The following is a 63,360-nucleotide window of genomic DNA, read 5'->3' as shown; positions in this document are numbered from 1 at the left end:
CTGTCTTTTCCACAAATTTTAAACGAGGGTGGTAAAGGGTTATTAGTGCAATGTGATCACTGTCTTTTTATTTCATGTTCAACATGTTTTTAATTTGATGTTCAGTTGTGGAAGACCAGTGCCTCGATCGTTTATCGTGTTCTGCTTATTTAATTTTACATGCATCATGATTTTCAAACGCCTAGTTTGCGTGCTCTGTATTTTTCAAAAAAACAAACTTGGCAGGGATTGTCAAGAAATACTTTTTTAAAAGCCATAAACCATTGATATCAAAAATGTGTATACTAAATCGGGAATAACAAGTAAAACAGAGTTTTTACATACAAGAAGACAGTGAGTGACTCAATCACAAAAAGTTCACATCAAAGTCTTTATTTTTCATGCGACATTCATGACAGATATTTTTATGTTCAACGTGAAATTATGTCTTATTTCACATTTTTTTTCGTGCAAGCTGCCCCCCTTTATCACCCTCTTTAACCATCCATATATGTTTGTCTTTATATTAATTTTTAATCTGTTTAGATCACCTGGCCTTAATACGCTTTGCCATCACTTGGAGACCATCTCTGTCGTCCATTGTACTTTTTAAAAACAACTGGACTAAATATATTAACAAACTTTAAATCAATGTTCCTTAGGATATCTTGTTTAATATTTTTATCCAGGGATTAAATCCACAAAGAAACATGGCCATTGTTGCTCAATTTAGTACATAAGGTAAAATGCATTTTGACCTTATATCTCAGAAATCAACAGTTTAAGAAAATCTGTAAGGGGGAAACTCGCCAGCAGGATAAGGGTTTTTTCCTCATTCAAAAATTTTAGAAAGATTGGACAACTCATCTTGGAGTTATTGCCCTTTAAATGTAAATTTTTAGTTAACCACAAAAACTTTTTTGAAATAAGAAAATAAATATCAGTCGCACATTTTTCAACAGGTGAGCAATTTAGGCTCTTTGGAGCCTCTTGTATTTACTTTTTTAAATTTATTAACCTTTCATTTAAAACTTTTTTACAATTCAATCTCATAGTCTGAAACAGCAAATTTTATCTAACAGCTTTAAGCATAGTACTACTCTGACATTAAAATGAAACATGCTGTGAAACTTTATATGTGCCAATATCAAAATTTGACTACAGTGAAATAATCCATTATGTAACAATTTAAGATAAGATGATATGTCTATGCTTTTTAATATAATGCCATGATGACATTGATCAAAGAATTCTGTTCTTAACAGATGTACTTAGTATACAAAATTACTAAATTTTTCATCACTATTTTTTTCTTTCTTCGATAAAGGTAAAAGCGGACAAAATTTTTGACTGGAAATTTTTATCTTACAATTGAAGAAAAACATTTCATTTGAACAAAAGTTAAAACAAAACAAAAACAAATTAAATTTCACCAATAGACAAACAAATTGTTTTAACAGTTATTTAACCCAATTTTACGAATGAGCAGGGTATGATTGTGGATAAACTCATCATAGATACCAGGATTGAATTTTGTATTTAGGCCAGATGCACATTTTATTTACAAAAACTCATCAGTGATGCTCGAAACCAAAACAGTTAAAAAGGCAAAACAAGGTATGAAGTTTAAGAACATTGAGGACCAAAATTCCTAAAAGTTTTGCCAAATACTGCTAAGGTAATCTATTCCTGAGATAGAAAAGCCTTAGTAGATGTATGTTGCTTTTATACTGTCCATATACTAACCACAATTGTTATAACTTGACTTGCATATATGGTCAAATATAATGAAAGGAAAATTTCAACTGTTTCTGATGTCAGTACAATGAAGGTCAAGTTCATAGTTACTAGAAATAGCCTGAAATTTGTGTAGAAACGTCTTTTCCAAATGATAATACTGTTAGAGAGATCACAACCATTCTTGGTAATTATTCATGATCACATAATAAGAATAAGATTGGAGAAAAACTTCAATTTATTTTTATGTCATTGTGTCCAAGGTCAAACATCAAAGTTACTGAATTAAGGTAGTCGACTGAAATTTGTGCAGAAAAGTGGTTTCTGAATATGAAATGCAGTTATACTTATTGGAATGTAACCATTCTAAGTTGTATGGTCACATGAAAAGAGGAAGACCCCTCTTGATTGTAAGGTTATGATGCCCAATATCAAGGTCTTAGTTTCTAAAAATAGACTGAAATTTATGTAGAAAAGGGTTTTTTAGATGATTAATAAAAAACTCAAGATACTCTACTGATTGCAATCTTACTTGGATATTTAATCACATAAAATGCGAGGAAGGTCTTTATTGAATTTTAAGTCACTAGGCCAGAAGATTGTTATATAATATGCATAAATATATATATATTTCAGAAGGCTAATGGGTGGGCTTGTATATACCATAGATGTTAGGTTGAATGAAAGATAAGTGGGGCTGAACAGAATGGTGAAAAACCTGTCCTGGAGAACATATTTTGTAATTATAAAAAAAGAAGATGTGATATGATTGCAAATGAGACAACTCTCCACAAGAGACCAAAATGTCACAAAAAATTAACAACTATAGGTCACCATATGGCCTTCAACAATGAGCAAAGCCCATACCGCATTGTCAGCTATAAAAGACCCTGAAATGACAATGTAAAACAATTCAAACGAGAAAACTAATTGCCTTATTTATGTACAAAAAATAAACGAAAAACAAATATGTAACACATAAACAAACGACAACCACTGAATTACAGGCTCCTGACTTGGGACAGGCACATACATACATTATGTGGCTGGGTAAAACTTTTATTTAGTTTCCTGATTTTGAAAGAAAGTAGCTGGTTTACCATGTATGTTTTAAAGATAATAGAGAAAATTAAGAAGGCCAATCGCTGAAAAGACTTAAAAAAGTGTATTGCTGTAATGTATCTCTTCACGTTTCTATACATGTATTACTAGTTGAGTTTTCGCACTATTTTATTTCTGAATATGCACATGACCAGTTTTGGACTCCAGGATTTTGAAAAAAAATACAACTAAGACCTGTTAAACTTCTTAACATTTTTAGTATAGATAGCTCCATAAGGTAAGTGCCCCCTCCCTCCCTATAATCACCCCTAATGACACAACAGTCCAGACTTTGTATTTTTGTTTTCGCTCTACTGAATTTATTTGTCAATCCATGGCTCCTAAACGAAGGAAGACAACTTTTTTTAATGTTATTAATTTCAGGGCCTGTTTGACTACAGAGCTTTCCTAATTTGTTTTTGCCCTGAATAAGAATGACATAATTGCCATTGGACATTTAGCAATTGACCTTTCAACATTGAAAGTTAATATATAAAAAAAGCATTGGTTTATGATTTATCCTTATTTGTTTATTTCCTGTTTTCTAATATTTTGAATTTTTCAATGTGTTGAATGAACTTTTATTTTTTCATCACACTTTTCTCAGAAACTTTATTTGACCTCAACCACAAGTTTTCAAACTGATACACCAAACTCGGATCAAGTTTGAATTTGGGTGGTATCACTCTCATGGGTCTCGAGTTGTGTTCCTTTATAAATAGAAATTTGCTAAATTTGCCATTTCTACACTCGAACTGTAGTTACCAAAATGTTATTTAACTTATAGACAATGCTTATTACTACCTTACTACCAAACACTAATCTAGTTAGAATATTTGTGGCATCACTTTCTTTTTTGTTATGTACCATTTTCAATGTATTAATCTGTGTCATCTAAGAAATAAGATTTTACCCATATTTGCATTTTTTGCAGAAATCATTATAAAAAAGAGAAATGGCAGTTAGTGAAGATTTTTAAAGCACAATAAGATTTACAAATAAGTCAACAGGGTTCAACTGTTGTTGACCCTGAATGACCATTACCCCCTCATTTTATGATTTTTTTTGGCAGAAAGATAGAATATATAGAAATATAATATGTGGCCAAAAATAAAATTCAGCAAAATAAGATCTACAAATAAGAAAAAAAAAGGAAAATTGTTCAGGTGGTATTTAACACTACAGGGAGATAACTCTGTATAAATCAGCTGAATGTAATAATCATGTTCTATTGTTTTAAAAGGAAATATGAAGCTTCTCAATGATCAGAATTCGTGTTTTTAAAACTGCTTTATATCGAATTAAAAGTTTCCGATAAGGTGTGTGGTACAAGTTTTTTTAAATATATATTTTTGTCAAATGTCAAATAAATATTTTTTCAAAGTTTTATGAAAATTAAAAGAGCCAAATTAATTTTAGTCGAGGTGTTTGGTACAACTAACTAGAGTTAGCTCCCATTCAGATCATGTATACAACCATATTCACAAAATTTAAACTCGTTTAACAAACAAAAATTTCAGCAACATTTCAGTATCTAATGAATCTTAGGTTTTGAATAAGCGACTAACAAAAAGTAATAATGATCTCCAAGTCAAACTTTAACTATGCATGTGTGATAATATTTAAATTATCCACACTTCAGAGGAAACACAGTAAATCCTTTGAATTGGATGGTAATAATATGTTCATTGCACTACACATGCTTTATGCTAACAGTACTCTCAGTGGCGGATCCAGGGGGGGGGAGGGGGGAGGGGGTTGGAACCCCCCCTTTACTCTGGGTTGGGAACCCCCCCTTTTTAAAATGGCTGGATCCGCCACTGACTCTTTGGCTAGTAATGGGCTGAAACTTTTAATCAGTTTGAAGAGGGGAATTCAAACTGAAACTAGAAAAAAAGTGTTTAGTTCAGGAGAAATTTGAAAAACAAAAGCCTCTTTGATAAGCATAGATGGACTACCATTACATGAAAAAAAAAATTTAAATGCAGACCAGAGAAAACTTAAATTTATCCATATTCAAAATTTGTACAATGATTTTTTAACCCAATATTCTTATATTTTTAGAATGGTGACTCTTGAAAAGAGAATGAAGAAAAGAGATGTGTTGCATTCTGCATGATCAATGTTAACCCTCCCTTATTTGTTTGATAATCAATTATGTGCACTCCATTTACTCTTCATGGTAAGTCAAAATCTTTTCAAAAATTCATTTGTTTAATGAATTTGTTCATTTTACAAGTTTTTAATTCTTTCTACAAAAGTTTACTCTAGAAAATAAGTAAAAAATCCCTTCAAGGACAAGGTCGCCACCCTATATTAAGCAAATAAACATGTTCAAAAAGGTTAACAAGTTTGCATTATAAAAAATAGGTTGTACTTAAAAGCCTTAAAAAGGTATTTTTATTTTTAAGTGTTTGTCACTGTAGTAGTAAATAAAAAATTTAAATGTAACATCGATAGAAAAGTCTTTATAGTCGTAAACAAATCAGTTGCTTTTGGTTAAGAAATTGACAAGACATATGGTCATTTCATGTCTGTTTCATTATTCTTCTTTGATCTCGTTCTAATTGTCGATGACAAAACATAAATCGGCTTTAAACCACTATAAATTGAAGGGGGATATTTGTCCAACAGGCCTCTAAAGATTGGTGACAATTGATTATGTATAGATTTTTATGGCAGAATAATGAAATGACATGTTTAAAAATTGATCATTTAATTAGTGCTTTACGATTTCATTACCTGTAGGACGACTTAGTGTGACACGAACCTATCAAAGCTACTTAAGGTATTTGTGTCCCACATTAAGGCCAGGCCAAAATAAATAATTGGCATTTATGTTTTATTGACAATAAGGTTTTCATGCTGATATCATTTGTTTAATATCTTCAATTATTGAAAAGACACATGATGAAATTGATGATGACTATAAGCTTTGATTTGATGCCAAAAATAAATTGTTTTAAAATGCAGAAAGGTATAAAGTGCATTGAGTAATTGAAAATGGGATGATGCATGTACTGTCATTAACAATTTACTATACAAAAAAAAAGAAATCAAAATGGAGATCATGACAGCAGCAGACGAGGTTTAAAATTAACTTTTATATAATAGATAGTTTAAAAAAAGACAAAACTTTGAATGAAATAATATTGATATTTGCTGTTCCTACTTTGTCAATTGTCGATTTGGTCTACAATTTAGAAAATAAATATTAATTCAATTAACGACGAATTTGGACACAATGACTCTTATTTTCATTCACAACTTTAATACTGTCACTTTCATTGACAAACTATCAGAGACTTAATGATTTATCTGTTGCAATTTAATGAAAATAAATTAATGAAAAATAAAATTGTATAGATAACTTTAATCATAATTCATTTGACTGTGACAAAGGCTTTGAGAATTGTCAACAGGGCCGAGAAACATTATAGATTTTCCTTCGTAAAATGTATCGGTATGTTTCAATGGTAAAATACTTCTATTGACTGTTACGTTTTTTGTCACCAATCAAATAAAAAGGGGATAATAAAATTAAGCTGGCTAAACTAATTACGAAGTTTGTCACCCAGTATTATTACCATGCTGGGGGTTTAATTAATCACAGATCATTCTTCAATGAAGGATTTAGATATTGAGTAATTGTTAGTATAAACAGAGAGAAATGTGTCCTGTTATCAATTATTGATTGTAGAATCGTTTCTGGACTGTCATTGGGATGTTCCCAGCTCTGATACAGTGACAACTTTCCAATGTGTATTCCTTAGCAACAATCTTCTGCTGGAGTTTAAAAACAACTTGTTGATGGGACAGAAGTTTAACAAAGTTGAAATGTGACCAAAAAAAAGAGCCTAATGAGTAATTATTACAGTCAAATGAAAAAGGTAGGTGTGAATATATATTTTTTTTACTATGTCCTTTTGACAAATGATGAGAAGGATATAAATCCTTACTTTTACAAATTTTCCAAAAATTGGGGTAAACTTTTTTTTCTCAAAGTTTCTATTAGCTTAGCATCACATTAAAATTGAGTGTTAAGATTAAATGTGCAGTTGGATTTTTTTTCTTCTTATATAAGTATTTTCATGATCATTTATTTAAACGACTGTTTATCAATATCTTTAAGTGAATGCAAAACTATCTACTTGTTGCCTCCCTCTATAGTTCCAAGTAGAATTAATTTAAGATACACAGTTGCACTAACTTTCTGCTCAAAAAGCTTTTTAAAAAAAAAGCATACAAATCTTTATAAGATAAAATATGTAATTATTAAGACAAAAAAAAGCAAACACATTTGAACAAAGCAAATAATCAAATAATGAATGAAATTTAACAATTAATAAAGAGAAATTTATCAATTAATCTATTTCTAGTTTATTGTCAAAGTGCAGTTTTTTTTTAAATATGCAAACGATTGTGCTGAAGTGATTTAGAAATAGAAAATTAAATTGATACTTTATTTAAATCCTTTAAATAACAGAGCCAAGGCCAATGAAAAAAGTTTAAATCAATAGGAAGAAACGTTAACTTATATTGACGGATGCATACCCTACTGAGCCATCCTACCAAAGTCATTTTTAAGAATCAATAAAACTTTGAATTTAAAAAGAAGTCCTCAGGTGTCTTTGAATTTGAAATTAAAAGTGACATTGTAGGATATGTTAAGAATGTCATTGAGCATGTATTATACTTTATTGAAACAAATATCATAATTGCTGATAGTTTAGCTTAAACATATTTTATTGTTCAAAAGGACAAATGGATCAAACACGCACATCTCCTTATTATATAATTGCTGGTATGATGAAGCATATTCAGACATAAATCACTGAATAAACTGATTCATATTGAATTCTTCTTATTGAAATTGATAACTCTTTCTAAATATAAAATACCAGTAAGCAATTTTTTTCAGAATTTTTTTTATTAACTATTGGTATATCAACTGATTTTTCAGTCAAAAGTGATTGATCACAGATATCAATCTTTATCATTCAAAGAATACCAACCAATTGTCATTTAAGTTGTCTTTTGTAAAATCTTAATGAGTTTCATCATTTTTCGAGAATTTAATTGTTATGGCTGATCTTCGATACATGTCGTTAAATTTGTTTGCAACCTTTTTAGACTTAGCACAATTATGAGCTGGACATATTGTATTGACAATGGTCTATCAGTGAATAAATACAGTATGTAGACTTCCAGATTTCTTTCTTTTTTTCCTGGTATCTGTCTCAGTGAATTATACCTCTCATTTCCTCTTAAGGTGGTACCTAACACTACAGGGAGATAACTCTGTAAAATCAGCTAAACGTTTTAATTACGTTGTGTTGTTAAGGGAATATTAAGCTTCTCAATGATCAAAATAAGTGTTTGTCAAACTGCTATATAACCAGTGTAATTTTTCTGATAAAACGGTTGGTTCAAATTTTTTGAAATTTTTATATTTTTGTAAAAGGGTCAAAGTAAATACTTTGTCAAAATTTTAAGAAAATTAAACGACCCAAATTAATTTTAGCTAAAGTGTTGGGTACCACCTTAACCATAACTACTATATCCTACACTAGTAAAATACTATAAATATCTCAAGAAAATTAGGTACAATAACTAATATTTGGTAAAATATTACTAGAAAAAAATCAAGTTTCTTTGGGTTGTTGGGTTTCTGTCTTGTTGACCCATACCTTAAATCTCCTTTTATTCATACAAAATGATACAACTACCCATATCTAATAGAATACATCATATAAGCTTTTTATACTGCTGTTTTGAATATCTCCTACATGTATGACTTCACTGAAACCTTTATCTCATTCCCTGTTTCATAAGCTCTTTTATTATTGTATTCTCTGTAGTATCAAATGCTTTCCCAACCTAGAGACATATCAGTTCTCAGGCTTCAAACCTCTTCCTGATATAGATATCTTAGGTTGAATACACATTTGTTACATAGCTCTCAATATAATAACTTCTCTATAAACAAAATTTTAAAAAAGACTATTAAGATAATCAGTGGAAGTTGTTTCCCAGTTTCTGTGAAATAGTATTGTTTTTTTGTCAATTTAAAATATGGTTGAAAAGGGAAACAAATAAATATTTCTAACTTAGACACAGACACATCTTAGGATTATAATATATTTTGCTTTCAGATATGTTTGATGCAAAACAATCTGAATTACTTCTGATCTCTATAAATTAAATTAAAAAGAAAAGAAAAAAGGAAGGATAGTCAGGTTAGTTTCTGAATTTGATCCTTTTTCCTCCATCATAAAATTTCCTTTTGCCAAATATTTATGTCACTTGATAAATATAAAAAAACTAAATTCTACTACTTCTTTTTATAAGTAAAAAAAACAAAAACAAGATGTCGAAACCCCATGTGGATTTTCTCTCTTCCCCAAAACTTGTGTCACTACAGGGATTAAGAAATTGCATGTCAGCCTTGTACTATTATCTAAACAGTTAACCAGCACATTAAAAAACTGTTACAATACCATATGGTAATAGTTATTATTAATAATTTTTATAGTTAATTAATTAGCAGTGGTATAATAAAGGGAGACAGTTCAAGTAGCCATGACTTATGTAGTTCCTATCCTGCTGTTTAATCTGACTCATGTCACTGATAGGGACATGGCCAAATAATTTCCTTCATCCCTTGGTAGGTGTCCCATAGATAACTGTGTGATAGGTTACAGCAGCTGTAACCCATTAAGAGTATGAAGTGTCCTATTTCATTTTGGTCATTTTCCAGGCTGCAGTAAGATTGTCAACAGGTCAGATCTTTGTCAATCTCCTCACAGTCACCAAGGAAACCTGCAACTTTCTCAGGATTTTAGTATACCGCAGTTTTAGTAGCATTTAGAAGTTACTTTCATTATTTAGGTAAGACATATTTTATTTGTTTATATTTATTTTCATATTTTATAATAGACAATGTTGCTTTTTTCCATCTCCATACCATAAACAGTCTTCACGCTGAACTTCTAAATCTACAGGCCCGCAGCTCAATTTTTGAAAATTTTTAGTTAGATTCTGTTGGCCTGTAGGTCTGATTTTTACAGGCCCGAGAGCAATTTTACCAGCCTGGGCTGCCTGGGCTGCCACTCGTCGTGAAGACTGCATAAATTAATTTTTAAAAGTTTGGAGAATTTATTTTTATTGAAGTTGTCATGTTTAAACTGATTTTTTTTTCAAAACTAAAAAAAAAAACTTGGTTTGTCATCTAAAACTATGTCTATGAGATTATAATGTAAAAGTCTGATAGTGCATTTTGAAGTAAAACAAAGGCTTTGTGTGTACATACAATTTTTATATATTTGTAAATTCTTGTTATTATTTCCCTTTCTTTGAAAATACAATAAGGAATGCCAAGAAACTGTCAATCTGAGAACAAACCAAATAAATTCATCTTATATTTTGGGTTGAAATTAAAAATAGATATTGAATTGACAAATTAAGAAACGGGGTAAAAAAAATGTTCAATCAAAGTTTTGGTTTAATGTTTTACCTTTCCCATGCTTGGAGACAATTAAGTGGAGTAATTTTCCATGACAGTATTAATTATTCATGCTAATTAGATTTTTTTCTTTTCCAATTACTGTTTAGATTCATTTATTATTTACTTATTTACCTAAAGATTGTTCTTTTAAAGAAGAAAGTGTCTTTCTGGTCTCTTGGTCAATGAAAGTCAACTACCTTATGAGTCCCATGGGAGCTGTATCTCTAATTTGGTCCAATAAAACAATGCCAAACACAAACTTTCTCTTTGGTATCAATAATAAAATGGAATTTTATTACATCAAAGAGACCTCTGACTATAAGCCATTTGGGACACTTTTTAGAAACAGATGACTTCATTTCTTAACCATATGACTGATATATGAAAGAAAAGATGTATTTCTTAGATAAAGGAGGTAGATAAAAAGTAGCCCTGTGTTTAAAATTGTGTACATCATCTTTGATAGATGTCAGAGGCGCAAGCTGACGATCCTCAGTGTGCTACAGTCTAAATTTGGAATCACATTGGCAATCAGGGCGACTGTGAAGACGCAGAAGTTGTGTGTGGTGACTTGTGTATATACAGGAAACAGGAAGGAATTAAAAAAACCAAGCTGACGATCAAATCTCGTTGTTGGTATGTGGATAGTAGTGTCCCATCAGAAATGAAGCCATTGGAGGTACTGGTCATTATTTTTTTATTTTGTCTTTATATGTTGTCTGTAGAAATTTAGAAGTTACCGTATTTTATGACAATTGACTACCTGTAAAATTTTCAATTTTGTTATAAATATGACAGTTTTAAGTTGAAATTTAAAGATTTGAAATTTATAAATTAGTCTTTTCTTTCACAAAACGTTTCTTTAATTAATGAGCTAATGTTATTGTTGATTATCATCACGATATTATTGTTTTGGTTTTATCACTTTTTGATGTAATATGTGGGAGTGTCTAATTGTTCAATCGTCTGTTATGAGAAATTAGTATGGCTTGATTGATTGATCGAAAAGGAATTCATTTCAAATTCATTTATGCATAAAAAAACTCCCTGTTTTTTTTTATAAAGTATATTAGCAAATTATTGAAAATTATTTGAATTTTTTTAATGTTTTAGCTGCTTCAAAAGGGAGACATGTTTGACCAAGCTTTTAATTATTTTTTTGTATTTTTCTATTTTTTTAAGCCGATATTTTAATTGCTATTTCTTTTTTATGCATGTTATTATATCAATTTTATTTTAATTTTTGTAATGATTATAAAATCTATTGCAATTAATTTCATGATGAAAAAGTTTTATAGATATTTTTTATTCAAAAGCATAAAGATAGATATAAGTGTTAAATTAGTTGATAAAACCTAAAAGATAAGCCTGTCCCTGGGAGAGATCAAAGGAAGAAATCTGATATTTTCCCATCTCTTTATGTCACTAAACAGCTTCTGAATTTTCATTAATGGAATTTCTATTTATAGAGGTCATGTGATATTCATTCACAAGAAACAGATAACACTGCACATCCTCATTGAGGCACCATAGGGTTAATATTAAAGATAATGGGAATATCATGTAGAATGTTAATTAGCCTAAACAGTCACAGGGTGTGTTTCTTGTCAATGCTGTCTTTAGATCTAGAAAATTTGTTTACTAGCTTGTGGCTTAATTATTCACTTTCACAAACACCAAAGACAAAGGCTGTCAAATCTGGGAGCAGTATATCTTTATGTTCCTTGTCAAATTCAGAAGATGTGATAATTTTTTACAGATGTCAAAACTTAAATTAAGGTTAAATATTAATTTTTAAGTTTTTTTCTGTATTAAATATACAAACCATCACTAACAGATTCATTTTCCTAATACAGAGCAGCTATTGAGATATATTATATAAACAAAGAAGCTACCAATAAATTCATTTTCCACAACTTTTTTTAAAACAATCCACAATTTCAATGACATTAACAGTAGTTGGTTAGGCTTAAATTGAGGCTTTACACAATTTGAATGAAATCTTGGAATTTCATGAGAACCTTTTGATCAAAAGACAGGCACCTAATGTAAAACAAAGCATTAATAAGTTTACATTTCCTGTCTTGTTTGCTTGTAAATAGGATTGCAAAGGTGTAGGGTAAACAAAACTGACAACAAACAAACATCACAAGTTAACCAGCATAAGACATTTAGAGGTTACAAAACACTTATAACCTTGAGCAATGTTGATTTATTACATATTTTTTTATTTTACCAATAAATAAGGGTAAACTAATATTCAAATGAGAAGGCTCTAGCACACACTAATAGTATGGTTACTTTTTAATTTAAAAATTTTCACAATTCGAAAAAAAATAGTTCTCTGTAGTGAGTGGTTTGAATTGTGTTTTCTATGAATATTAATGGTATAAGTTACTTATCATATTCCCCTTTTTTCTCTCTACATATGCATAGAAATAAATAAGTATTTTCTTTCGAGTATACCCCCCTAAATTTAAGTGAATTAAACCCACAGTATTATGTCACTTAGCTATCTTTTACATTTACCCCCTGGGTTGCCTCCCTTGTATATTTTTTTACATCTCCCGATGGTTACCCCTTCTGCACAGTAGTATCCCATCCTTGTATCTTTGACATATAATAATCTAGCAGGACATTAAACTTGAGATATGTTATGGTGTATGATATAGGGTATTATCTTACACTACTGGGAGATCAGTCTGCCAAAAAACTTTCTCCTCAAAGTCAAAAAAGTTGTAATCAATTTCATAAAAAAAAATGGAAGTTGTCTATCAGCCTCTATTGTATTATTCTAAAGTTATCTGACTTTGTATATCTAGAGTCATTAGGAGGTGTTGTAAGGCCCTCTTTGCTTGTTTGCAAATGAAAATTTGTCCCTTAAAGTTTTTCAGTGTATGGTTTGATTTGAATGAATGTGGCCGTCTGATTTTGAAATACGTACTCTCTTAACTTTTGAAGCCCAAAAGACTGGAACAAATGTTTCTGTAAGTTTCTAGCATGGTCCTTTGTATAAAAAAAAAAGAAATAAAATTTTCTTATTAGAAAGTATTTGAACTGAACAGTTTTTCCCAAACTAGAACTTTTTTTTTTTTGGCAATCTAAGAAAGAATGTCTGAATGCTACAGTTTCCACCCAATAAATTGCTAAAACACAGGTATTCATTTGCTGAAATGATCTTCAGTGTCTATAAAAATCGTGTCATTTTGGAAATCTAGTGATTTCTTTCTATGTCAGCAGATTTTTATCTATATTTGAACACATATTATAAATCATTAATGCAGTCAGAATTTCACATGAGGGTGTACTGTCATGATTTTCAGTAGACATCAGACAAGCTTGCATGTTAATCCGTACTAAACTTTTTTTTAATAAGCAAGAAGAAGTCGTACTTGCCCGTAAATGTGCATTAAATCACTAGAGCTAGGTGGCCATGGTAGAAGTTAATTAAAAAGTCTGTTGGTTTTTCTAACAGGCCTAAATAGCATTCAGTAAACTATTTAATTCAGTGATACTGTCTCTTATGTGGATTGCCGTAATGGAACGATTATTACCCTTGGCGCTTATGTAGCTATTCAATTGTATTAATCACTTATCGAAAAACAGTGCCATCCAAGAGATTGTCACTTAATGTCGAGATATATTTGTCGTATACACACATAATGTGTCCCCACATGACAACGAATTTAAGCTATTGAACGAATTATTGATTTCACCCCTTAACTCGTTGTGACGTTTGCGACCAAAAGTGACATTTAGAATCTCTATCATTTCTATATAAGCTCTATTATTATTTAAAATTGTCCTCTGAGTAAAGTGTCCCTTGAGTATACTGGGTTTCTCACTCATTTAGCGAGGGCAATTCAATCCTTCTGTAGTCAACTACGATTCTTTTATCGCATTGATTATTCTCTGCGACATCATAGTTTTTAACTGTTATTTAAAGTTTCATATTCAAGATTTAATATCCCACGGGATGGTATATACTTCTTTGCATTGTCAAAATAGAGAATGAATTTTATCCTGGGAATTTACACAAATTAATAGTTCCATTACATCTCCATCATCTGTCAACGGCATGACAAGATCCTTGTAGAATTCGTGAAATCTCTTTCCAGTTTCCAAAACCACTGGTTTGTCATTCATTTGGGTTTGTTAAGTGAATTGTTGACAAAAATGAAGCAATTTCCAATGTCATTTTTTAAAACTGACAGTCATTCCTACACGGCTTTGAATATCTGGATAATTTCCTTTCAAAAAAAGATGAATCAATGATATTTTGATGAAGAGAACAAGTGACATTTATATTGCGGAATCTTGAGACACTTATTGCATTATCCAATTAATGATAATTAATTCCTTGTGGATCATCAAGTATGGGCTATCATTAGTGGAAACATAAATTGCTGCTAAAGTACTTCCTGTTTCGAGATATTGTACATTAAACATTTTTGTAAAAATGATAAATTATGCAAAAACTGATTTCAATGTTATGTACAATCCTGATTTCCTATGATGTGTGCTTTCCCATTGTTGAAAACCCTTTCATAACTTCCAGATGTACCACATCATCATTTTAATGCTTTTCCTTAGTAAAAGTAATACTTCCGGTACATCTTTTTTAAGATTTTTTTCTTTTGGTCATACTTTTTCTGTTTGAAGCAAATGCTTTGATGAAAGAAGTAAGGGAAGCACGGAAGGGATCCAGTACAATAGAGCCATATGTGCAGTACTCTTAATTTCATTAATACTAGAATTGGGAAGGAAAAAGATCCTTAAAGTGTGGTTTAAAAAATGTTAGGATAATATGATAAGAGTTGGACATCAATAAATGAAGGTTTGAAACAGCCACACAGATTTAATGTAGCTATTTCAGGATGGCATTCTGAGAATAAGAAGGACTGTTATAACAGAGGCCATTTTAGATTATTTTATTTATTGTATCCAGCATTTTGAGTGATTTGACAAACTCACCAAATTGAAAATGGTAAAGGGGTTTAATAAAATCAGAAATTCATTAAAATGTGTTTACAATTATACAAAATTCTTACATTAAATTGATAAATTAAGCTATTCAATCAATTTAGAGTTGCAAATGTTATTAGCCCATCTTGAAGTAAATGGACAGAACTTGGTGTCAGACTTGACGGGAGAAATAGAGAAACATTTGCCTGCCATCATGAAATAATAAAAAATAAGTAGCAATTAAGTGCATATCAATTTTCAATTGCAATAAAAGAGTTTATATCGAAGAATTATAATAGAGTTTTCCTTGAAGATGTACAGTTATTTAGGGTGTCTTGGCAAGTCATGTGAGTTCTCAAGCAACACACACATGGATCCCCGAAAATCACTACTTGAAATGCATCATGAAGAATATACTTCAAATGTGAAAATTGTCTATAGACAAAGTGATGTGCCACATACATTTCAAGAAGTACTTTATTTTACATTTTCTTTACTGAGTGTCTATCTGACTAAATGCCAAAAAATCAAATTTGACGAATTTCAATCAAGTTCTTTAGGCATGACACTAAGAATTATGGCCATTGGGACTTTTGGGGGGTTTTGGGGGATCTTTATACTATTGTTGTGCACAATTTGATTACAAAATATTGGCATGACAATGAAAGATTTTAGTAAACTTTTCTAAGTTACCTAATTGTTCCTTCTTAATTGTTTTTACACAACATTGAATACAGAACATCTGCAAATTTTGACAAGGCAATTTACTTAGTAAGAAGCAAGTCATGTCAAAATTATTTTATATTAATTGGCACAAGTACACATTCACCTCCAGATATAATATCAAATTCACCTGGTTTTTTTTTTGGAAATAAATCTACGTCATCAATTCTTTTTTTCAATATCACATTAATATTTTTTACCGCCAACTGTACACCCAAGTTAAATAACAAAATTTGACAGTGTGGAAGAAAGAAGCTATACAACTCTTTAACAACATATGTTAAAGCTTTCTGGCAGAAAATATCGCATAGGATGTGCATAGCTGCTAATTCACTGTCATGCGACTCCAACTTGAGAATCTACCAGATGATAGAAAAATTAGTTTCCCAAAACAATAAGTGCAAGGTTGATGAGTGATGTTGCAGTCGTTGAGTCAATTGTAAGGCGATTAAGGCGTATTGAAGATATACAACATAATGTCCTCAAGATCGGTGAAGTACCTTGTTGTGAGAACCGGAACTTAACAATTATACAGATATTGACTGTCATTAAGTTATATAGCATATAGCTTGACAGAGACTCTTATATTTGTCATTGTCTCCTCGATAGGTCCTTTGCATGATGCATCACAGTCTTTGATGAGGCAAAACATTTCGGAAATAATTAAGTATAAATCACATAAAACACACTGGTAAATTACAGCTGTTTGATGTTTTTGTGGCAGTGCTTAGAAACACACTTTAGACTTCCATTCAGACTGTCATCAATTTTGTGTTTGTCAAATGAAGCTAAGGGATTGTGGGGGAAATTATCTTATTTTCTCATGAATGAAAATACCTGAGGGAGCACAACATACAAAATGTTACACTTTTCATACAAATTTTTATACTTTATGTACAAATTTTAATACTTTTCATCCAAATTTTTATACTTTTTGTATAAATTTCTATACTTTTCATTCAAATTTTTACACTCTTTGCATTAATTGTACCATTTCTTATAGTCAATTATCAAAAAAAAATTCTTTAAGATTTATCTTTTTTGTCTTTACTATTCTTTCAATTAATCAATGATTTAAAAAATCCTGTAAACGCATTTTACATTGTGTTCGTGCTGCTTTCTCCTATTTTCCAACTCTTTCCACACTGGATTAAAGTGAAGAAGAAACGATAAACAAATAAAAAACGAGTTTCTTCATAATTACTTGTGTTTAAAATAACTCAAAAATTAAATAAATATTTTATTAATTGATTTTTTTCCAAAGGTTTTGTATTATTCAGTAACTTTTTCATCAATAGTGCAAGCATTAATTGATTAGATTTGATTTATCACATGTCTCATTTGTTACAAACCAAAGAAGTTTAGAAGGTACAGTGTAAACAATATGCTTGGCTATAATGCAACTGTTTTAAATTAATGGGACTTAAGCGATAATGTTTCAAATATAAAGATACAGCCTCAGCATGGGTTTCCATACATGTGTGAAGTAATTTGACTCACATGATTAACTTTTCATGCTTTTGTTGGACATTTTATCTCTTCTTTTCTAAGAAACTTCATCAGTGAAAAGAATATTGTCTTAGAGAAGTGTATAAACTTTAAATTTCATTGGACAAATTTTGGAAATTGACATAAAAAAAATTTATTGACTTTAAAAAATTAGAAAATCTGAAGATCTACATGGATGCTTTCATTGGATGATGGGTTTGAAATGAAAGCGTGTGACTTTATTCCGAAACTTGAAACTTGTTTTAAGATTAAATGTTTATTTGAAACTGCTTGTCACCTTTCTTGAAACAAATCTCATTCTGCACAAGACTTAATAAAACAAGCAAAGATGAAAACTTTAATGGAAGATAAAAAATTTAATCCATGGATGTCATCTTCGCTACTGGACTATACAAAAATGGACCAATATAAGAGAGTCATGAACTTTGTCAATTTATCCAATGCATTGACGCCACGCCTTTGTTTTCAGGCTATCAGATGCACTGTACCAAGCTGTGCTTGTGAATGTTTCACACCAGGCAAGGACAATCTAAGAAACTGTGAATCCTGCAAGCATGGATGGGTGTCACATGGTAAGTTGTTTATTTATTAACTTAGAATATGTTAGTTATACATTTAGATGACTTTGTCACAGCTCAGTTGCTGATATCCGAAAATTTTAGACTTCGAAGAGTATTATCTGACAAGTAGCTAATTTTTGGTAAGTTCAAGTAAACTGTTTTCTGTTAGTTTGACATTTTCACAAGAAAAATGAAATCTATTTGGAAATATTACAGAATTTTTCTGATTTCAAAATTTGTCTAAGAAGACTATAGATTTTTGTCCAGAAGAATTTACACTTATAGTAAACTGTGTTTGTGGCCAAGTTTACATTGTCCTATTTTTCATGCTGTATAAGTTTGTTCTCAACAAGTTTATCCTCTACATATTTTGAAAATTAAAAAAAATTAGGATCAGTTGTCATTGTGTTTCAGAATGCAAGTTAATCAATTTCAGTTTCAATATATTGAGAATTGAGAAATTTATAAAAAAAAAATCATAAGTCAGATCTTAAAAGTAAAAGACCTGAAACCACACTGGGGTAGTTGAGAATTTAATCAACAGTTGGACTTTCGGTAGCAACTACAGTTCAAGGTACCAGTGTAAGAAGATAGGCATAGTCCATATATCAGCAATGTATATAATCAGTATATGCCATGATTGAGAGATAATTTTTAAATGTAAGAATAAGAACTTACCATAGCTTCCATTTATTTATGTCATGTGTATCATGCATTCTGATTTATAGAAAAAATGGAAGCATCCAACGTAAATGAAAATTCCATGTTAAACCCATGAAATTTTCTAATATGGATCTTATAAAAAATCTTATTAAATATAAATTATATGAAGAACAAATCAGGGGTTTTCAATTACAGTTGATTTTAAGATATTGATAAAAGATTACATTTACTTTGAATTTGATTTTTGTCTAGTAAGCAAAATTCCTATTGATGTTCTTGATAGTTGATTTTTAAATATATTGATGGTTTTAAAAGAATTATTGCTTTCTGTGGATTCATAAGTATTGGTGATATTATATACCAATTTTTGTGCATTCAGCTCAAGCACTTATTTAAATGTTCAAAAAAGAAAATTATTTTAAAGGCTTGAATGCAGTTTTTGACCAAACCAAGAAGCCAAATATCAACAAATACACAATTTTTCCTGAATCCAGGAAAATAAATGAGTAACGCCTCCGGGTGCGAGAATTTCTCGTTGCATTGAAGACCTGTTGGTGACCTGCTGTTGTCTGCTCTATGGTCGGGTTGTTGTCTCTTTGACACATTCCCCATTTCCATTCTCAATTTTATCACAGTAAAATTATTTTGCTGAAAGTATATTAGAGTCAAAGAATATAAAAATGCAAAATGATTACATAAAGAAGTTGACATCTGCTGAACAAATGGAAACTCTAAGAGATGTAAACTATTCTTTATGTCTTTTTTTGAAATGTGAAATTAAAATCGACTGACAATATTTCTTTTGATCCAAAGATGTTGGACAAGAGATAGATAGAAAAGTTCTGCATTCTGTCTATTTAAGTCACACAGAACTCTACTAACTGTTTTAAAGCACCACAAAAATGGCTATAACCATACATTTATATTGTTTGTAACATGTGCACACAATAGTGGTCCACTTTAGAATACCATATCATGTACTTTTTGATAGAAACGATTGTCTTTATTCCTTTGATGTACACTTAAAAAGCCATGAAATAACAATACACCTTGCAATAATGGCTAAGTGTAACCCAGGTGCCTCTTTCTTGAATTTATATGGTCGTCTTGGACGTAAATGTTCACTGAATTCACTTTTTTATTGTTATTCAGTTTTACTAAGAAGCTAGTAGCTGGCTAAGTAGTCTTGGTTTGGAAGTTTTTGGACTTCTACTTTTCTGTCATTCATGAAAGTTATCAATAAAAACTTTGCTGACAGTGGTTGCCCTTCATTCATTTTAAACTCAATTTAACGATAAAAAAAAAGGGGGGGGAGGGAAAGGAGACACAGAGTATGTATTTGACTGTTTCTAGAAAATTAAAATACATTATAAGTGTATTGTTAAAAATTGCATTCCACCAATAGACAGTACCTAATACTTGCCTTTAAGTACTTAAGCAAATGTAAATATTTATTAAAACAGAATGTTGGAGATGGTTACATGAAGTCATTCAAGGAATGACAACCATTTTGTACTAATGGATTTTCATTGATATTTTAACTAGCAGTTCAGTGAGTAAGTATAATTTGTCGAACTATTATCAGTATCTAGAGTTACCCCACCATCACTAAATCAAAATAAACTGTTAAGTGTGCTGGAACATAAGTCCAGATGTCTTCAATAGTCAACTACTTCAAACTGGAGAAATATCAGAAATTTTTTTATTACTCGACAATTATGCTGAAGTCTTTGATGTCATATTTATACCATCTTCCTTCAAATTTATAAGATGTGATCATGTTTATGCACAAAAACTAAAGAGATTTCCAGGTGTTTTCCGCTGTCAGCTGTGCCGTCTGCTAAAAGATTTTAGAGAACTGTAGGACATGATAACTGACAATCACTTATTTAAGGTTGATAACCTGTAAAAATTATGAAAAAAGGAGCGTATTTTACAGTAAAACCTGTTAATAAACCAAAAACTCTTGCTTTTTTTTTTACAGTGAAACCTTTTTCTTTTTTGTCTTTCTGTTTTACTTCCTAGATTTTTGAAGCAGTGCTGCTTTGCAACAAAATTGAAGCAGTTAGACATTTAAGAAAAAGGAGGTTTATTCAAAAGAGGCAATTGATAACCATTAGTCAAATAGACGCCAATATAACAATGGCCAAAAGAATAATGACAAAATAGACGAGCAGCAGAACACAAAACTCAATATTGAGCAACACAAACCCCTTATGAGTGGGTCTCATTGGGGTCTAAGCGTGACACAGGATTGCCGATTTTTTGTAAGCATGAAACAGGAAAGTCAAATATTGTGTCGTGAAAACGAGAAATGAGGTCTAGCGGGATCCGGGAAATGACCAAAAAAAATGAGAACTGCTTACGTACATAGTGTAAGCGGGAAACGGGAATGTGACAAAACAGTAAGCGGGATCCGAGATCGGCACCCCCCAATGAAACCCCCTTATGACATTTCATTAATTTAGATTGTTTCATATTTGACAGTAACCCAACAACAAAAACCTTTTAAGATTAAACCTGTACAGTAAATAATCTTTGCTTCATCTTTGAATGTTAAATGATTAATTAATAATCTGATACTATAAGTCCTTCCTTTTAAGTCTTTAACTCTAATTTAATTCAGTACGAAAGATGTCAAATGAAACTAGACATTGGAATAAAATGAAAACTACTTTCCCTTAAATTAAATAAAGACCAAATTGACTATTTGCAGACAAGCTTTTAACTGATTTCTCTTGTTAAATAGAACAAAATAAATAAAGTCCTTTAGCAGTTGAGTTAGTTATTAAACTAATCCAGTTAATATGAGCTAATATTATTTTAATGTTTAGAGAATCAGCAAAATTGTTAGCTATTATTGTATTTGATCAATGTAGAAGATTGCTAACGTCCCTTTGGAAGCTCCACGATCATTAAATAAAGATCAATGGCCTTGTTATACTATCATAGCATCAGAGAAAATGGAGACAGTGGAGAAACCAAGTCACACAAATAGTTATAACTGTTTGTATTACATATGGAACCATTTAAAATCCAATTTAAGACCAGTAATGCAAATTTGTATTATTCCTTTGTTTTAAGTTAAGTTTGAGAATTTATTCATGAAATATTAATTTATGGTGTTCATAAATCAAAGAGAGACCATACTTTTATGATGGAAAATGTAAGGGACCATGGTCCCTTGGGGAAAGTATTTGGAAGAAATGATATTTGAAATAGGGCTGATGTAAATTTTTGTCGGCAATATTTCTTTTAAAAAATCTGATTCATATTTATTTGCATTCAATAGCATTTGTTTACCTTGTGGCCTTAAGCACTCAGCATTTCTTTTTCAAGGTGTGTTAGGGCTATATGTCAGATGAGGACTTTTGTTCATGCATAAATTTGTTTGGTAGCAGTCTGCAGTAACACATCTTTTTTTAGAAAAATTAAATACTAAGGTAAGTTTGGGGGGAAAAAATTTAGACAAAAAGTTTAACTTTTTTTTAAACACATGCCTCTTACTAATCAGATTGTTGGTGGCCAAAAACTTTAGAAACAAAATTAGATCCAGAAAAATACAAAGATGTGAATGTTGCATTATAAGTTATTTAAGTTTGCTTTTGTTTGACTTTTGAGTTTTGTGGTGGATTTTTCATTTCATTGTTTCTCTCCAAGTAATTATTGAATCAAAGTTTGGCTGTAAAAATGTCAATGAATTTAATTGTTAGTCTATGTTGACTGTTAATGTATTCATAGGCGGATCCAGGGGGGACCCTGGGGGGCAGGGCCCCCCCTTTCATGGGAAAAATTTGGTTGATTATATAGGAAATCATTGAAGCATGACTGGAGCGGGCCCCCTCTTAGGTCAGTCAGCGGGCCCCCCTTAGGAAAAGTTCTGGATCCGCCACTGGTATTTGCAGTTTATGTAACATTTAGTCACCATATTTGTTTTTAATTGTCAATTCCATCGATCTGCCTTTTATCATGATTATATATTGAGTGAAATTTGTGCAAAGTACAATTTGGAATTTAATATTTCTCTTAATTTTCATAGATTTAACTTTTTATAACAAACAATCTCTTCAAAGATTTATTAAAATATAGGCCTTAGAAAAATAACACAAGTCTTTCTATAACTTTTCATTAAAACCAATTGTTTTGTTTAAATACTTGTTGCCAAAATATAACAGTTTTCTTTGGGGGGATTCCTTTAGATTTTATCTCACTTTACTGTATAACATGTGGATAAAATTTATTGCTTTTATGAAAATTATGACACAAAATTCCTTTGGTTTGAAAATTGACAGGAAATTTGCTAAAATGATTATATTTTTTAACAGTCCCATTTCTGTCATAATGTGATAAAATAAATGACACCGATTAGTAAATTAAAGGCAATTATCAGATTAATTGACACCATCTTCAAAGACGTTTACTTTTAGAGATTATCTTTAAGTACGACATAAAACTTAAAATCTGTCACATCATAATCTCTAAAACCAAGACATAAAACTTATCTCATAGTAATATGGTGTCTTTCGATTATTTTTATATCATTTTCACACAGTTTATGAAAAAAACGGGAAGATATAAGAGCAAAAATTAATAAAAATGGTCGTAATACACAAATCCCTGATGTCCTTTTATGGTTATGGCTTATCTTTATAATGTTTGAAACCGGAACCTGATGTGTGACATTTAAATTTCTGGGAGCTCAGAACATGCAAGGCTTAATTTACTTTGATAATTTTGTGCAATTAATTTATTAAGGATATTTTTATTACCAGTGTTTTATTACATCATGATTCTGTCAAACTGACTAAAATTTCACTTGTCTTTCATCGTGTGGGTTGGCAAATTTCAATAAAAGCCATGGAAGTTTTTACTTGAAGCTGAGATGCTGATTGATTCATTGATTTGAAAAGTGAATTCCTTAAACAATTTGGGGGGGGGGGGACACTCTTTAAAAAATATTATTTTCCGGCTTTAAAATCTCATGGAAGTCAACCTATTTGCAGGACCAATTCATAAACTAAAAACCTGAATTTCAAAACTTCTTTTTTTATTCAAGAAAATTTATTATTTATATTTTTACCATAAAACAATAGTGAAGAGGGACTATTGTTCACAACATTTCTAGTTTCCATAAATGTCTCTGGGGAAAATGTTTAAACCTTACACTGTATAATTTTCCAATCACTTTCCGTTTTATGTCAACATAGAAGTTCCTGTTGCCCTGTCTCCTCCAAGACTTTGAATCTTAGTGGAAAATGAAATATATTGATGCATTTTCACAAATCTTTCAAGTGTTATGGGAACATTATTCAAGTTGTTTTCGAGAACCAATATTTCAATAAGTCTTTGAGGACACTAACTGTTAAAGTTTATGGTTCCAAAGTTCTGTTGAGAGCCATGTTTCCTGTCGCATAAGTTAAAAGAGTCATTTATCGACTATACTTGACAAAAAGCAAAAGCTATTGAAAATCTGCCGTTTCAGGGGACACAATAGTTTATGATATTTAAACATTGTGACATTTAAATATAGCCGATTTATTGATTTGGGAAATGTTTCTTAACAAAAACCGTTTTGAACATGATCAATTGTTATTTCGTGGTGTTGAATACGTTTAAATAAAGACACTATGGACAAGGGAAGGACATTATCTGAAGAGAAAAGTGACACATTTGTTGCGTAATCCTCGATTCATTTAGATTATTTTAATAAACATAATATCACCATTTAAAATGATTATGGATTTTCTTATCTTTTTTGGTATTAAAAGCTTTAAAATGCTTGTCACCTCCATTGAATTATGAGGCTGATAATTTCTATTTGTCAGGAAAATATGGGACATGTGTTTTTCATTCTGGTTTTAGTATTTTCCCACCAATTTTTGTTTTAGCAGTGACAGACAAAAAGCATTATAAAAATCCCCAGAGACTTTCTTCCATGTCACCTACTGTTTTTCAAATTGACAGAATGTGATGTTTTTGGTTTATTGACCCAGATGACCTGTGAAGAAAATAAGTTTGTCATGTGATATCCCACAAAGACAGGAAATTTACAATATCAGCCTCATGATGGTATCAGGTCTCAGTTTCGTTGGTTCTCATGTGACAAATTTTAATCAAAAACATCTAAAAGTACTTGAAAAGTATTTCCATTTTGGAAATTTGATTCTGTCTTTATTTTTTTGTTAACAACCCTTGACCCCTTTTACTTTTGTGCACTAAGCATTAAAACAATGGATTGCTGTACATGTAATGGTTAATGTGTATAAAGGCTGTTTAGGTGAGTATTAAAACAGTGATTTAAGGTGGACATCTTGGTTTTTTTTAAATAGTGTTAAGGTAGGGGATGAAAGTGTTTGCACTGTCTATATATGTTTTCTTTCTTTCTTTTTTTAAGTTAAAAATTAGAAATGGTCATTGTTGTTGGGTTTTTTTAATAGAATAAAAACTCTGTTTAAGAATATTGCCAATACATTTTTAATTTTTATTTAAAGCTCATTATTCTGGGGGTTGGTTGACATATTTTTTTATGCACAAAACAAAAAAAATTTAATGTTCAACAGTTATATTTGTTTCATTGACTTTGTGCTGTCCTGAGTATTCAAATCAACTATTAATATATTGATAATAATTGATGTCTAATTGAACTTAAAGTATGTTTTGAAGGACCATAACTCTTTCATTAGAACAAAAACCACTTAAATATCTCACATTTTCATTGTATATTCCTGGGAGTTTTAATGTGTCATTTTTGTGGTTATAATCTCAAAATCAGTTGTCAGTCAAAAACCAGAAGTCAACAATTTATGGACAATATTTAAATGGAAATTTGCCACAGTAGCAAAAATTTTCTCACACAGAACACCACATGGCCTCAATAAAAACAAAGATATGGTTAGTTTGCTTTCAACAGTTTTTGATATGTGTCACATGTTGAGATTTGTCAACCAGTCACCTTGACAACAGGGAAAGTCCCCTTTGACATCATGTTTCTAAAGTAGTTTCCCATGAAGAACTAAACACATGGCTTATGTCCAAATTAAAAGCACATTTGGTATGAATTATAATGGTGTGTCCACAGATTAACCCTTGGTACCCTGGGACATTAATCTGATTCTTTTGTCAGGATACTGCCTCTATTTTGACAAGGCTAATGTTCTGGGAAAAATGCCTCAAAGTTTAAACAAAATTATTTTGTTTTTTATAAACTAAAAAACAAATGTAGTTCTTACTGTTACCTCCTCATTAAATCAAATTGTAATGGCAATAGTCTTTTTTAACTCAATTTAAAATAACTGTATAATGGTCATTTATAAGTGCCTCAAGATTTTGAACAGTTATTACATTGTATTGTGATTTATATAATCTAAGAATCAGTGTAGTTATTATTCTAATTCCTCATTTAGAATTCAAACTATATTGACAATTTTTTTAGTTCAATTTAATATTACTGTATATAATGGACATTAATGTTTTTTTCTGACTAAGAGACATCGTGTCCTAGCCATTTTTCATGGTCATGTGTTAGGGTGTGCTCTTTTCTCTTTTACTGCTTGTTGTCAGCGATATTTTATTACAAAAGATTCATTATGTCAAATATCAAGTATTTTACCAGTCTCATGACAGGACAATAAAGAGTCTTACTCATGAAAAGTCACGAAATCAAAAACTTTTTATCAAAATAGTTGTGTGAAAAATCTTGAGTTTGTAATACAGTAACGCTATTGACAAAAGTAACAAATATAATGTAATAATTCAGTATTACTTTACAGATAACTGTCATGCCCATGTCACAAAGATTTTATTATCAGAAAATAACTGCAACCTGATTCTTAATTTCTCTTGCCAAATTTTTACGAAAACATTCATGTTTCTGAATAATATCAAATAACCAAAACATTTTTTGAAAATATTTTTTTTTCAATTGATGATACATTTTTAAAATGTTTTTTTGATAGTGTGTCAAATGTATGAAGGCGAAAGGGTTTTATGAAAATTTCATAACAAATAATAAACTGGACAGAAACAAATATTCTGCATCTGAATTTTATAAATTTCTATAATTGTTCTTAACCTGAATATTTTTGTGAAGTCAAATATTGTCAGCATACATTGATTTAAATTGATGTGAAAATATGAGTGCATGTTGTATTTAGATTCCAAGTTTTCTTCTTTTCTGTATAAAAGTTTTAAACATTTAAAACCATACAATATACAGAACTTTTAACTTGTTCTTGTCCTAAACATGCCTGAAATATTTGGCACTGGACATAATGAAAATTATCAATATTATATTGTAACATAGCATATTCCAAACTAAATAATTTCTTTTTGAGTAATTGATTAATTACAAATATTTCTCTCTATAGAAGTTTATTATAGATATAACTGCAGTGTTTTAATAATTTACGTCATTCTCAGCTCTATTGATACTAGATATGGGAATACAGCAGATTTGTCACCATATCATGTCACAAACAAAAGAAAATCAAAGATTGGAATCAATATCTTAGTGATTCCAGCTACGACAAATATATACACTTGATGTATGTAAACAAGGGACATTTAGATTGTCCTGTGTTGTCATAGTTTGTTTTTACATTGATCATTCTCGGCTCAATAAAACTAGTCTGTTATTCTCAATAGCGGAATTTGAATTAACAGCTTCGGATCTTTACAATAAGTCCACAGACACAGCTTTAATTTGTTTAGTACATATTTCGAGTAATTGCAATTTTAATCTAAAAAGTTATGTTTCGTGAGGCATTATTTAAAAAAAAATAGAATAATTTCATCAATTCAGGGTATATGGCTTAAACTTACATTTGTGTTCAAAATCAGCCATTTTTTGACACCCCAATCATTTCAGCTTGCCTTTGGTTTAATAGCTAAATTTATTATTTTGCTTATAAGACTTTCTGGCCAGGAGCAAACAGGATTTCATTTATTTTAAAAAGTGCTCCATTTCACTATAATTATGATATCAGTGATTTTTTTTTGTGTATTTGTTACAAAAGATTAGTGCAGATTACACTTATGGCATTTCATAATAAAATGCATTTTATTACAGCAAATAGTTTCATAAAACCAATAGCCGATTATCTTAAAGGAAAGAGCTGTGAAGCTTGTCTTTTGAAACTCATTGACAATGTACTCAAACATGATAGTTAATCGTGAGAATGTTGAAGAAGATGCTGTTTAATTCATGCAGTGTTTCAGTGTTTTCTATTCACGTCTTGAAGAGCATCTTTTATATAAAGAGAAAAACTTGAGTTAATGTGTCGAGGAGTTAATTCATAAATAAGGGTTAATTAAATTCATTGACAATTGACAGCTAATGTTTGTCTTTCATTATTACAATTTCTTGAGTCAACCCATTTGTAAGTGCTGCCTTTCTTGTCATATTCTATTGGATTAAAAAGCAAACAGCAAAAAGTGTAAAACATTTGTCTGCGTTGTTTGTTTGGCAGAATGAGGAAGGCAATGATTTGAGCATCAATTTACGTAAATGATCCGCAAAAGACAATGACAATCCATTTCGCTGGGCTGCTTATGGACGAAATGCTACAATCGGCACTAATGAGACGGTGTAGGAAAATATCATTTCAATCATATCGCTTGATTAATCTCGATAAAATATCTACACGGCTTAATTCAGTGCGTATTTGGTGGTTACATTTGTCTCTATAATGTCACACGGTGTTTGCCGATCACATTTGCCAAGTTTGAACCCCGAATTCTGACTGTCGATTTTCTCTAATGACAAGCTATTTATCATAATAGGGTCATCAGTTTTGACAGAACAGTTACTGCTAACTAATATAGCAAATTTTCTATCTTGCTTACATTTATGTGAGGTAATTATTTTTGTCAAATCAACATGGCACAGTTGATTTCCTTTTTTGAGATTAATTAGAAGCTTGGTCGTGATGGCTGACAAGTTGTCTTTTATCAACCAAAAATTATTTGTCTGAGGGATTCTTCTGATTAATTTAAGGCATATCTACGTGATTGATATGTTTAACACAAATATTACGATGTTTTTTCATATTTCAATAATTGCTGGAAATATTCTTATTTATCGATCAGACTTAGGTTAAAAAGTTAAAATTCTTATTAAATTGCCTGTCTTTAAAATTTATTAAAGTTGACTAGGGCTTGGTTAATTCTCTTGAAAGATGGTTTAATTGTCTCTGAGAGGTTATAAGGGTAAAAACTATCGTACTGTTCCAGCAAATGAAATGAATAAAAAAAAATAAGACCACATTCAGATATGGCTTAAGGGGAGATAACTGTCGCAAAATAATTTTATAATTTAGTCCTCAAGAGTTTTGAATTTTTATGACACAGTATTGTATCATAACACTAAAAATAATGTTTGTCAACAGAAAAAAAATTTACGAAGTTGTTTTTAAAAGGCCAAGGACATTTATGAAAGCTTTAAAAATGCATTGACGCAAATACAAACTCTCCTGGGTTGAAATTGTCACTTTATTGACAAAAGTGATGGAAAATATATTTAGCACTAATTTGACTATCTGGCTACAAGCAAATAGTCATTTACTGTGCTTGTCGTGTGTCAACGTAATAAATTAACCATGAACTTCCAGCCAAACCGCATGATACATTCATCTGATTACAAGAAAATAGCCGCTACACAATTTTTTTTATTGAATTGTCCCCATCCAGAGACAAAAGGCTAATTGCAATGTCACCGCGGAACTTAATCAATCTAATTTAATACTATTGTGATAGAATTAGTAAAAGTGTTGGGGAATTAGTCCCGGTGTCAGCTAAATGTCATTTGTGTCGTTAGCCTTCTTTTTTAGTTTCCTTTAATCATGTAATGACAATAGAATCAATAGGTATTATCTGTAATACATTATGTTTTATATCTGATATTTAATAGATGTTGACAATTATATGGAACTTTAGTGAGTTCTACGACAATTTTACCTTATCTTAACGGTTTTCTGAGATTTTAAATTGTTTGTAATTTGGTTATTGTTTAAGGAAATAAACTTTGAAATGTCTGAAAAGTGTAAAATAAGCGATTTAAGGAAAAAACGTTAGAAATTAAACTTAGATACTTTTTTTATAATTTTGGAAAAGGAATACCTGCAATAGTGGCAAGAGTTTCACATGACAACCCCACCCTAGTAAAAAACACAATAGCACCTAACAGTGTATTCCCTAGGGGTGCCATATGGAATTTTACTTAAGTTTTTACTACCATAATCACACTTTATTTGATTGGTAAAACTGTCATAAAATTCCAACAAAAAACATCATCTCTAAGAAACATTGTGTCATAATGGCATAAGAAGCCTTATGACAATTTCATTCATAGTTTATGTAATAATTCAAGCACATCTTAACGGAAATTAGTTCTTAATGTCTACTTGTGCATGAAGGGTACAAGTGGAAAAGGAACATATAGATGCCAGCTTGACAATCGTAGAACTTTTTGAGAGGTGCCATTCAACTTGTCATTCAAAATGCACACAAATATATGTCTCCTTCCGAAAAGTTTTTTTCTATGCGCCACATGTTTCTGTTTATCATATGGTATTTTGTTAATGCAGTATGACAGACATATGGCGGGATTTCTTCCGACTTACAAAGCTTCAAATCATACCTACAACCAATAGAAATACATTAAACTATTAGAGAGTGTGAAGAAATAGAAAAAAGAGAATCCTTGGAATGTCACCTACAAATTGGAGAATCATAACTCCATGCAAGAGAAATGCCTTAGGGAATTCCATCAGATATTAGCACAGTATGTCAAAAAGCCAATTACTGTCATTAAATCTGTAGAAGATATTTGTTTATTGATAGAAGAAAGGACTTGTAGATTTTTCATCTTCCATGTCAAAACAGGAAGTGATAGATTATAACAGATAAAATATTTATTACTGAGTGCTATCTTCTGCTGAATCCAAAATGGAGGGGACAGTTTGATATTAAAATGAAATTGGTATTTTTGCATTAATAATCAAATCAAATCAAATATTTCATCAAATAAATAAATGTAAACACATATACAAATATATCTTAAAGGAGTTGGAAAAAGATATTTTTGTATTTACTGAGACACTATAATTGGAAAAACTCTTACTTAATCAATTACAAAACCAGGGATGACTTTTGTACTTTTGTTATACTAAAGTTAATTCTAACTCTAACATAAAAGTACAAATCTGCATTCGGAAGTTACTTGAGACTTTTGATATATGCTGAGTACTTCAGCTGTGGGCTGATTGTGTCACTTATTGTAAGGCTTTGTATGTCCTTTTATAGCATCCCTGACAAAGACGTTTATAAAGATTATCCAATTATTTGTGACTAGGTCTATAATTTCTCAAGTGGTAAATTAAGATAAAAATACATAAATCTTATTAAAACTCAAATACATTTCCTCCTGCTAAAGCAACTATTCTTTAAGTCAGATATATTTTAATTCAACACAGATAGATGAGTTTACATGCTCGGCAAAAATGTAGCTAGCATAGATAATTTGTTTTGTCCCAATAATTGCTAAACAAGATTATTTAATTGTTGCATCATATATATTCTTTTCATCTGCATTGTGGTGGGTGTAACAATACAAAGAAAAATTTCAAATTCATATAAAACTGGCGACGATGAATCAAGTGTAGGTTACTGCTGTGAGCCTGTGACAGGAAATGGTGTCTGTTATCAAATCAAGACGTGAATGAATTTCATTTAAAACTAACAGTAACCTCATTATTCATGACCCGGGGTAACCCTTCTAAAGACAACTGTTGGCAAAACAATAAGTACATGACACAAGCCTGGCTGGCAGATACTTCATTCATTGATGCGGACACGCTCTTGTGATAAAACGTTGACTCTTCTCATGATCCATACATCCTTAGAATGGTGTCTTATCGTGGGATACCTGGGAAATGTCACATTCAAAACACAGATCACACAGAAATTTATCTGGCAGTAATCTTTCACGCAAATTTTACCAAAAAACAGTGTGTTTTTTCCTGAATGAAGCTATTAGCTCTGTCCTTCAGTGTAATTCTATACCATACTGACATCCGCACCTGGAACAAAACGCCTGTTTTACAAAAATTTTAAGAAACATCAAACTTTTTGTATGATTTCTGTTTCAAATTTTGACTTCGTAGTCTTCAATTAGAGCAAAGTCACAAACAATTCAGTAAACTTGGAATCATTTTTTTTTTCAAATGTAGACCCTATTAGTATAAAAATAATGTATATGGGTATTCAATAGATTTACTTTTTTTCATGGATTGCAGCAATTCTCCTTGTCTGAGAGAAAAGGTTTTGAGGATACAAGGTACTTGTTTTAGCTCTAAATAATTATTAAATTTTCTTCTCTTTAATATGTTGAGCTGCAAATAATTTATGCAAATTAAGAATTCATGGTACATTGTATTACCAAAAAAAGAGAGTGTGTCACAAATGTCAATTGAAAATTGTAAATAAACAGCCAAAAGAGATAGATGATGTTCAATGTTTTCTACTACAATGATTTTTGATTGGTTTAAGGCATATCAGTTTTTGTTGGGGGTTGTTGTGCATATCTTGGGCTGGGCTTAGCTTTTTTTTATTGAATGTAAAGTATTTATCTTTTTCTGTGGTTTATTTTGTTTTTTTTATATATATATACAGATGTTTTAAATTGAAATTCCAGAGAAAAAGAAACTTTAAAACAGTTAGTACCGATTTGATAAAATGTCAAATGAGTAATTTTGTCAGTTGTTAAAAAAAAAGTTCTGCTTTCTTGAAAATGATAGAGACAACACATATAGCTAACAAACACATCTAGACAAATATTCAAAAACAATTATTTAGAAGATTCTTTGGTAAAAACACTGAAGATGAGATAAGTTAATTCATATCTATGTGTTTATATAAATAAGCAAAATATGTTGAAAAGAATTCATCAGCATCAAGTAGAATAAGTATGATGTAAATAATAAGAAAAAAAAAACGTTTGTCAAAATCATGTAAAAGTAAATTAATTTTGGAAACAGGAGGGTAGAGGATGTAAGAATTATAGTTTAATGACCTTGAAGAATCAGAATTGACAGCACATATGATGGGATGTTACTTTAACGTGTTTTGTCATTTCTACATCTGTTCAGAGAACATCACTTTTGGCTCAAGTTTATTTTCGTTACTTCAGAGAGCTAATTGCTGACAAAAATATTTTAAAGACAGTTATCTTGTCTCTTTCACTTAGACTGGAAATATAAATTTTGTCTACACTGAATTAATGTCTGCTTTGTGTATAAACTTTCTGTTTCTTGACTTCAGCAATGGGTTTGACACGTGAATGGATGTTGACTTTTTTAAGAGCTTTAATTGGTTGCTTTCCAAAAAATTGAAAGACGTATTTGTGTAGTTAAGTAAACCCAAAATTTTGATTTTCTATTAAAATAAATTGTCCTTGAATTGTTTTTGAATCTTATTTTAGTGAATATAAATATGAAGTGATAATTTTATGTTTCTCTTGGGTCAGATAGAGTTTTAGGAACTAGGAATCATTGATTTAACAAGCAGATACATTCCCCTTCTTTTTCGAACATTGCAGTTCAAAAACCGAAAATGACAATAACTGTTTTAGCAATCAGGCATCATCAGGCGACCAACTGTGTGTAAAATAGAAAAACATAAAAATTCATGTAAAGTTATTAAATATAATAAAAACTGCACAGAAGCAACAGCATTGAACCATATAGATAAGTCATAATTAATCTCAAAAATATACAGCTATCTAATGCAGCACGAGTCAGGGAGGATTGAATTTCCAAACCTCTGATGTATCTGGTGTCCTGAAGCTGTTAAGTATCACCTGCTGTCAAAAACAGCTGGGACCCAGGCTGATTCTTCCTCAAGATTATCTTCTAGGTTTTAATTATTTGCATCAGTCAGGATTCCATATAACAGATAGACAGATTTATATCAGCCCTCATATCTTCAAAGGAAAGAGCAAAAAAAGACCAGCGACAACTGAAAGGGATTGAGTTTCAGGGTTTGTGACATAAATAGGTTATCTCTTAAGATATTTTATTTATTTAATATTTTTTGGTTAAAGAGGCATCCATTGACTTAACATGTGAGGAGAGTTTGAAATTTATATTGTAACTTGTCATCAAACAGATAAGTTCTTGTAGAAAGTTTAGAAGTCTTAAATTTTACTTCCCCTAGTTTTACTGATAAGTATTAGTCAAATGGATTCATTACTTGTCATCAACAGATAAGTTCTTGTAGAAAGTTGTTAAGTCTTAAATTGTACTCCCTAAGTTTTACAGATAACTATTAGTCAAATGGATTCATTGTGCAATCTATGAATGTGGTTATCAAAGAAAAAAAAGGAGGAAAAAGCCATCTTTCATACTTCACAAAGATTTTTCATTCCCTTTTGAAGATGGATATGCACCATGCTCTTCACTGTCAAGCATCAATTAATTTCTAATATCAGTTTTATGTAGGTGTAATGGCTTTGTTTTGTATGTACCAACTGTCACTTCTATACATCTGGAAGTAGTCCTTGATTGCAGACGCTTCATTAATTAGTACACAGGAAGGTAAATTTACTCCTGAATTTCAGTACATCTGGAAATAGTCCTATTGGCTGTCTCATTAAAAGAATGGACATGTGTCTTCTATAATCAGTATGCACCAAGAAAATACATCACAACTGTGGTGAGGAAGAACATATGGTCAGGAAAATGTAGGCACACGTCCAAAATCAGCTTACCTTTGTCAAAATCTTTAACAAAAATATTTTTCATTTTGTTTTAGAGATGACAGTTCCTACAAATGTTTCATGTACCATCATCAAACTTGATTGATACACTTCAAAGCTTTCTTCTGTTTTGTGAATTAATGTAGAATGTCAGAATTTGAAACTTTTTTTATTGTGACTTATATATAGAAAAAGATGTTTGTTTAAGGTTTCCGAGGGGGGAAATGTTTGTTTTCAGATTTAACTTAGTAGATTATAAAAAGGTCAGGACTTATTCTTTTTGAAAGAGCGTTAATTCTTTGTTAACTTTCTGATAAAATTCATTTATTGCTTTCTTTTTTCAATTTTCTTTCAAAACATTAATTTTCATTTTTTGTTTTTAATAATTTGTTATCAATTTTATAAGGTTAGTCGAAAATTTATAAAAATGGAAAAAAATAAGTACCTATGAATTCCAAATGTTTGATTTTGAGGTCTGGAGAAAAACAAAAGCAACAGTATAACAAATACATATATATCATCTCTCAGACAATTCGAAAAGATTGAAGTATTGAGTATAAGTCGTGCACTTGTCCTCCTTTTGTGTTACTTGCAATTATTTCACTGGCATTAGACCAAACATCAATGGTAAATAATAAGGCATGGGATAAGTACACTCAATCTTTGTCACAAAGTTAAAATGGCAGACGACACCCTAAACTTTGTCCCGTCTCCAAAAATAAGACATTGGGAGCCGTTAATAAAAGCTTCTAGACATGTTCCTGGAATTCTGAAGATATAATTAATATGAAGAGTTGACACTGTAGAAATTAAGATCAATATTGTCATTGGCGTAATGTCACAAAATAACATGGTATACAACAATGGCTTGGTCAGTCCTCCTCTGTTTTTACTTAGGACAGTAATTGTTTTAGTAATGGATTTAAGATCCATCAATTCCATACTAAGTATAGATTTTAAAAGAAATAAGATTTTCTTCAAAGCGATCATTTACAGTACGATAAGGTTTATCAAAAACTAATCTATCAAATTGTCCTCATTTCTGACAAATTCAAATCTTTGATTGAAATTCTTGTGTTTTGGGTACAAATTTAAATCTTTTATTTGAAATTCTATGTTTTTTTGGTATCTTGAAGATATTTTGTGCATGGGGATGTTCGTCACCACCAAAATTAAAGAATGCTGCAGTTAAGTGCTTCTGATGAAAATATTGTAAGAAAGTTAACATGAAAATGATATGACAAAGAGGAATATCATCTGTAAATTTTGGCTATGAAAATAGCTTTTAAGAATTTGGAGAGCAGCCAATGCTTTGTGACAAAACAATGTAAAAGATGGCACATCAGGGGAAGATAACTCAGCATGACAACTGGTTTTGAGATAAACAAGGAATGCTGGGAGATAATTGTTCAGTAAGAGGATGATCTCAGTGGGGATGTCCTAGGCTTATGTCCTTTCTATCTTGTTATGACTATCTTGTCAAATAATTTTGGGGCTAAACAAAGGGGAAAATGATTTGAGAAAAATTTAGAAGAATATTTACTGTAAGTCTTGGATAACAACATATTTTTTTGTTTCGAATTGCATTTTTTTAGCATTTTAAAATAAATGCATAATTATGCATACAATTTTTGTATATAATGACATTTAAATTAAAGGGAAAAAAAATAATACTGAAACTGATGATAATATCTTTGAAGCTTATCAAATGTTTACCAGAACAAGAAACTTTGTTTTACTTCAATTACAAGGAATAATTGAAGCGAGATTTGCTTGCTTGACCAGATACTGTACAAATAAATATCCACAACAAAACTGCCATCTTGATAAGAATCATGATTCTGATTATTATCAGACATGATTAATTAATCATGTGTATTATGTCAACAATTTGGTTGGATGGCTTTGATGTCATGCTACATGTGACCGTCTGCTTTGATATCTGGTAATTCCATCAGTGACATACCATGTGACCATATAAGGCAATGTCATTGGACAGTCCTTGATGTCATACAAGTACTCCCCACTGATAATCATAATATGCTAATGGATCAGCACACAAATGATAAAGTCTCTTATTTATATGTAACTTATTTGATAAATAAAAGCTTTTGATGTTTGTTTTTGTGCAGTTTACTGTCAGTATATGTATACATGTCATCTTGGAAGATTAGGGACTGGCAATGCACTCATTATAAACAGTTATCTCTGAACAGTAGTGGTGGAAGTTAATCATGCTTATCTAAATGGTGTCTTTGAAGAGGTAAATGCCAAGAATGAGGAAAGACAACATAAATTATCTACATGATATCAGGTTAAAAATGTACAAAGTTCAGCCATTCTCTTCACATTATATTATCCATGAAATGAAAACATGTCAAAACAAAAGCTACTGTACATGCAGAGTTCTAAAAAAGTTTGCAATGACTACTTTTCTTTCAAAGTCTTTGCTGTATTTGAAAATCAAGAAATTGACAGCATGAAGCATACATGTATTATAAAGACTGTCTGGGAAGAAATAAATAAAGAAGAATTGATTTTAATTGTTCAATATATAAAAATGATTTTGTAGGCTGTTATCCATCTCAAATTATTAAAAATAATTTTTCATTATAAATTGACAGCAAAAATGATGACAGTAGCTAACAAATCTATTTAAAACAAAATTTCACTTGCAATGGACAAAATAATAACATTAGAACTCCCCTGATAATTCTGCGACATCAAGAATCATTAGTACAAAATATTATCAGTGGACATTAAAATAGTCCAAACTGTAATAACAGATATTGTAGCTGTAGTTTTTGTCCCGTGACACGATTATTGTAAACATAGTTAATGACGGCCAATAGTGATAGAACACTTATCTATTGTTCCTGTATCTCTGTTTGATCAATGTCTACAGTGCTTTGACAACATTTTACTTTTATTCTTACAACTAACGGGATTATTTTTTATAGAGACAATTTATATAACGACTTTTCCGTAAAAGTGTCTCCAATTCATAACACCAATAATCAACATTGTATTTTTCTCTGAATTGTCGCTTGTTGTGACAAGTATTTGTCGTAAAATATCAATAGGATCTGATTAATGAGCCCATCTCCAACCTTTTTACACTTTTAACCCCACTCCTACGAATAAAGTCATGTTTATTTTGTATTGCCAGAAATTATATTCACAATTTTCATTTGGTCAATTAATTAAAACTAAATTTGCCTTTTATGAGTTATCTCCCTTCTATGATTAAGAAAAAAGATAACATCAGCTTTCTTAACTTAAAAAAGAAATTATCATAATTAAATATGATGTTTTAAATGGATTTATTTAAGTAATCCCTTAACATATAGTATGATAAAATTGTATATCCATAAAGCATGTTAATTTAGCAAGAGCAAGAAAAAAAATATGAGTGATTGTCTCCCCTGTATTTTCTTTTTGCATCATCTTTACAACTATAACAAAGTTTGAAAATTGCCTTATAGAAAAAATAAATAAAAATTTACTATGCATTTTATAATTCTAGGATTTTAAGGTGTTTATTTAATTTAGCTACAAAATGATGGTTTTATTTATGCACAGGTCAAAGGTCTTTAACTAAAATGATACATATTACTAAAACTGATACAAGAGATAATGTTTTGTTTTTTTGTCCATCAAAAGCTTGACTTTTTTCAGGATGGATGAATCTGATAATAAACATGTGTTATTTCTATTAATATTAACCTATATGTTACCTCCAAACTTAATGAGCAGGGGATTAGTTTATTTTGCCCAACAAATTAACAATCAGCATTATACAAAACATACTGGAGAAAAAAACATTATTTGTCACTGATCTTTCACAGTAGGAAGTATATATATTTGTACAAACACTTCCTCTGTTCGAGATTAGGATGGGTAGCCTCATTTTGATAAAATATAATTACATGGTTCATCATTTGATATAAACTACGACTGACACAGTGGATGTATGATAAAAGCGACTTTGAATTCAGTGATTTAAGACTGTATTTTGGTATATCGGCCTGTTATCTATAAATATGTGAAGCTCATCAGCAGGTTCATTCTAATTTACAATAAGTACCCTCAAACAATTTGCACTTGACATGATAGCCAATGCCAGAATTTGAGCAATCGTCACACTGAGAAAAAAATAGCTTGCTTTACCAGATGATGTTCCGATATATGGTTTTATACACAATTAGGAATGCAAGGCAACAACTTCAAGGTTTTATAAAAAAAAACTTGGTTGTATTTCATGGTTGACATTTTGGCTTTGCATGCAGATGTAAATGCTAATAGAATATTGAGCACATGTTGCATTTTGTGCACATCTGTTGGCAACAGTAATTAAGGTCCAATTGCAAAATTCATAAAATAATTAGATGCAATGCACGTCCATTGACCTTGGGATGGAAAGAAGATATACTAAAAGGAAATCTGCTTAAACCATGTCCTAGTGTATTATTCCCCAATACATTTTATATATCCTCTGATGGTATTTTTATTCTAAGAAATATATCTGATGGAATTTTATCCAACCAAAAACTTTTTTTGTAGAGGAAAAAGATCAAATGCTGTTTTATATGAACAAATGTGATCAACAGATTATAAAAATCACTGGTTTTAAATATCCATCCTCCCAAAATAAAAATATTATCTTTGTTCTTAAAACTGGCCACTTGCAGAATTTGTTACACCAGTTTCCACTCTCAAAATTTCTGAAAAGTTTCCTCTCACAAAAAAAATCTTCCAAAGACATAGATCAATCGTATTCATTAGAAGATGTCAGAAAATCATCAGGTATCACTTTCATAGATGGCAATTACGTTAGACTATTTGATAATACAGTGTTTCTAAGAGACATGAAATTAACATATTTTAGAAGTAGACATTTAATTACTGATACACTTAGATCCTTAGTGGGTCTGATTTTCAGCTGTCATTTATAGCAATTATTATGGGAAACAGCAATTCTTCACACAAACGGAAGATGAAAATCATGGGAAAAAATGAAAACGAAAATCATGGGAATAAAACAAAGCTGAAAGTTGCAATGTTTGAAAAGGTTTATGTATTGGAATCAAGGATGCTTTATGTTTGTTCTCAACACTTCCTAAATGAATTTTTATATATTTCAAAATAATGAAGAATAATATTACAAAAGGTAAATAAGACTTAGACTAAAGAAGCAAGCAAAAAAATAAGTTTACTGTTGTTTCAGCTATCATTTGAGATATCCTTTGAACCTGAAAAAAGAAAGAACTAAAACTCATTGTTTGTAATATGTACATGAGAATAATGCTGCAGGTTTTCTTTGAATCATGCACACAATAGGACAGAGAACTTGCTCAGTCTCAAAAAGTATATCAATTTGTTCTTGCTACAATATTCGCTTTTTTTTATTTTCAGCACTAGATAAATTAGGATACAGACACATATACAACCTAGGAATGTCGGTGGAAGTGGTACAGCCCAATGTTGTCTTTGACATAGCCAGTCTACTGTTATATGGAGCCACAGCTACACCAGTCCGACTGAAGATATTACTAGACAGACTTTTTAGTGTGTTACAACATGATGAAGTCCTTCAGGTTTTACAGAGCTTTGGTTGGTCATATGAAGACTATGCAAGAGGATACATCTTACAGGTAAAAAAAGTAATATTTTTTTTTAAATAATGAAATGTGGTATGATTGCCAATGATAGAACTATCCACCGGTCTGAGAGTCCAAATGATGTTGAGCTATTTACTAGTTGCTTTAAATGAATGTAAGCAACTAAAGCTTTGTCCATATTTTTCTTTCAGAGAGAGTACCGTTGCTTTAGAATCATTGTAGCTTTAGAAGAAATCTCAATTCTTTACTTTACTTTACAACTATACTTTTGAATGTGTCTTTTGTTCTTGAAATCATAACTGGTTATTATTTTTCCATTGTATCAAATTTATCACAAGTCAATATAAATGTATTTAACTACCTACTTTATTGTATTGAATTTCACAAATCTTTTATAAATTGTTTATTAATTTTTGTAACTGACAAATTACCACGTTTTTTCTGTTTTTATTTCTTCAAATAGATTTTGTTTTGCCAAAAAAATTAACTAGACAACAACATAAGTTTAAGAGGCGTGAAAATTTGGCAAGCATATGATAAATATGAGACAATAGTGTGCGATCTAACTGTGATCAATTCTTAGAGCTTTGTTTTTTGACACTTTTATTTTCTACCTCAGGAGTGACTTTTGATAAATTGAAGCACATGAATCAGCAATCACTTTGGCAGTTGCTCAAATTTTCGAAAAAGCAACTAATTCTGTGTGATATTTTGTCAAATGTATTTTTTGGATTTTGCAACTTACATTAAGTACCCTGAACAAAGCCAAAATTTAATGACAAAACACAACTTTTACATTAAATTCTAAATATAAACTATTTTAATGGGACATCTGTAAGGCATATGCGACCATTTGATAATAATTTCTGCAGGTAAATAGATAGTAGAGAGATTGATCCTAACAAATGCCACGTGTATATGTCATTTGTAATTATGTCTGCTAATAGGTTTTCTTGAAAATGAGTTCTGTTAAAATCGGAAACTGGTATAAACGTAATTGTGCCTCCTTTGATGCGGAAGTTTAAGGTGTTACATCTTGCAGAGTAACATTAACGAAGAATGCTAATGATGAAAAAGTTACCACAAAATTTTATACCTCATGTCTTGAAATATTGTTCACCAAAATTTATTAAATAGTTGTAAAGACAATGTTTATTTTGAAAATCGGTTACTTGTTTTAAACCTATCAGTGATTCTTATTTTACTTTCTTTGCTAAAAATGGATGAACCTCATGTCTTAGACTCATAAATAATAGTTTATCATAAGTTTTGAGGAACAAACTTGTTATATTAATGTTTATATATTCAAATTTAGATAAATGATAACATAAAATGAACTAAATCATTTCTTCTGCAATAATCAAAGTCTAATCAGAACAAATTTACAAGAGTTTTCAATGATCTGTTTTATAACTCACATCTCTGTTACACTATATTTTTTGGTAGTTCGTGCTTTTGATCCATAGAAACATGGTCAAAAACTAAATTGTCATAGCAACTTTCATCAAAGAGAATCGGTATGACATAATTTTCAAGGTGCGGGATGACACGCATATAGGATGTGGAATATAGGGGATAAAGGAAATGAGGATGTGGGATAAAGTCTATAAAAATGTGGGATCTGGGAAAAACAAGGAAAACAACTGGATGGAAAGAATATTTTTTCAAACAGGATTTTGGAAATGAGCACCCCTGTGTCACCCCCTGAAATTCTTCCTGCAGGTCCTCAATAAATGTATTGTTCTGTCTATCATCATAATCTCATTTAACTGACAACAGAAAGACAGGCCACATGCCTTCCACGATTTCTGGGTCATTATTGGCACACTTACAAATATCTTTGTCATAAACAGAAATGTTTAATGTTGGGGCAAGATGTTGCAGGTTTCCATTGGTTTCCATCAATATGTAATACTTTTTTACCATTTCAATTAATGTCTGCTAAAGGGGGTGGATGCTTTTTTCTGAGGGCTGAATAATTTTAACCTTCTCCTCTCAGAACTTTAATGTTTTTCCATCAAATCTTTTGAAGGTTGATGTCTCTTGATAAGAAGACTATGTCTCGTCATTAATAGATTAATAATGTTAATATCTAAGTATTATCAAACTACAAGATACTGTAGCTAATTTAATGCACCAGATGTGCTTTTCAAAAAAATATTTGCTAATTTTTAAGTGCAAGATCAAATTGATGCTCAGATAATATTATATTCGTTTGTTAAACAAAGAATAATTTCTAATATGCATCAGACCTGAATGATATATACAAACTGTATTAATAAATTATAAAGAATGAAACAGCTAACTGATGACACTTTGGTTTAGGTCCAAGAATTTACTATTCAAATCGCTATTTATTTATTTATACACGATTGAATGACATAAGTATGGCAAAAATTGTCAATTTTCTCAAGTTTTGACATAGCAGAAATGATATCAAAACTCATCTTCAAAATAATAGATAAGACATGAAGATCTATAAACATTAAACTAAGACAGCCTGCAGTGCAGAAATATCAGAAAAAGTTTCTCCTCAAAGAAAATTTATCAACTTTTAGAATAGGCACATTAAATTGTCCTATTGAAGTACCTATCTATCTGTGGTATCATCATTTGGCAGAGAGTCAGAATCACCAAAACGTTTGACGTCAATCTGAATCACACCACATGCCATCTTTTAAAACCTGTCAATGATTTTGAAGAAAATTGGATGATTTTTAGGATAGTAGTGTTTACGAAGTCATATCCTGTCTTCTGTATATACACCTACGGCTGAAAATCTGTCTAAATAATCCTTCTGTGAGCACTCAGACACAAAACAGCACTTACATACAAAATCATAGTCACTAGTTTTCACAGTTTAATCAGAATTGTGGGTTGTAATGGTAATTGAAATAAGTAATTTGACATTGTTTTAAACCTTTTTTACTCAAATGAATGCATCTTTTCTAGTTTTTATAGGTAGGGTTTTTATCTTTCTTTATTGATAATTTTCTTCTTCATATTTTGATTCAAAAGGAGAGCTATCAAATGAAATGTAATTTTTTATATCATTCATCTTCTTCAAATCACCAAATAGGATTTAATAATTGATTGACAATGTTTTTGTTTATAATAATTAATATGTTTTAAAACATTTGGTAAAATCAACCATTTTCTGTAAACTTTAGTGTCGACTGTTTCATTTTATCACAAAGGTTTTCTGTTTTTCTGTATTTAAGATACGTCATTCAATATTTTCCCTTAAGTTTACAAATGGGACATCAACTGTTTTTGTTCAAATAGAATAATTAACTCTATCATACAATAATGTCCCATATATTGAATTATTAAATTAAAAAGACATCATTAATTATATGTTATTGATGTCTCTTGTGGACCATTATGTTTGTTTCTAGACATCTCTTCTTGTCAGATCTTTTTTGTTCATCTTTTATACAATATCCAGAAAACTCACTTGTGACCTGGATTATGATGTGGTATAATGATGTATCATGGGATACAATTTTGACCAGAAACAGGATGATTCTAAAGAACATGTCACTGTAAATATTGGAAATATGTACATTTTATTTACATCAAATATTGTCATGAAATGTTATTTTTTCTGTTTGTAGTTTCTCCGTAGATCTTTAAAGTTCATCAAAAACTTGGTAAAAACTCAGAACAAAATTTCACAGATAAAGAAGATAACAAGAAATTCATAAATTAATGATTTTCATTTCTAATTCAACTACTTTTAAGGCTCCATTAATTCAGTCTTAATACACTTATATGGTACTGGTGCCTTCAACTTCTATATTAATTTTCTAAAATTGTTAGTTTTTCTGCTGAAGGTCATGGTTCTCTCTTGGCACTATGGCTTCCTCTACCAATAAAAACTTAACTTCTACAGTATAGCCAACAGTGCATTTAACACAATCAATCAATCAATCAATCTAAATTCATTTAATTCAAAGATGTGTGGAATATATTTATAGTAATTTAAGCCTTATTTAACAGCATGACATCTTTAATTGGAGATTTCTCAAACTTTTTCAAACCAAAACTCAAAAGTAAGGCCTTATTTTTTTATTGAGTTAAATTATTTTAAGCAGATTTAGCAAATAGTGACTTTGAGCATGGTAAATACATTGTAGAAATCTTGTGATTTTGTTTATTTTCCTGTTCTCACACTAAAACCACATCAACTACTTGTTGTTAAGAGTTATAATTTAGTACTGATATAGTTGATTAATTATATGACAGAACTATTGAGTAGTAGTAATTTGGAAGTACTATTTTTGATAGTTTTTATGACAGACATTGCAGAGACCCTCATAATGTTATGTAATCTATGAAATCCTATAGTACTGTTTACTTGTGGTTTTCTCGTTATTCTTAATTAGCCTATACGTCCTCATATTTCATTGTAAACAAGAAAAAACACATGACTGTCTTTTTGTCTAAAGCACATTTGGGAAGAGGGTTAATTAGATAATTGCAACTTTAGAATTTTTTGTCCGGAAGCATTCATCAGCACATGCTAAGAATAAATCAAGTGTCCTGCCTTAGTGAACAAACGCAGATAATTGTCACTGATGGTATGCAGATGGGGGAGAAGTGTTCCCTCTTTGGTTGATGATTACGTATAAGTATCTTTGATTGTCAAGTTCTTTCCGGTAGTTGTTTCTCACGGTTTCATTCTTTTAATTTTTCCGTGTCTTCTTTTTAATTTATTACAAACAGATAGTGATTTTTTGTATTTTTGGCAAGAATTTTCCTCTCCCATAGCCTTTGATCTACATCTGTCTCGGAACTATTTATTACGCGCAAACACTCTTTCTTCTCTATATAATGGGAGATAATGCACATTTAATTGATAAAATATAAGTAAAGTTCACTTTTACATTAAGTTTAAACAGAAGTGATTTTATGTTTTTGTCTTTTAACATGAAGGACGGTCTTGTATTTTATGTTGAAGTAGAAACCATTTTACAAGCAGTCTTTCCTTTTTTTGCTTAGAGTACATGCAGGTGTCTTGAAATATTTTGTTTGAGATTTTCTGTGTTCTGAAAATATTCAAATGTTTTTGTACACCCACATAGCTATGCTTGATCATATGGTAAGAAATACTTACCAACAACATAGATTTACAGGGGACAGGGAATTAGTAGCAGTTCTCATATTTTATTATATGCATCCCTTTTTTTTTGGGGGGGGGGAGGGGGCTGAAGTATTCAGAAAGCATATAGAAGGATAAACTTTTAAAATTTGAAAAACAAAATGTTGAAATTTTTATTAAATTGATTTGCATTTTGTTTTCACATATATATATGCACCTCGGCCATAGCCTCTGTGAATATAAGTTCTGCATTTTTAAAATGACAGATTTACATTCAGCAAATCAGTGATTGTTATTTCAAGAGAAGTTAAAGACCACCTGGATTAGTAATTTTATTCTTAATTTAAAGATTATTTTCTTAGATAAATGAAATAAATTTAAATTTGAATCATATTTTCAAATAATTTGCAATAAAGCATTTGGTTCAAAGTTAATAAATATGTAATTGAAAATAAATAAAATTTGAATTGAAAGGGTATAGAGTGTATATCTACTAGGTTTTACTCCAATAAAGGACGAGTCTGAATCGTGTAATTCATTAGCGTTGTGACATTAGGATTTTGGAAAATGAACAAAAAGTGATTATAAGATGATATTATCGGTATGGTCTCTAATTGTAGACATTCTTTCAGGTGATTTGCCATTATCTTTTTGTGATGGTTTTTGGCGAAGTGTAACACTGTAAATTGATAATAACCAAGCACATATTTACTGGGTGATAATTTAGAAAATGCAAAACATCAGAGTTTGCTTGATTTATAATTATTTCCTACAATAATTAGCTAAATTTTTGATGCATGTGCAGAAAAAAAATCAAGCAAAAGCGTCCCGTTTACATGTGTTGTTTATTGATTCCTAATCATAAAACCGAATATTTTGTGGTGCTTTTATTATGAAAATGTGACGTTATATATTAAAAAAAATGAGATATTTGGAGGTCTCTTATTATTCGTAAATATATGTTTCTTTATAACACAATGTTCATTACGGTTTATGGGGGATTTAATTAAGTGCATTTACAAGTGAAATCTTTCATTAATTTGTTAAGAAGTATCACCTTGCCTGACATAAAAGATCTGTTTTAGCTTTAATGCCTTTCATCCATCATTTGCAGATGACTTACAGAAAACATATTGACTGTTTTTATCAATGGAAAAAATAATGAGCCTCACAAAATTTTAGTATGTGCATTATTCAGAATTAATGAATAACAAATTTAAATAAGTTACTCATAGTTGTGTTGAACTCTTCATAGCATTGATTTGTGTCCTAGTAGATGTAAAAGTATCTATTTTTTATCAATTTGCGGAACTTAGATCTTAAGTCAGCAAATTGTCAAAAAAATATCATAAGGACCTAAGAGCTACAGTTCTCCAGCTAATGTGAAAGTACAAGTTAAGTTCAAAACAATAAGTGTTAGTTACCATATCAGGCATAATTAATATGTAAGTCTATTTAATTTAAACTAGCAGTTGACAAATTAAAGAACCCAACACAAAAAATTTAAGGTAATATTAACGAACTTTGCAAAGTACTGAAAAATTTCTGCATGTCAATCAAAGAAATAATTTATTTGATCTTAAGAAGAAGGAAAAAAAGGAATGATTTGATTTGATTTTAAAGGAAGACTGCTTGTAGACATGACATTCTGACGACCAACTGCGATATTCCTTAATTATTGGTTTGTCCCATGTGAGACAAGGGTAGCATGACTTCATGTAAAATTGATTAGAAAAAAAACACCGGGTAATCAATTTCTCCCATAGACACATCAAACAGTAATTTCTGTTTCAAGAAATGGCTCAGTTTCTTAAACTAAGATACTGTCTTTTGAATGGAAGTTTTATTCAGTTTTCTATGACATGGAGGAGGTATTATAAGTGAGAGTCATATTTTGCAGATTTAATAGCAAAATTTAAATAAAAAAATAATTTAGAAATTTAAATTATGTTCATTTATTCATAAAGGAATAGGGAGGTAGAGTCTAGTCAAACAAATGTCATTTGCAATGTCAAAATTAATGGACAAAAACTAAAACTGTCATTGTCTACATAGAATTAAATTTGCAACTTCCCAAAAATAAAATATTCAGGAAATGTAGAGGTGTATTATTAAAGAAGAAAGATAGATATTAAGAATACATGAAAATAAGTTTTGTCATCATTCAATGGTTCCAACGACTCATTTTCAAAAACTATTAACGCGGTATTAGAATTAATCAAATAATAATTCATTGAGTTTAGTCTCCATGCTGCCAAAAAATGCAGTTTTTCCAATTAAAACTTTTGTTAATTGTGTATATTAATGATCTTGTTGTTATTTTTTATTTTCATCTTGTTATGTTGTGTCACAACTATAAATATGTAGTTTTTATGACAATAAAGATTTGAATTTTGTTACTCATAGTTTACTACAAATAATTTTGGTTTTATCAAAAAATATATAACATTTTTATATGCTTTATAATATACAGTGGGCATGTAATTTTCCAAGTTAGCTGACTAACTTCTGACTGACAACGATCTAATATGGTCGCTGTGAGAGTTTTACTAAATAAGCCGTATAATTCTAAATTGATACCAAACACTGCAGACATTTATGGTTATTCCAGTGTACCCATGTCATGTTCAACAGAATTAATTCTTTGTCAATTGCAATGCAATAAAACTCTAGACTGTCCTCGGTGGAGCAACTCACTTGATCTGTTGAATAAAATATTAACGAATGTCAGCATGTTTGGAATAAACTGGACACCTCTCGTCTTAATCGCTGCATTGGGAAATGACATTTTATGACGAAAATACGCCATCAAGGTGTCAGAAATTAGTTTACCAATATTATGAGGATACATTAAATAATATTTGCATCAACGTGTGGGACATCATTTTATTTGACAAGAAAAAAATTGCTGTAATTTGATTGTTTCTTTCATGATCGTTGAATGATTTAACTTTATGGTCCAGGTGGGAGAATTTGTATTATAGTAACGATAATAAGTAGTCTAAATAAGCAAATGCCATCACGTAACATTATAACACGATTACTACTGGGACTAGAACTGATAAATAGGAGACTCTATGTGGATAGGTCAACGAAAATTACAGTGTTCAGCAGAAAAACATTATAGGCAATAAAAAGATATAATTTTTTGTCCTTCCTGCTATTAGGTTAATAGATACTTAATATATGTTTAATGATGAATCAGCTTATGTATAGAATGTATATCTAAAGGTTTTCAAATGTTGACTAAATTATAAGGTTATTTGTGATTAGTTTACTTTATAACCTATAAAGTACTGGTCTATAATTCTACAAAAGGTTGAACTCCTGGACTTCATATTTGACACATTAGTGGTACTGTATTTTAAAATAACAATTCTGATTTAAAACCATTGGTGAAAAAGGTAGGATTTTTTATTTGAATATTAATTTTGAAAGGATTAGCCATACTTGTGTATGGCATATTTTAAATTACCTGTAGCAGTATTCTGTTTCAGACCAATTGAGCATAATTCTAAATCTATTTTTTTTAATTTTTTTTCAGGATACTAATGGAAAAGTCCTAGATAAATGGTCCATTGCTTCTCGAGAAGAGGAACACATTATGTTGCAGCAGTTCTTACGATTTGGAGAAACAAAATCTATAGCACAAGAAATTATTCTTCAAGACACCAAAGAACAACAGGATTTATTTAAGATGCAATCAACCAGAGCCGAATCTGAAATAAAAAAATTCATTGAAAGAAGCAATCATTCAGTACATAACTACATGAGAGGTCTTGAGCCTCGTCATTTGTTTGGAAATCGACTTCCGTTTGTGCCAATTGGAAGTCGTCTGATGACTCCTCCATCACTTTTAAACTTTTCTCCACCTTTGAGTAATGATGTCAGAAGTCATGTGACCTCCGGAGTTCCTTCATCAAGTCCTGTCACATCATCACCATTAGGCAGACTACAGACCATGCAGCCATTCGATTACCACAGGGAACAAAGTAGTCCTGCCCTCAGCCCAGGCATACCTGAGAAACATAATCCAGAATCATATTCAAGTGATAGTCCTAAAAATATGAGTTTGACACCAACATCATCGAAATCAGATACACCACCATACACACCTCAGATATCAGAGAGTGACAGCACGCCAGTCAAATCATCAGCTCTGATGTCATTACCCATCATGCAACCTGGAGATCTGGGTAGTAGTAGAGCTCTTGATTTTTCTTCACCAAGGGATCATGGAAACAGTTTAATGTATGAAGACCACAATGCCAAACATTTAAGAAAATCGCACAATCCAGTCAAAAGACAATGGACTCCATCAGCTAGCTTCGGTACTTCTTTCATAGGACCTAACGGTAAAAAGCGGGTATTATGTACAGCGTGTAATAAGACTTTCTGTGATAAAGGTGCATTGAAGATTCACTACAGTGCAGTGCACTTGAAGGAGATGCACAAATGTAGCGTTGATGGATGTAACATGATGTTTAGTTCCAGAAGGAGTCGTAACAGACACAGTGCTAATCCTAATCCTAAATTACATATGCCGCAGAAGAGAGTCAAGTTACCTGAAGGGGCCAGTATTATTGATGAGGACTCTTGTATGTCTCCAAATATGGTAGCAAGTCCACCAAGTATGGTTGGTTTGCCTACAAGCTTGTCAGATCCAAGTATTGTTTCACAGTTTGACACACATGAGCTTGCTCGTGCTAATCATGCTCTGTTCTATTCTGCTTTAAATGCACAGATGTCCGTGTTTCCATCACCAGAGAAACGATACCGATTGGATGACGATATGCCCAAAGACCTCAGTGTTGTTGATAGGAAAGATTCAGATTTCAAGTCAGAACGTGATGATTCTCCTCACCACCGATCAAATCGTCGTAAAAATATGGTACCAACACGTCTGACACAGCCTTCTAGTATGCCTGATATGAGTGATGATAATTCTGATGATGAACATGTGAAAGAGGACGGAAAAGAAGATATGAATGATGAACAATACCTTAGCCTTCATCAAAGGTATCAAATGGATAACGATAGTTTAGCCGAAAAACATTATTTGAAACGTAAATTAGTCGTGGATACCAGTGATGATAATGACATTGAATTGGGTGAAATTAGGCGAGATTACAGAAGTCATGAACTACCTAACGGACATGCACAGAAGGAGTACCCAAAAATAGCTTCCCTTTTGTCAAAATCCTGCAACGATGAGGTTATTGATTACTCTAAAAAGGTTCCGTTAAATCACGAGGAGGATTCACTTTCAAGTGACCATAGTGCTTTGTCTGAATCTAAGTCATCTTTTACAAATTTGGAAACTGGGCAAAAAATATCCTCTTCTGATGATTCTGTTGGAGAATTACCTTTCAGTAAGGAAAATCCAGAAACTTGTGTCATGTGTAATGAAAACTTTCAAAGTATGGAAGATGTCCGCTCTCATCTTCAAAACTTACATTTCAAATCTATGCATTTTTGTTCTGTAAATGGATGCAATGCATTTTTCAAATCTAAACGAAATCAGGAGAGACATAGCGCTGACTGTGAAAAGTTGCGACAAAGCCTACAGGATGATGACAATGAACAGTCAGAGGAACGTGAAGAAATAAATATTGAAAAAACAGAGAGTTCTGTTGACAAATATGCCAAAACTAATGGGAACAAACATTATGATAGTTCTGATGGGGATGATGAAGATTCAGATGACGAAATCGACAAGAAAAACGAAAACAACAACTTTGACAATGAAACTGAAAAAGACGAAATTGCCATCCATAAAAATGGTATTAATGTCCATTGTCATGTCTGTCAATCCAAATTCAAGGATAATTTAGCTTTGAAAGAACATTTTGAAATCAATCATCCAAAAGAAATGTTTCACTGTACAATAAAAGGCTGTGAAAAGATTTTCTCAACCCGCAAAAGTCGAAATCGTCATAGTCAGAATGGAAACCTACATCATCATCTTCCGGAAACAAAAAGCTGAAATGATTCATAATAGAAAAGTGCTGAAGAATATGTATGCAATAAACTTGGATATGTGCTGTCAATATGCAAATGTTTAATGTTTTAGTATTATTTAATTTCTTTAATTTATAACAAAGTTGTTGATAATGTGAAGTTAATTAGTACACAGATCAAATAGTCTGCCATTTTATGGGGATTTATTTAAAATTTGTTCTTTCAAAACAAACTAAATTTGATTTATTTATTATTCATTTTTGTAAATTCACAGGTCAAAGGGTGATAACTCTATTCAGACCTTTCCCACGATTGCCAAATATTTATGCACTATTTGTATAATATTAATCTATGCATTTTAATTGTTGTTTTTTGTTGTTATACCATAGCATACTGTGGTAGTTAATCAGATCTCCAGAGCTGTGTACATTTCTTGTCTTTATTGTTTCATTTTGTTGCATATAATATTTGAATTTTTCTTCATTTTTTCATATTTTTTCATATGCAAAATATCTAATGGATAATGATTTTGGTCAAACAAAATACACAATAAAATATCTGTGAAAACTTATTTTAACAACAAAGTGAATGTTGATGTTACCTTTGATGTTCAAGTTATTAGAGAGACCAAATCGTTCTATTTAAAGATCAGAGCTGAATATACAAAATGCAATCTACCTTTTATTGTTTTGTTTCAGTTTAGATTTCCGTCCACAACTGTTTGTTTGTTTGTTGTCAGTTTATTTTGACAACAAAAATCTCTATGATGATTAAGGAGATTTATTTTAAATTATATAATTGATGAAAAATAAAAATTTGTTGATATCAATGTTATATGAGAATGGTTTCACTAAATGTCTTCTGCGTTAATTTTTGTTTACTTTTTCCTTTATTTAAGTAAAATTTGAAGGATAATAATCACATCCTCAAATTGAAATAACAATTTCAAATCTATGCAGGTCTTAATAAATCATTATTAATTGGAGGTTTCAAAATCTAATGCATCCTGGGTAATATTTTCAAAATTGTACACCAAAATGTTGTGATTGGTTTAAAACATTCTAAACAATGAGATTACCCATAGTCCTTTAGATTCTGAAAAGGGGAATTAAAAACAATTATTTAGAATAAATATTAAATCCTGCATGGTTGTTTTGTATTGTTTCATGTGTTGTGATGAATATTTTAGCTCAGGAAGTTTTTTTTTAAGTTGTGAGTAGATTTTTGTTTTGCTGTTAAAGATCATAAAAGTTGGTTTTATGACAATCCCTTTTTTCTAGTCAAATAATTTTCTGACAATTGAATGTCTTGTAATTATATTATAACAAAAGTTGAATTATTCGAAGGTATTAAGACACATATATATTATTTATGTTACATTTCATTATTTTATTTGTATCATTTATACACATGCATTTATATGTATCAGTATTCTATGCATGCTTTCATCATATTCATAATTGCATTACATCAAAAAAATAATTCATATTTGCGTTACGATGTCTAGATATCTATGTATATCTAAAAAAGGAAATAAATTTTGATGTTTTTTCTAGTGCTGTCTGAACAACAACAAAATGTACAGGATCATATGTTAATATTTTTGTTTAAATTATATTTCAAAATCCATAATTTTCTTTCTACCAATATAACCAAAAATCTGAAGAAATTTGCTGAATTGTGGATGTCAACTCGTATCTTTTCCATTTTTTTACAGTAGTATAGTAGTAAACATTTAGTACTAGTTATATTCTTGAGAGCTTGATACATGACATTGTAATAGTAGTTTATTTCAGAAGAAAACTAATATTTTTTTTTAAGTTAACATAAGGCTAGGGCCTGTACAACATGTTGTTGTGTTGAAGGTTCCCTTTTAATACAGCAAATATTTATATTCATGAAAAGAAAACAAGTTATACTGGTAAATTACAGTATACTTGCTTTTATTATGTTGTTGGGCTACTGTTTCATTGACATGTACCCTATATCTCCTTCTATTAATATCTGTTTTTTCAATTGTAGAATAATTTCTTCAACTTAAGTTTCAAATTTCAAATTTTTTTCTCATTTCAAATTTTATGATTACAGTACCCGGTATACTTATGATTCAATCAAATTTCACAATACATTGAGGAAATTGAATGTTAGCATATCATCTACTAACAATCTATCAACTTAGCTTGTGTTCTTTTCATATTAAATTATATTTATAATTTTCATCCATGCATTTGTAAATAAGCTTTTGATGTTGAAATAGTCAATTCTAAAAATTAGACAGACATTCTATGGCCAAAGAGGAGATAACTCTTTTGAATCTCAAAACTTTGGTTATTTCAATTCTTCATTAAAATTCACTATTGTTTATGTTTTTTTATTTTCGCCTATTTATTCTTTAAGATTTAATCAACTAATACCTGAGATTGTAATTACAACATTCTTTTAAAGTTTTAATCTTTAAAATTGGATTTTTTTTAAGTTTCTAAAGAGTTGTCTTTTCTTTGCCTTCAGAAAAGTTCTGTCTAGAGTTCACTTTAAACCTATGCAAGTAAAATGTAGATATAGATAGAGATATTTTTAATCAGAATCTAGCAACTATGCTAAAATATGTGTATCAAAGCAATAATTCTTTATAATATGCATGCAAAATTTATTTATATGTTTTACAGGGATATGAATTATCAATTTATGCAGAAGTTTCCCATGATGCAAATATCATTGTTTAAAGTATTATTTGTTTATATATATGTAGACTAGTTTTTGAAAGGCAACAGAGATTGAATTTTACTTCAAATACCTCAATATCCAAAAGAAAGTCTATTAGTTTGAAGGAGCATGATTTCTGACGATATTTGCTAGCTTTCTAATTTAAAAGAAAAGAATAAAATAGCGATATTTTTTTATATAACTTAATGCAAGCAGTCATCTTACAACACATTGTTTTTAATGTACTGGATATATTTATTATTAGAAAAGTTATTTTTAGACTTTGGAAGAAAAAGAAAAAAGTAAAAGAAAAAATATTTTTGGGGTCAGAATGCAAAAATCTGTAGACATTTTGTATAATTTCTTGTTACATATGTCATACATGTATGCAAATTGATAAGAATTTCTCCCTTGACATTTGGTGCAAGCTTTTTGTTCACTTAAACTCTGAAATGAAAAACATTAATAGCTTATCTGATAAGTGTTGGTGTTTTGTAAATAAATAAAAAAAAACTTCATGCCATCTTTCCCTGAAACATGTAACAGTTCAGTCTCTGTTGTCAAGTTTTCAATGATTTAATACCATTACACATTAAATCCTGCCAGTCAAGTTGCCAAATTGTTGATATTTTTTTTTGTAATTTAGTGTGTACAAAGTACGTACCTGTGATATACCGTTTTATTTTCTATGCCAAAAAAATAGATACAGTTAGTCAACATCGAACATGCAAACAATCTTAGTTTTAGTTTACATTTTTACCAATAATTTCAAATATATGTTATGAATCGTGGACCCATTGGCCGGTATTTTTTTTAGTTACACATGTAAGAAGCAAATGTCAATCAAAAGTAAACATTTTATACATAATTTTTATTCAGTATCATATTTTTGTCCATTTGCATTTTTTTAATATTAATAGTAGTACAAATATTGTTTAACTTTAAAATATCGATAATATATGTTTATATAATTTATTGTTATTTTCACATCTAAGCTTCACTATGCACATTTTATAAACAAAGCATAATATCTGAAATGGCAGTCTCAAATTCTCAATTCATTTGATGAAATGCAATTGTGTACTAAATGTATCAGTGTTTAGAGGCTATTTTTGTAGCCATTTAGAGGCTATTTTAGTAGCCATTCACTCAAGCATCTAGTCAATGTCTTAGTTTTGTTTCGTGAACTCATTGGTTGTTGAATATTTTTAAATTTATTATTTATTATACTGAAGACCAGTTTTGTATCAGTATTAGCATAGAATAAAGTTCTTTTGTAGCAGAAATGTTGTTTGATTATATGCCAATAATTTACTAAATACGATGGGTTTTTTTTGGTCACTGTTAATTCCCTTGGTGTTCATTTCCAGGATATTATTTCAGTTAGAGTTATATCCTTTCGGAATCATATCCAGGGATGTTATTTCAGTTGGAGTTATGTCCCTTCATATTCATTTCTAGGGATGGTAATTGAGTTGGAGTTCTTTCCCTTGGGATCAAATTCAATTTCCAGGATTTTATTTGAGTTGAGTTATTTCCCATGGTGTTCATTTCTAGGAATGGTATTTGATCTGGAGTTATTTTCCTTGGTAGCTATGATGAAGGGCAAACTGGTTGGTTTTATTCTATTACTTACCAAATTTAAATATGTGGTACAAGCAATTCTTATAACAATATCATTCTAGTACTATATTATAATGTGACGAACTGTAAAAGGCTTAAACAATAAGGAGATGTGGTATGATTACTAATGAGACTATTCACAAAAGTTCAAACGAAATAAATGTAAGCAATTAAAGGCAATGGTTAATGAAAAAAATGTACAGTAAGGTCAGTTATCAAAGGCTCTGACAAGAAATATGAATAATTCAATTGAGAAAACAAAATCAAGAAAAAAGTACATATATCTAGAGGCTCTAAAGAGCCTGTGTTGATCACCTTGGTCTTTGTGCATATTAATCAAAGGACACAGATGGATTCATGACTAAATTGTGTTTTGGTGATGTGTTTGTAGATCTTACTTTACTGAACATTTTGGTCCTCAATATTCTTCAACTTCGTACTTCATTTGGCCTTCATAACTTCTTTTGGATTTGAGCGTCACTGATGAGTCTTTTGTAGACGAAACGCGCGTCTGGTGTATATACAAAATTTAGTCCTGGTATCTATGATGAGTTTAATTTCTTGATGCTTCAAATTATCTCTATCTATAATGAACTTGGACCAGTAGTTTCAGTGGAAATTATTATACAACCGCAAAAATTGAAAATATTATGGTCGTATATTGGTATCACATTGGCGTCGTCTTCGTCCGAATACTTTTAGTTTTCGCACTCTAATTTTAGTAAAAGTGAATAGAAATCTATGAAATTTTAACACAAGGTTTTTTACCACAAAAGGATGGTTGGTTATTGCTTTTGGGAGTTTTGGTCCCAACATTTTAGGAATTAGGGGCCAAAAAGGGCCCAAATAAGCATTTTCTTGGTTTTCGCACATAAAACTTTAGTTTAAGTAAATAGAAATCTATGAAATTTTGACACAAAGTTTATGACCACAAAAGGAAGGTTGGGATTGATTTTGGGAGTTTTGGTTCAAACAGTTTAGGAATTAGGGGCCAAAAAAGGGCCCAAATAAACATTATTCTTGGTTTTCGCACAATAACTTTAGTATAAGTATATAGAAATCAATGAAATTTAAACACAAGGTTTATGACCACAAAAGGAAGGTTGGGATTGATTTTGGGAGTTGAGGTCTGAACAGTTTAGGAATTATGGGCCGAAAAGGGGCCCAAATAAGCATTATTTTTGGTTTTCACACGATAAGTTTAGTATAAGTAAATAGAAATCTATGAAATTTAAACACAAGGTTTATGACCATAAAAGGAAGGTTGGGTTTGATTTTGGGAGTTTTGGTCCCAACAGTTTATATAGGAATAAGGGATCCAAAGGGTCCAAAATTGAACTTTGTTTGATTTCTTTAAAAATTGAATAATTGGGGTTCTTTGATATGCCGAATCTAACGGTGTATGTAGATTCTTAATTTTTGGTCCCGTTTTCAAATTGGTCTACATTAAAAGGTCCAAAGGGTCAAAAAATAAACTTAGTTTGATTTTAACAAAAAATGAATCCTTGAGATTCTTTGATATGTTGAATCTAAAAATGTATTTAGATTTTTGATTATTGGCCCAGTTTTCAAGTAGGTCCAAATCGGGGTAAAAAATTAAACTTTGTTTGATTTCATCAAAAATTGAATAATTGGGGTTCTTTGATATGCCAAATCTAACTGTGTATGTAGATTCTTAATTTTTGGTCCTGTTTTCAAATTGGTCTACATTAAAGTTTAAAGGGTCCAAAATTAAACTAAGTTTGATTTTAACAAAAATTGAATTCTTGGGCTTTTTGATATGCTGAATCTAAACATGTACCTAGTTTTTGATTATGGGCCCAGTTTTCAAGTTGGTTCAAATCAGGATCCAAAATTATTATATTAAGTATTGTGCAATAGCAAGAAATTTTCAATTGCACAGTATTCAGCAATAGCAAGAAATCTTCAATTGCACAGTATTGTGCAATAGCAAGAAATTTTCAATTGCACTGTATTGCGCAATAGCAAGAAATCTTCAATTACACAGTATTGTGCAATAGCAAATATTTTCAATTGCACAGTATTGCGCAATAGCAAGAAATATCTAATTGCACAATATTGTGCAATAGCAAGTAATTATCAATTGGAGTTATCTTTCTTTGTCCAGAATAGTAGTTGAATCAACTTAAATCATTGTTTTATACAATATACAATGTATATTCACTATTACTACCAACTGATAAATTAAAACAATCTTTACCATTCAGTGATAACAAGCACTTTATTTTACATTTTAATATTTATGATGTATTTAAATGAGTAGTTATTGTTGCAAACTCCATTAGAAATTTAAATTGAGATCAGTTTTGGAAAAAGGGAAAGGGGGATGTGAAAAAAAAAGAGGGGGGGTTAAATTTTTCTCATTTCAGATTTCATAAATAAAAAGAAAATTTCTTCAAAATTTTTTTTTGAGAGGATTAATATTCAACAGCATAGTGAATTGCTCAAAGGCAAAAAAAATATTTTAAAATCATTAGACCACATTCATTCTGTGTCAGAAACCTATGCTGTGTCAACTATTTATTCACAATCCAAATTTAGAGCTGAATCCAGCTTGAATGTTGTGTCCATACTTGCCCCAACCGTTTAGGGTTCAACCTTTGCGGTCGTATAAAGCTGCGCCCTGCAGAGCATCTGGTTTTGATTTTTTTTTTTAAATTTAAAATTATTTTGAATTTTTTTTTTTTAATTTATGAAAATTATTGAAAATTTATTATTAAGGGCAATTTCTCCTTAAGGGGTCAATTGATCATTTTTGTTATTTTGACTTATTTGTAGGTCTTACTTTGCTGTACATTATTGCTGTTTACAGTTTATCTATATCTATAATAATATTCAAGATAATAACCAAAAACTGAAAAAAAAATCTTAAAATTGCCAATTCAGGGGCAGCAACCCAACAAAGGGTTGCCTGAATATCCTGGCAATTTAAGGCCAGATAGATCTTGATCTAAAGAACAATTTCGTTTTAAAAGATTTGCTCGAAATGCTTTGGGTTTAGATATATGAGCCAAAAACTGCATTTTACCCTATGTACTATTATTAGCCATGTCGGCCATCTTGATTCGTGGACTGAGTCATCAGACACAATTTTTAAACTACATACCCTAATGATGATTGTTTACAAATTTGGTTAAATTCATCTCAGTAGTTTCCGAGGATAAGATTGATTTTAAAAGATAAGAATTTACGAAAAAAGAATTAAAATTGACTATAAAAGGGCAATATTTCCTCAAGGAGTCAATTGAATATTTTGGTCATGTTGACTTATTTGTAGAACTTACTTTGCTGAACAGTATTGCTGTTTACAGTTTATCTCTGTCTATAATAATTTAAAGATAATAACCAAATACGGCAAAATTTCCTTAATTTACAAATTCAGGGGCAGCAACCTAACAATAGGTTGTCCAATTCATCTGAAAATTTCTAGACAGATAGATCTTGACCTGATAAACATGTTTACCCCCATGTCAGGTTTCCTCTAAATGCCTTGGTTTCAGAGATATTAGTCAAAATCTTCATTTTACCCCATTGTTTAATTTTTAGCCATGGTGACCATCTTGTTGGTTGGCCGTGTCACCGGACACATTTTTTTTAAACTAGATACCCTTATGATGATTGTGGCTAAGTTTGGTTAAATTTGGCTCAATAGTTTCAGAGGAGAAGATTTTTGTAAAAGTTTACGTACGTTTGGGCCAGGTGAGCTAATAAAGGGTAGCCATGGTCCAGAAAGCATGACTAGGCATGGGTACAATATTGGACAGACCATACCAAAACTCAAGTCCTGAAAAAAAGATACATTCATTAAAGACAACACGTTATCCGGATAGCCTAACTTGGCATGGGCACAATATTGGACAGACTATACGAGCACCAAAATCCTGAAAAAGAAAATACATTCATTAAAGGCAACACGTTATCTAGATAGCCTGACTTGGCATGGGCACAATATTGGACACCATACCAACACCCAACTCCTTGAACAGATAGTTTGAATTGGTCTAAGCACAATAATGGACAGAACATGCCAACACCCAACTCCTATAAAAAAAACACATACAATAAAGGCAACTCGGATGAAGAGTTGTCTCATTGGCACTCATATCACATCTCCTTATATCTAACAAATGTACCAGATAGCCTTACTTGGCATTAGCACAGACTTTAAGGGGGTCAAATCCGATGTATGTGTGCACAAACCTCCACCTTTGCCTATATAGACCATATGTTGAAGTTAAAATAATTAATACAACACAGTTTGGCAAAAACTGTAGTTCAGTCACTACAACATTGGGCCTCTTGACAATTTGTTATGGCCTTGAGATATTTGTAAATGATGTACATGATGTATATTAATCAAAAATCATTCAATATTTAGTACGAAATTGTGCAATGCATAGATATATGATACATATAATTTATGAGTCAAATTGGTTTTACCTATTCCATGATGCCACAGCAATGTTTTAACACATGCAGATCTTCAAATTGTGAAACTTCCAATAGAAGATCATAGAATCATTTGAAAATTGTTGCTTCTGAGAAGAGGGGGGATATGACCTTTATCGGGATTCCGGGATCGGGTGTTTGTAACCTCGGGATTTCAGGATTGACCATTTCGGGATCCGGGAATTCTTTTTTCGAATATCGGGAAGTCGGAATTTAAATTTATTTAAATTCGGAACCTCGAGATTTCGTGTTTAAAGCAAGGGATTTCGGGATTAGGACCCCTCCTACCCCCCCCCAAAAAAAAAAAACAAACACAGAAATTATGTTTACATATTGACATATTGAAGTTGTGCACTTGCTATGACAGAAGTGGTCAGAACTTGTGTCAATTTGGTCTATTATTTATAATTTAGTACTTTTTCTGTAAAAACTATACAAAGTCAAAAAGGCCAAAACTTTCAAATGACCCTTTTAGAAGTTGTTGCCCTTGAATTACCATTTTTACTGATAGATGGGGAATAATATTAGCATAAATGTTCAGCAAAATGATATCCACAAATTTATATTTGAAATCGTTAATGGATCCTAATTGCTCACGTTAATACGAACCAGAAATGTGAAATTTCAGACAATATTGCTCTTGAAAGATATATTTCTATATTTGCAGTTTTTGCACAGAAAATGCTTAAGCAAACATTAATACAGTCAAATCATGCAGAAATTAGGCATTGCAGGTTTTTCGGGATATGTAGAACATACCGGTACTAGAAGTCGTACCCAACTCATACATGAGGCGAAGACTGAACAGAATAAATTTGGCAGTTGTATGGCAGGCGCGGATCCAGAGGGGGGTTGGAACCCCCCTTTTTTGGACGATCAATGCATTTGAATTGGGGCATGTAGTTGGAACCCGCCCCCCTTTGTCCTGGGTTAAGAACCCCCCTTTTTAAAATGGCTGGATCCGCCCCTGGTATGGTAAGACCTGGCAAACGCATATGTATCAATACCACACACATTGATAGAGATGGCAATGGATCACTACCACATTCCAGATCACATCAAGAAAATAGTCCAAAAGTATGTTGGTGTAATACACCTGCGATTTCTGTAGATAACAATTTAAGACAACAGCATGACAGAATTTAGAGAAATGAATATATATATATATATACAACTCGTCTAAACATCAACCCAACAAAGTCAATGTTAGATGTGTAAATTTGCTTTCGCAAATTTTTTGTTCTTCCCTCACCGGGATTCGAACCCATGCTACTGAGATATCGTGACATCAAATCGCCTGCACTGTAGTCGTCCCGCTAGACCACACGACCACCAGCTTGGCTTCACAAAAATAAAGTTTTCCGTGGCCGTGTGTTACCTTCCTCGTCAGTTTTAATCTAGCGTCGTACTACAGTACATGATACATGTTGCGGGTTGTACCATATCACCGATACTATATTATGAGTATGAATATCACAATGAAAGCAGCAGAAAGAGAAACGAGAGGCCCAAAGACGGATTCAGGGATTTTCTTCCATCAACAAGAGAGTTCATGGATGGCCTTACACCAACAACATCATCCCATTTTTAAGCACGATGAATACTGTGTGCACTGGAAGAAGTAGTCACTTGGGCAAGGATGAAATTTAAGCCAAGGAAGTCAAGATCAATGATACTGAGAAAGGGTCAGATAACAACGAAGTTCCAGCTTAATATCCAAAGGGACGAAATACCAACAATAGTAGATAAACATATAAAGTGCCTTTGAAATGGTTTAATGATAACTTTAACGACAATACCAATGTGACGACAGTACAAACACAGGTTGCAGAATGGCTTAAGAAGGTAGATAAGAGTGGGTTGCCTGGGATGCTTAAAATTTGATATACCAACATGGGTTGTTACCAAGACTGACATGGCTTCTCATGATCTATGACAGCAACAACAGTCGAAGCCGTAGAAAAAAAGATAAACAGTCACCTAAGAAGATGGCTAGGAGTTCCACCAAATTTAACAGCCATATGCTTTAACGGTAGATCATCACAACTCCAGCTACCTTCAACATCATCTTTGAAGGAATACAAGAGCAGACTTGTGTTATAACTCTCGGAGGCTCAAAGGATAGCAAGATCAGTAAGGCTAAAATCCAAACACGCACTGGGTGAAAACGGTCAGTGAGAACCGATTAGATCAAGCAGAAAGTATTCTTCATCACAAAGACATTGTGGACAACACCTGTACTGCTAGACAGGGCTTAGGAATTTCACATTTCCAACAGTGGCCAAAGGCAAATCCAAAAGAGAAGAGCAGAGATCACATAGGCAGAGTAATAGATGATGATTTGGTCAGTCTATGATACACTGCTTTCCACTACAAACTTACACCAGGGGGGACTGATAGAAGAACCAAGCTGCTAGTTACAGTATGTGGTGAAAGAGGCACTATGGCACACATACTTTCGGGTTTTAAGGTTGCTCTGACACATGAAAGATATCGATAGCGGCATGACAAGGTTCTAAAACATCAGGCAGAGATCCTTGGATTGAGAGAAGGAAGAAGAGACCATCAACAACAGAGGTTAATCAGATCAGATTCGTCAGAGAGGGAGATACTGGTCATGCAACTAAGTCACATCAGCACTTCATTTTGGACAAGGGCAACATTGACAAGATGCTTGTGTTTCCTAAATGCGTATAGACAACCCTACGCCAAAAACATTATAATTTGGTCCCAAAAGTACATAGAGCTGATGACAACATGTATAGAGAGGTTGGAAAGCATGGCGGTTCCCCGTAGAGGTTTTCCTACACGGTCAGTATGGAACAAGTACAAATGCTAGTTATGGCATCACCGAGATGAACTGAGCTGAAAGCCGAGTGCTGATGAGTATAAAGGTTAGCGGCCACCTCTATACTGACCAGCCAACCGGGTGGTGTAATGGTACAGGATCGAAACATCTGGTGAAAGATGGTACTATCTGAAGTCATCAAAGCACCAGTGAGAGCTTCAGAGATTCAGAGATGTGGAAAGATGAGCAGTCAAGTGAATATGACAGCAGAAAAGCAGAATACCATCATCTGTAAGTAATAATCATTGAAAGTTTTAGAAGGTTATTCTGCTGTCTGAACTTTTAAATGAAAATATCCGGTGGAAGTAGGTTCAAATCTTTAATTATGTTTGGTATGAAACTGAATTTGAATGCGTTCGATTTTGATTAACTTTCTTCTGGTTTTGATTAACTTTCTAAATTTGTTAAAGTGGCAAATTAGACATAAATTGACAAAATTATATGAGATTAATCAAAGATTGTTTTGATAATTCCTATGCACGCTTTTAATCATTTGCGATAGAAACAAATTGTGTTTGAAATTGCAAATCTAATA

General features: G+C 31.0%; 1 protein-coding gene and 1 long non-coding RNA gene across 2 annotated transcripts; both read left to right on the top strand.

Annotated features, from left to right (window-relative positions):
- Positions 1-4,856: 4,856 nt before the first annotated feature.
- Positions 4,857-9,700, top strand: LOC139520147 (uncharacterized). The gene is made up of 3 exons (XR_011663826.1): positions 4,857-4,999; positions 6,518-6,707; positions 9,578-9,700. It is a non-coding gene; the product is annotated as an uncharacterized lncRNA (long non-coding RNA).
- A 1,118-nt stretch (positions 9,701-10,818) lies between these two features.
- Positions 10,819-51,702, top strand: LOC139520146 (zinc finger protein basonuclin-2-like). Its single transcript, XM_071312613.1, has 4 exons — positions 10,819-11,003; positions 17,991-18,093; positions 39,911-40,149; positions 48,765-51,702. Exons 1-4 carry the CDS (start codon positions 10,989-10,991, stop codon positions 51,204-51,206), a joined length of 2,799 nt encoding a protein of 932 aa, XP_071168714.1. The 5' UTR covers positions 10,819-10,988; the 3' UTR covers positions 51,207-51,702.
- The last annotated feature ends 11,658 nt before the right edge of the window (positions 51,703-63,360 follow it).

This window comes from Mytilus edulis, chromosome 4 (genome assembly GCF_963676685.1).
Source record: "Mytilus edulis chromosome 4, xbMytEdul2.2, whole genome shotgun sequence".
Classification (NCBI taxonomy): Eukaryota; Metazoa; Mollusca; class Bivalvia; order Mytilida; family Mytilidae; genus Mytilus; species Mytilus edulis.
The sequence above is the reverse complement of the archived record's forward strand: the minus strand, read 5'-3'. Positions and strand labels throughout refer to the sequence as shown.

What these genes read in the sequence shown, in the direction of transcription:
- LOC139520146 (XM_071312613.1), top strand. An exon ending in GCATGGATGGGTGTCACATG is followed by an intron (nt 18,094 to 39,910) that starts GTAAGTTGTTTA and finishes TTTTATTTTCAG; the next exon opens with CACTAGATAAATTAGGATAC. An exon ending in CAAGAGGATACATCTTACAG is followed by an intron (nt 40,150 to 48,764) that starts GTAAAAAAAGTA and finishes ATTTTTTTTCAG; the next exon opens with GATACTAATGGAAAAGTCCT.